Source organism: Cinclus cinclus, chromosome Z (genome assembly GCF_963662255.1).
Source record: "Cinclus cinclus chromosome Z, bCinCin1.1, whole genome shotgun sequence".
Lineage (NCBI taxonomy): Eukaryota > Metazoa > Chordata > Aves > Passeriformes > Cinclidae > Cinclus > Cinclus cinclus.
This window is the reverse complement of record NC_085084.1, coordinates 76,436,462-76,503,180: the sequence shown is the minus strand read 5'-3', so window position 1 is coordinate 76,503,180 and position 66,719 is coordinate 76,436,462. Positions and strand designations below refer to the sequence as shown.

General features: G+C 53.3%; 3 protein-coding genes across 3 annotated transcripts; 1 reads left to right on the top strand and 2 right to left on the bottom strand.

Moving 5' to 3' along the window:
- The first annotated feature begins 23,520 nt into the window (after positions 1-23,520).
- On the top strand, positions 23,521-30,770 carry IL11RA (interleukin 11 receptor subunit alpha). Its single transcript, XM_062513982.1, has 13 exons — positions 23,521-23,688; positions 26,118-26,217; positions 26,569-26,629; positions 26,738-26,904; positions 27,072-27,186; positions 28,009-28,041; positions 28,443-28,606; positions 28,741-28,904; positions 29,017-29,158; positions 29,583-29,678; positions 29,847-29,946; positions 30,560-30,639; positions 30,754-30,770. Exons 1-13 carry the CDS (start codon positions 23,521-23,523, stop codon positions 30,768-30,770), a joined length of 1,407 nt encoding a protein of 468 aa, XP_062369966.1.
- A 21,874-nt stretch (positions 30,771-52,644) lies between these two features.
- Positions 52,645-54,890, bottom strand: LOC134057012 (C-C motif chemokine 19-like). Its single transcript, XM_062513981.1, has 3 exons — positions 54,698-54,890; positions 53,506-53,629; positions 52,645-53,145 (listed from the first exon to the last, which is right to left on the bottom strand). The coding sequence occupies exons 1-3, from the start codon at positions 54,888-54,890 to the stop codon at positions 53,025-53,027; spliced, it is 438 nt and encodes a 145-aa protein (XP_062369965.1). The 3' UTR covers positions 52,645-53,024.
- A 7,815-nt stretch (positions 54,891-62,705) lies between these two features.
- Positions 62,706-63,694, bottom strand: LOC134056875 (C-C motif chemokine 21-like). Its single transcript, XM_062513808.1, has 3 exons — positions 63,625-63,694; positions 62,985-63,105; positions 62,706-62,874 (listed from the first exon to the last, which is right to left on the bottom strand). Exons 1-3 carry the CDS (start codon positions 63,692-63,694, stop codon positions 62,706-62,708), a joined length of 360 nt encoding a protein of 119 aa, XP_062369792.1.
- Between the last annotated feature and the right edge of the window lie 3,025 nt (positions 63,695-66,719).

Below are 66,719 nucleotides of genomic sequence, written 5' to 3'. Positions count from 1 at the left end.
CACTGGAGAGCCTTCTGTCATCCTGAGCATCCTCTCCTCCCTCCAGAGGGCTCTCAGGGGGCAATGGGTGGAGCAGATCCCCCCTCCCAGAACCCACAGGGTTTTTGCCAGCATGAAACTGGCAAAAACTACCAGTCCCTGTCACCAGTGTCATGCAGAGACATGTAAATTCTTGGTGCAAATTCTGAGCAATCAAGGTTCCCCATGCAGATTCCAAAAAGATTACTTTGTTTTCTCATCCCGTTTTCAACCTGATTTCCCGAGTGAGTGAGCAGGATTCACATAGCCTGAGGCAGATGATATACACCTGGAGCAATGCGCACCCATCCAGGATATTCACTGTATCTCATCCACCACGAAGGAAGGAGATAAAGTATTTCCTGAACCAGCAGCAGGAATTGCAGCAGCTCCACTCAGTCTGAGGAAGCCCTGACCTGCTAGGGGCAGAGAGCACAGGAGAAGGTCCTAGAGGACCTGCAGAGAATTGCTGGCAATCAGGTGTGCAGGCTGTGGTCTGCTGCTGCTGCCGCTGCCGCTGTTCACGTCCGCGTTCCTGTTCCTGCTCCTGTTCCTGCTCCTGTTCCTGCTCCTGTTCCTGCTCCTGTTCCCGCTGATGCTCCTGCTCTCGGCGGTCTGTGCTGCCCTCGCACGGCAGGAGCGGAGCCCTGTTGTGGGATCTCTGCAAGGCTCCTCCAAATTCCGCAAATGCACCCCCCAGACCCAGGCTGCGCTGAGGCTACTGCCGAGCCTGTAGGACACCCCGAACACACACGGATTTACTAACAATGCCACCCCGCTGTCAGCTGTCTGCAGGGAGCCCCGCCTTGGTGACACTCCCTGACAGCAGCTCACCCAGCCCCTCAGTGAGGGACAGACACATTGCCATAGGAGAGATGCTTCCCCCACTCCCACATCACTCTCTCATCCTGAATCCAAGAAAGAGGCCCAGACCAGCTTCCAGCAATGACCTATATTCTAGGGACTTACTTGAGACAATGGGTTTTGACATATCACATAAATCCCTCTTCTCTAGTCACTGACTTCTTCATCTGCCCTACTGCCCCCCTCGTCCCCATGTACAGCCCTGCCATGCTGCTCCTGCCACTGCAAGTGGAACCCTGTGCTCCACAGGTGTCATTTCTCATGGGGAGCAGGTATGAGCCCAGTGACACACAGGAGAACATCAGATTTTTCTGGTGTCTCACATGAATCTCCAGCCCACTGCATCTCCCCTGGTGCACAGGTGGCTGTTGCTCCCTTTCTTGTATGGGTGTTCTGTTCTCCATTTAGATCTGTCCTTGCTCAAGGGATGCTTGCTGTTAAATATTTAAGTCCTCTTTTTTCCTGGTGCCTCTAATCTCAAGGCCCTCATCTTCTCATGACCCTGTGCCACAGAGGCAGATTTATGGTGTTATCCTCAGCTCTTATGCTCCTTGTCTCCCAGGTGCCCTGGAGCCACATGGAGCAGCAACAGCAGCTCAAAACAAAATGATCAAACTGGATGCTTTTCCCTTTTTAAAGATTGGAAAACTGTTACCTTCAGGAACTTCTTGGAGGATATACCAGCAAACTTCAAAACCCTGGTGAAGTTTTAAATGAGGATGGGGTGTGGCTTGGCCCCACTCAGGAAATCTGACAGACATCCTCTGTGCTGCCTGCCTGTCCCTGAACCCCAGCATGTTTCTGTTCTGTCTGGGACAAGAATTACACCTGACACAGTCCACACAGCACTGTTGCCCTTTCCACCATAGTCTTCCTGATTTTTCACTTCCAAAATTTTGGCCTTTCAGAGAGGGTTTTTTTTTTTGGTTTTTTGCTCAGAATAAAAAACTCTTAACAGATGTCCCCAAAGCTCTGACTGTTTTATGGTTCCACTGCACCCCTGAGTCCTACTGGGCCCCTGAGCATCAGGGAACCAGGAGACCTGGAGCATGGAGGAGAGATGCACCTGTCACCCTCTGCAGAACAAGCCACTGTGACATTACTGCTTAAAGGCAGTTTGGCTTATAAAAAGAGGGAATTTTCACAAAGGTGGATAGTAATAGGGTAAGGGAGAATGATTTTAAATTTAAAGGGAGGTTTATATTAGATATTACAAAGAAATCTTTTTGCTCTGAGGGTGGTCAGGTACTTGCACAGGTTGCCCAGTGAAGTTGTGGATGTCCCGCCCCTGGAAGTGTTCAAGGCCAGGTTGAATGGGCTTTGATACCCTGGCCTAGTGACCTTGCCCAGGACAAGGGGGTGTTGCAATAAGGTCATCTTTAAAGTCCCTATCACCCCAAACCATTCTGTGGTTCTGTGAGATCCCTGATGTTAGGCATCCCAGCACTTTTTGTCATCAAGTGTAAGGAACAGCATTTGGCCATTTGAAGCCTGTTGCCCCTGCCGTGACTTTTTCAGCAGTTTACTGTGTGAAGTAGGGAAGCTCCAGTTTGACGGGTCGGAGTTGCTGCTGGGTACCAATGGTCCTGTGGAGCGGGTAAAGGGGACAGAGCCGCAGGTCCGCAGCTGTCCGGGAGCCCAGAGGAGGCGGATGCTGCCCGGGAAGTGAAGCTCAGCCCTGTTCGGCAGCCGGGAGAGGGCAGCCGCAGCCCGAGCAGCGCAGCCGGGAAGAATGCCCGCATCCCGGACCTCACCGGGGACTGCTCCCTCTTCCCCCCGCTGCCGCCCAGCCCTAGCTGAGCACGCCGTGGTCCAGCCCGGGTGAGGCTGATCCCGCCGGGATGTACACACACCAGCCCCATGCCTGTCCCCGAGATAAACCTCCTCCTTCGCCAAAACCACTACGTGATGGAGCCGGCGACCCAACAGGCCAGGGGTTTTTCCACCGGTCTCTCAGTCTCCCCATCCTATGCCTATTTCCACACTCTGTTCCATGCTACAGCATGCCCTACGTTCCAAAGGCATGGATATGGGCTTGTGGAGGGCAGGAGGAGTAGGACTTTTCATATAAAGACCTTTCTCACTCCATGTGAGCCACAAACCAGGAGCAGCCTCCAGGAGCAGGTGGTTAAGGAGAGACCCCCATCCTGCCCAGATCCACAGATGTCAGCAGATACCAGGAATGGCTGCATCAGCAGGATCAGCAACATCTCAGCTCTGCTGAGATTTGCTGGAGAGATGAAGAGTTTTTCTGCCATGAGACTGAAGAGTAGGAACGTGACTGGTATACCTCTGGGTCTGAGCAACCAAAAGACAGCCTGCATTCACTAATGGCTTTGGGAAGCAGGCAAGACTTGCCCATGGGCATGATCTCCATTCGTAGTGCCCAGGAGGTGGCTCCATGGGCAGCATTCAGATGCTAAGGCCTGGAAACAGGGAGATGATGCCCAAAGCCAGGAGAGAAATCCACCCTACAGAACACTCCCATTTTCCCTTTGCAAATAAATTCTCATGTTCGACATCTTCAGGTTGCTTTTGGCTGGTTAGTTGGTTTTTGCTTGCTATCTCATCCTGTAAGTTTAATGCCTTCAGAGAGCCATACTCAAATATTGCCATGGTCCTTCAGTGAATGTCTGCCTGGACTTTCTTTTGGTAAAAAACATAGAAATTTAAGATGCCTAAATATAATAAAACTAGTAACAAGTTTTTAAAATTCTTCTTAAAAGGCAGATATATCTCTCTCCTTCATAGATTTAACTCTTTGTGACTCAAAACACTGTGTCAATGATTTCAGACCAAGTGTTGAGTCTTCCTTCATAGGCTCCAGCACCCGGCTGTCTGTTCTGGGAGGAGGACTGCCAAGTTGTCCATGGTTTCAGGAGCTGGCTTGCTTTCCCCTGTTTATCAGCTCACTAGCACTTTCTCCCTTTAATAGCAATGGAATCCAGCAAGCCATGTGACCCTGTGGGGACCAGGAGCCCTCTGAGGGCTGGGAAGTTTTGTTTCATGTCCCCAAGTTGCTGGCTGGTGGTTTTGGACTGCACTCCCTAAATGCCAGCCCAGCCCTTGCTGCTGCCAGTCAGGTCCTGGCAGGAGAGCAGTCCCTATAAACAGCCACATGTGTAAGTCATCTCTCTCTGCTTTGCTCTTCAGCTGCGAGTTCACCCCTCTCTCTCAGCATGCAGGGTTTCACATGGTGCCTCCCAGCTGCTTGCAGTGCACAGTGGTGGGAGCAGATGGGATAGCTCAAATTCACACACAGGTGTCTGCCCCCAGCCCCACATGGAGGGATTCCCAGTCCTTAACGACCTCCAAACCTTAAACTCCACCCTTAAAACAACTACAGTCACCAAGATGCTGTCTTGTCTAGGGTGAGGACCTGCCAACGCAGCAGAAATTGAACTGGCTGTGTGAAGCTGATGGCCAAGGCAACAAAAAACTGGGGTCCAAAGAGTGAGCCCAGGCTCTGTACATTGCAGTGGCAGCTGAGCAGTGTTCCCCACACCTTCTTTTGGGGTGAGATGGATAAAAACCCCTGTAGCAGCAACAGTGCAGATCTAGGGCAATTCTCACTACTATTTTGCAGAGCAGAAGTGAAGAGCCACAGAAGATGTAACCAGACTGGGACATCCAGGTGTTAGAGCAGGTAATGACTGTGATGTGACATTGGTTTGGGCATCCATCAGCATTCCTCCTGGCACAGTGTGGCTGGACACATCTGGGAAAAGCCACCCTAGTCTCGGACAGGATGATCTTTGCACAGCACCAAGCATCCTGCCATCTTGCTCCAGGACAGGATCGCTCCCATCTCCAGGACAGCAGTGTGAATCAGAGCAGAGCAGGGCTGGCAGGGTAGGAACCATGCTGCAGCACTTGGGGTTTTTGCTACCTTCATTTCACAGTGTGGGCAGCCCAAGATGTGACCATAATAAATAAAGCGACAGCCAGGGAGCAGAGCTCTCTGGTTTCCTGTACACCTCAGGCTGGCCAGGGTAAACACACAACAAGCCTGCACTTCAGACGGGGCCATGCCCACAGCACGTCAGCCAGAGCCTGGACACATGCCAAGCCAGCCAGAGCAAAGCCGCTGAGCAGGAGGCTTCACAGGGTAAGTCCCACACAAAGCAAATAGGCTGGTGCTGAAGGGCACAGACCCATTTCCCCCAGGTGCCCTGCATCCAGCAGGCACCTGCACCTCTGAAATGATCACCTGTTTCTCTGGCATGTCGGGGACAGTCAGAGGGGCTGGCTTCCAAGGCATGAATGTGTCCCATCCTTGACCAGGCTGCAGGGTTGTAGAGCATCCTCCAACAGGCAGCTCTGAAATGGGCATGGAGAGAGGCTTCACATCATCAGCCAGGCCGGCTCATGAGGAGGCACACTCTGTGGCAGTCCCCTCTGCACAGAAACCATGAGAGGACACCACAAATTTCACATGAACTCACCTCCAGTCCCCACAGTCCTCTTCCATCCATCCATCTGCTCCCCCCCACATCATACAGGCAGAAATCCAGCAAGTGCTAGCTCAGCCAGCACAGCTGAGGACAAGCATTCCTGTCCCTCAGCTCATCATTGTGACAGGGCACCTGCACATCAGCCTGACACACCTCACTTCAAGTCTGGCCCAGCTCCAGGTCTCAAGCTTATGCTCTCAAACCTCTCAATCTCTTCACCTAGCCTAGCACATGGGAGTCCAGTTCATATATATGACTGCTTCTGTCTGGCAGAAGGTCTCAGGACATCTCTGAGCACATCACATAGCAACAGCAAGTCAGGCAATGCTGCAGACAGGGAGGGAGGGAAGCACACAGCTCTTATGGCCCAGTTTAGCTTGTCCTATGTGGGTTTGCAGTAGTGTAATTCAACCCCCAGACATCTGCTCACTTGTCCAAGCTTTGATCTGCCTGGACAAGAGTTGTCAGCTTCCTCTCTGCTCAAGAGGAAAGGAAAAGGGACCCTGTGGGCCCTAAATTCAGTCCTTTTGGGCTGCTGAGAGGGAGATCAGATGTTGGACAGGATGCTGCACACAGCCTGAACATGTCTTTTTGCCATAGCAGAAAGGAGGAGCTGGGAGGTATGTGGAGCTCATGATCCTCATCTGAGCCAGAGGATGGAGCAGAGGAAGGGCTGCAGTGTCAGAGCCACCCATGCTGGGGACATCACACCCCAAGGACCCCTAGAGGCATGTAGCACCATCAAATGCCCTGCTCATCCAGCAGACCCCACATCACTATCAAACCTCCTCCTTCTTCACTCAACACCACAGTTTTCTAGACTCTGCTCAGAGCTGGTGGCCCAACATTAATCCAGATCCTCACTACATCCCTCCTCCCAGCACACCACTGATAGTGCCAGCTCCAACCCTCTACAGAAACACCCCTCCAAATCAGGTTCTGCTCACAGATTCCCACCCCCAAGGAAGGCCCCAGCCCTGCAGAGCTGGGGGATTCCCCAGATCCTGGGCTCAGCTCAGCTCTCCAGCACCGCAGTGGCAGAGAAAGCAGAGCATGGCTCCCAGCCAGCCCTGGCGCCAAGCAGCCCAGCTCCTGGTGCACTACGAGCACCACGAGGCATTGAGGAAAGCTCAGGGTCTGCTCCCAGGGGAGCACCCAGGGCCAAATGCGTGCTGCAGCTCGTCCAACTCTGCTCCTTCCAGAGTAGCTCACTGATCCTGGAATCAGGATCCCTCGGCTCATGCAGGCTACAGAGAGCAGAGCAGCATCGGGAGGCAGGAAGGGAAAAGTTTGGAGCTGGATGGAGGAAACCTCTCTCTGTACAAGACCAGCCCCTCCTACATCCTACATCCCCAGGCTCACAAAATCCACATGAGCCACTAGCTGAGGGAAGATGTGAGCAAGCTGGTAGAACCAGACCCCTCCTGCAAAGGCCATGTGAGCTGACTCAAGCAGGGACATCCTCAGCCTTGGCACAACACCAGCTTTCGTAGTGCAGGTGGGATGGATCTGGCTACATGTGGCTGGTGAGGCAGCAGCCTCAGCCACAAGCAGATGTGCCACATTGGGCTATTCCTTGAGTAATGTGGGGCACCAAGCCTCAGCCATTGCTGAGCTCAACACTCACAGTGCAGCTAGAAGCCAGTACAGGAACTGCTCACCCCATACATGGACTCCACCTTTCCCAGAGTCTGATATAGTGGGGTTGCATGGGAGGGCTGGGATGAAGGAAAACACTAGTTTATTATCATATGGATACGCAGGAGGTGGGATAGCTCATGGGCATGTTTTTGTGGTGTTGAAGAGATAGGGTGGGACAACAGCAGGTAGTATTTTGTTGCTCTGAGTTTCGGGGTTGTGCCTGGATATAGCAAGGATCAGTTTGTCACTGTAGGGTTGCAGGAGTCTGTGACCCTGTTCACTCCTCTCAGCCTAGAGAGCCTTCTGTTTTAGCAGGGGAAGTGCTGTGTGGGTGCTGCACACACCTGGAAGATGTGGTCATTATCTCTGCACAGCAGCTTGCCTTGTGGGGAGGGAAACACTGGGTCCATCCCAGGGCTCCAGCAGTGCCAGCCTTGATGGCATCACATGGGGAAACCCCAAACCAGACCTGGCCACCTGAAAGTTCCCAGTGGGTCTTCACCAGTTGGCTTACTGTTGCACACTTCCAAACCATTTTCCTCTTGAGAATTTTCAACATGATAAAATGGCAAACCAAACTCATTTCCAAGGGAAAGCAGCTTGGGTGGTGGACGTGTCCTGCAAAAGTGGGATGCAAACACACATCACAAGCCGCGAGGAGGAATGAGCCTTTTCCTCAACTCAGGGACACAAACCCCGTGGCCAGATTTCACTCTGCACGTTCCCCATCAAATAAACGACCACAATAATAAACCCCCAAGAAATGTCCCGCCCAGGGGCAAAGAAAACTGAGTCACAGGAAGGACCTACCTGCCTCCACTCCTGCAGGACGCAAGGATGGGGGCAGGCACGGTTGGTGAATGCAGCAAGTGCTGACCCCCGAGAGCACCAGGGAGGGTTGTGCACTCTCGGGGGCTTCCTGAGCCTCGGGGAGACACCCGCGCTCCCGAGGGCACCGCACATCAGTGCATCCCGGTGGGATTCCCATCCCAGCGCTCCGGCCGGACTGGGACCGGGAAGGACCGCGAACCCCGGGCAAGCGGCGGGCACCGGGTTCGGATCCCTCCCGGTCCCGGGGGGCGGCTCACAGGCAGGAAGCGTCCCGGGGTGGTGGCGGCAGATTGGCAGAGCCCTGCTCCAATGGAGCGGCGGCGGCAGCCCCGGCGGCTTCGCACCGCCTGCGCTACCGGCCCCAGCCAGCCCGGTGCGGGCGCCCCGCTCCCGGCCCCGCTCCCGGCCCCGCTCCCGGCCCGGCTCCCGCTCCGCTAGCGCCATGGACACATAGCCGCGGCGCCACGCAGGAAGGTAGGGAACAGTCCCCCTGTCCTCATCCCGCGAGGGGAACGAGTCGCCGCCGCCCCGACTTCGCGGTGAGGGACGCGCGGCTGCGGTCAGGCAGCTCCCGGAGCTGTTTGCTGCCCGGGTGGAGAAAGTTGTGCGGGTGTGTGTGGAAGTCTGTGTGTCTGTGTCCCCTCGCAAAGCAGCTGCCAGAGTCCTGCCCTCCCGGTCCCTCCCGGCTGCTTGTGGGTTCCTAGTGCTGGTCCCCCTCCTCCGCGCCTCCGCATTGCCCGGAGATGCTCGGGGGATTGATGTTCCTGCGGTGGGATGTTTGAGCCCCTTCCCCAGCCTCCATAGACCACCCCCTACCATTCCCGATTTGGACACCCCTACTGTCTCTGAAGGGAGTTTTCTGGAGAAAGACTGGAATGCCAGGCAAAGCTCCCCCCCTGGCAAGGGCCCCTCTTCTCCTGGGGGGTCCAGGGAAAAGCTGCTCCCAATTAGGAGAGGCGCTGAGAGAGGCGCTTTCCCATGCGCGGGCGCTGGCAGGGCTCTGCCTGCCTTGTCCCTCCGTGCCCCGACATGCTGTCTCAGTCACAGCTTTCTGTCCTGTCCCAGCCTGGAAGAGTGGCCAGTCCTGGGCTGTGCCCACCGCCACCCTCACAATATGGCTGTGTTACCCACCAGGTCCCCTCCAAGCTCTGCCTCTGGGCTGCTGAAGGCTGTCAGAGGTGTCTGCAGGGCTGAGCTGGCTTGGACATCACTGTCAGCAACTGTGACCCCACTGTGATGGGACCTGAGGGTGCCTTGTGCCTGGAACCCATGGATGGGAGGAAACCCAACGCTACAGCAGCTCATTTGTGTGCCATGCACACAAAATGGTGTTGGACTGACTGGCATTGATGGCATAGCCAGAGCTGAGACTTCTGGGGCTGTCCAAGCTCCTTGTGAGCCAGGAGATGACTGCCCCATGTCTGGCTGTTGTGTTTGCAGGAGGAGGTGGTGTGTTTGCACTCTACCTGTCCACAGGAGGGCAGGTCACAGCGATGTTATGTGTGCCATGATGTGAGGCACCAGCATCCCAGCCTGGCACAGGGAGAGGAGCTTCACAGGGAGCTGGTGGAGGTTCTCCTGTGGTAGGGACAAGGATGAGATATGGCTACAATGCCCCCCTATCACCCATACACCCTCTGCCGCACCAAGCTGACACTTTTTGCGCAGAAACAAAAGGGGCAATATGTGCTAGCCAGAGAGCTGCAAACCAACCTTGGCAGCCAAAGTGGGACTGGAGGTGGGGGATAAGTCTAGCTGGTGACAGCAGGGTTGTGCTCAGGGCTGGATATCACCAGCAGCGGGTGAACAGGGCTTGTGGGGTTCAGTGAGGTGGTGAGGAGTGCTCCTTGGAGGGTGCAGCTAATGGCAGAGCCTGCAGGAAGGTGGAAGAAAAGCAGCTCTGGTCTTGTGCTTCCTATTCCAGGAAGAGGAACCTCACAGGGAGGGGAAAACTTGACTTGATTATATCTAATAAGCCACTTTTTCCCTGTCCCAGCAAGCTGTCCCAGTGGTGGGGGGAGGAGGATGCTTGGCCGAGTGCAGGCCCTGTTTGTGAAGGATGAATGAATGACTCACAGTGCAGCGAGTCTCCCCGCCGTTTTCATCGTGGCAGCGGCAGCAGTGGCAGCAGCGGCAGCAGCAGCAACAGCAGCAGTTCCCCTTTGCAGCTGCTGGGTTTATCAGAAGTAGTCATGTTGGGTGGGCACCCAGGTGGCCCACACCTGCAGCCCACACATGAAGGTGTCCTGCCTCCCCAGCTCTTCTCTCACAGCTCACCTGGATTATTCTGAGTGGGGAAACCCTCATGGATGGCAACAGTGCACGGCATCCTCACCTGCCATGAACTCAGCTGAGCTGAGCACTCAGTTCAAACCCTTTTCTTTCCACTCTGCTCTTGTTCAAAGGCAACTCCAGGTTCTTCCTGCTCATACAGGCCTCAACCTCCCTCCGGTTTCCTGCCGAATGTGTTCCTGGAGAGCTTATTCCCCTGTGGGTTTGTGCCAACATTGTGCTTTTAGTTCAAGACCTCTTCTCCCTCTCCAGTGTTTACCCTGCTATATTTATAGCTTCCTCGTTAGGTTAAGCAAGCCAAAGGATTTTTGCCTCCTCTTCTCCCACAGGTTTGGCTCTGGAGGAAAACCCCTTGCAAGATGCTTCCCGTGGGAGGGGGCAGGTGCTGGCTTGTGTCTCTGCTTTTCTCCCTTTGGAAATTTTTGGCATCTCTCACAGCTTGTTTCCCCTCCTCTTGTTTAGGTATGAAAGAGAGTGGCTCTGCCCCTGCCCAAGATACGGCCAAGGGCAGAGTTTGGGTGGTATGGGAGTTCTTCCCTATAGGCAAGACACTGGGGCTTCAGCAGCATTTCAGATGCTGATACAATGCCAGCATAAGGGATTAGCCCTGGGATGTCTGAATTGGCTTAGCTGGGATGTTTAGAGAGTTTTTGGTTTTTCTAAGTTTCCTGTGGTTACAACAGCATCGCTTGTGTGAAAATCACCAAATCTCCCTGGCCGGGAATGACATGACCTTATGACCTGAGTTTCTACCAGCAAATCTCTCTGCACCTCCCAGTGATGGTTTTCTTCTCCCATCTAGGTTATGAAGGTGGGGAAGGACACAGATGCCTTGCAGTTGTGGTTGAGTCTTCTCCAACAGCCAGATTCCCATGGACCATTTCCATGGAAAAAGGACAATCCGGACAATCCCTCTGGAGATTAGTAGCAGCTTTGCAGTGTCAGGGATTAGTGTATAAATAGGTATTATCTCTTAAATTTGGCTGCTTCCCAGGTCTCTGAGTCACCCTGGCATGGCAGTGGGATGGGGTGATCTTTGGGCTCTTTTGAAAGGTCACAGTACATGCAGCCCCTGGAGCATCTGCCAAGATCACCAGTACAGGTGGATGGCTGGGCTGGAAGGTGCAATTTCTTCTTTCTAGGTGGCACAAGTCTGGGATATGGCAAAAAAAAAATGCTCTTCCTCTTCTGGAGTTTGAGTTGGGGGCATCTAGGAAAAGAGGGACAAGAAATCTGTCAAAACCTGATTTGCCTCCTTCTCACCAGGACCACTCACTGTGGTCACATTTGTCACAACTGATCAGCACATCTTGGGCTTGCTGCAGTGGGCGTTGGTCATTGCTGAAAAGGTTTTTGAGGAATTTTGGAAGAGTTTGAGCAGGGGAAGATCATATCCACCTGCTCAGACATGTTTCCTATAGATGCTTTTGGAGAGGACGAGGAGGCTGGAGGGACCTCAGAAGATCTCACGTGATCATACATGGGGCTGTCCCATGCAGGTGGTGATGGCCTGTGTCCAGGCAAGACTGCATTGACCAGGAAAAGGGAGGATGCTGAAAGCTCTTTGGAAATCATCCTGGGGGTCCCTAGGGGCTACTCAGCTCTGGTCCATTCCTCTCAGTATGAAGACAGCTAAAATAGAAACTGCCTAATGAAAATTGTTGTGGACCCACAAAGATTGTCATATAGGAAGAGGTGGAAAAGTTCAGGGCTCCATCATCTAATGAAATCCTTATGGTGGAAAGAAAATCAGTGGGGCATCTTCTGGTTTATTTCACATCCCAAAGTGAAAACAAGGCATGCTGACCCTTGTTTAGAAGCCAGTGTAGATGACACACTGAGGGGAAGAAGGGAAGGAAGAAGCTTCCAGCTTTGGTGGGCCATCATCTCTGTGGCTGTTTGGGGAGGTTATTCTCACCCACTGACTTTGAGAAGTGTTGTGCTTAGCTGCAGCTAAGTGTCATCCCACCTTGGGGAGCTCCAGAAAGGGCTTGGGGCTGCTGCCTGCCATCCTACTGTCAGCCTAAGGGGTGTTGTATGACCTCACAGAAGAGCGCATGGGAGGCAGTAGGGCTGGCACAGATCCCTAGAGCCCCCGAGCTGGCATGGCTCTGCCTGTCCAGCTGTTTCTTTTGCCTTCCTTTGCTTTCACCATTCCCTTCCTTTGGGACAGAAGGCTTTCATCGTGGCCCAACCAACAGTCCCATAGGCATATCACCAGCCCATGTTTGATGAAGATTGGCATAGGCATCAGTGCCTTTAGAATTCAGTCACATCATGAAAGGCACGTTTCAGCCCTTACCTTCCTGCAGAAGCAGGTAGGGAAAACCAAAAGGAGCTGTCGTGAAGGAAATAGATAGGGAAAACCAGAAGGAGCTGTCGTGAAGGGTCTTCACTGTGGGCCAGCCCAGTGCTGTGCCAGTGTTGCGACAGAGCTCACAACAGCTGTGCTGCAACAGCCCTGCAAAGGTCTCCAGGGATGGCCCAGCCACAGTGGCCCGGCTTAGTTTTGCAAAAGCTGCTGTCACGCAGGGTGCCCAAGCCAGCTGGCACCTCCCCAGACTTCCTTACAGCGCCAGGGCCAGCCCCCAGCTGCTGGGGAGGTCTGCAGGAGTCTTTGCTTTCCATGAGTTTTGCCTGAGGCCTCAAGGCTTAGGAGGAGCTGGTGGACCCAACCAGCTATTGCTCCATCCTTGTCTTGCAAGGGCCAACACGCAACCCTGGGGGGTTCCTCGGTGCTTTGGCTGCTTTTGATTTTTTTTGCCCCTGCAAGGCTCCCGCTGGGCCATTTCATGGCTCCCTTGAGGCTGCTCCACCCCATCCTGGCTTTTAGTTATGCAGCTTCATGGCTGGAGCATGGCTGTGCCAGGGGAGGCATCCGTTTTCTCTGACCTCCTTGATCCTGTGCCTTGCTCCATTTCCCCTCTCCAGCTGGGACTGTGCCCACAGTCCTTGCATCCCAGCATCCAAAAAACAGTGTACATAGCAAGGAAGATGAGTACCTCCATTTCCTGTGCTGGCACAGGGAGCAGTTACTGTGAGGGACTGTCTCTCAGAGTATCTTGTTGACACAGCTCTTGATTTGCTGCACATCCACATTCCTCCTTCCCCACTGGAGTTTGCAGATATGCACTGAGTTCTCTGGCAGCTCCTCAAGCTGGATGGTTTGCCCTGGAGGTGCCTTGGAGAGCTCTGCTCAGCAAGGCACTGAGGCTGGGGCTCGGAGTTGTCCAGGAGGATGGTGAGATGCCCAATCTCAGATGGAGCAGCAGTGGTGCTTATACTGTGCCTGGGGTGGATGGGTGGATAGATGAAGGACTTGAGCAAGGCAGGGTGTGTGGGGAAGTGCCCCTGGGGTACTGCTGTAAGAATGGGATGGTACTGGGGCAGCATGTCCTGCCCAAACTATGTCCTCATGAGACATGTCCCCAGCAGGGTGCTTGACGGTGATCCGTGCATGGAGAGCTTTCTTCCTCCAGTACCTGGAAAGGTCTCTGAGAGCTTTTTTCACCTATTTTCCCCACCTATCAAGAGCAGAGGGACTGTGCAGCAGCAATTAACCCTCCTAGAATATGTGGAAGGACCTCACATTGCTGCTGGCAACATGACTGCTGCATCTCCATCAGCAGCAGCATTTCAGGGATGGCAGCAAATACCTCCCTACCATCCCTCACCACAACCAGAGGAGGGTGGAGCAGAGCCAGAGGCAGCATTTGCAGCCAGGTCTATGAATTTCCAATTACCAGCTCACCGTGCCACTGTGTGAGGGGTTCCTGTACCTAATTTTTGGTGAAACGATCCATTTTTCTCAGTAATTTAATAGCGTGGGCAGGCTGCTTGCTGTCGGAGAGCCAGCAGCAAGCACCGAGGAGCCTGTGTGCCGGGCTGCCGGCCGTAACCACCTTCCCTGGGCGACGCAGGAATGCTGACCTAATAGAAAAGACATTTAAAGAGGAGTTTTGGAGAGCAGCTCAGCTCAGATCCAGCTCATGCGCATGGCTGCTGATTGTAACAGGACCTCTCCATGCTCCAGCAGGTCCTGGGGACCGGCATGGGCTGTGGGGACATCCCTGATGGGAGCCAGGCACCAGGGCGCAAGCCATGCTAGCCATCAGTTGGCACAGTAGTTGCTTTATTTTCTGGGAAAAAAAAGTTGCCTCGGAGGGGGGGAGCTGTCGCAAGTTGCGAACCAAGGCTGGGTTCAGCGCCCGGCTGCGGTTCTCCCAGGCTGGAAAAGCCGTGGTGTTTTGCTCTTGACATTTTCCAAATGAGATGTTTTGATTTATTCTTCTTTTTTTTTTTCCAATTTATTTTATTCCCTGCCCCAAGGTAATGTTTGGAAGACAAATTTAGCTCGATTTAACTTAAACCTTTTTTAAAAAGTAAAACCACTGAAAACTAAACAAGGCCTATCATTTAGAACAAAATGTTTTGGTTTTCATTTTCCTTTTGGCATGAAAAACACAAACTTCTTTTTTGTTCATTTTCCTCTTGACCTACAAACATTTTTGCTATTTTCTTTTCTCCTCCTTGTTCATTCTCAAGACCACATTGTGCATTGTGGCCAGGGAACCAGCAAGCCCTGGTGCTGTTCCCAGTGGGATGGGGGTCCCAGGGTGGATGCTTTCCTGTGGAGACCGGAGGAATCTTGCAAAATCAAGCAGGAGCTACTCTCCCTGCTGCCAGCACTGACTCAGCTGGGAGCTCCTTGTGGAAAAGGGAGGCCCCCGGTCATGGGTCTGTCCCAGCTCTCTTAGGGGGATGTGAACCCCTGGGCAGGGCAGAGCTGTGCTGCGGGTGCTGTGCTCTGCTGCTGGGCATCCCTACTGAGAAGAGCGAGCTCTGGCATTGCCTTCTCTCCTTGTTTATTCAGGTTTAAAATTAATCTGACCTTCACCTGCTCAGATTTGTGCAAACACGGCACGTCCACGAGCAAGGAGCTCCTGCCGGCCCGAGGGGAGACCTCTCTGTGCCCAGCTCGCCACGTTACTGTTCCCTCTGGATGAGGTCCCCACAAGGATCCGGGGGCTGGGGGATGGTGGGGTTTCCTCCTGGCAAAGGCAGCTCTGGCCGTCAATCAGCACGCGGTTAATCCTCTGGTACAGGCTGCCAGAAGACTGAGCGCCCAGATCTGGCGTCTCTGAGCTGGGCAAGGGGTGGCTGCAATGCTTCCATCCCAGGCAAGAGCCCATGTACCTCAGCCAGTGATTGTTTCCCCAGCCTTGACCCCCTCCACTCTCCACCAACACAACCCTGCGTCTTCCACCTTTTGCCAAATCCCAGCTCTCCGCCCTGCCCCAGCCTCACTGGGCTGTCAGCCGGGCAGGGAGCAGGGAAGGGGTGATGGGATGCAGCACCATTGCCAGACCTGCTGCAGAAGCAAGAACCCGACTCATCCACCACCTGATTTTATTTTATTCCCCTCTCAGTGCCTCTCTGCATACCACAGCCGTGCTTTTTATAGCCCCCAGCTGCAGCCTCGGCGTGCTCCCAGCCAGATCCCCGCCGCAGCCCTGCTCGCTCCATGCCAGCAGCCCTGGCTGGGGGGGAAGGACGACATTCCCGGGGTCCCTGTGGCGGTTCAGGGAGCGGAGAGCATGGGCTGTGGAGGAAGGCAGATAATTAAACCCTAACCCAGAGCCACGCTCCCGTGCCGACGGAGGCCTTGAAAGAGCCACATTAGTCACCCGGCCATAGCCAGCACGTGCCATGTGCCAGGTCGCGAGGCCAGTGCTGGTGGCCCGTCCCTCACTGTCCCCTCTGGTGCTGCCCAGGCAGCTTGAGCCACCAGCTCCTTCCATGAGCCATCTTTCTTTCCCGTGGAGGGGGTTGTGTGTCAGTGAGAGGGGTACCCCCTCCAACCCCTCCACCCCCGATTTCCCCCCTGAGCCTCTGGCAGGTTTACAGAAGTCAGAGGGAGATTAGAGGTTCCTGCCCACTCCCCGGGAGCACTTTTATGAGCATCTGGGGCTCGCTGCTGCGTTTCCACATCTCACAGCCACTTCCCCAGCTGGGATGCTGCTATGGGATCCGGAGCGAGGAGGAGGAGGAGGAGATGAGGTATGAGGCTCTGCTGCATGCCTGGAGCACCCCTTTGCTGGGATGCGGGGTTTGCAGAGCCAGCCAGCAGGCAGGGAGCGAGTATCCTCGCTGGGAAACAGCGGGGGGGGGCCCGGCGCCTCGCTCCCCGGGCTTTCTCCAGACGTGATTTCACCACTGCGGGGAGGGAGCGCGGCCAAGGGACAGGCCCTGCTCGCCCCGACGGCACCCGGTTCGCTTGCCGGGCGTTAGTCATTTGGGCCTTGGCTGGTGGTGGGATGTACCTCGGTCCCCGTGGGGCAGGGGGACAGGGGCTTGGAGAGCCTGTGCAGGGCAGAGAGAGAGGGATGGGGGTGGGGATGGATGGGGGGCAGGTTCCAGGCTGACAGCCCAAAGTCCCCTCCTTGCTGAGCTGGGAAGGGGGACGGAAGGCAGTGGTGAAGCCAGATGTGAGCTGGGCATCTCCAGCTGAGCAGGTGGGCTAGGTTGGAGCCACCCTTGCTGAGCTGATGCCTGTAACTGCTCCCAACCTCCTGATGTGACTTTTCAGAGCTGGACATGGCAGCTTGGAGGTGGAGGCGATGCTGTGGAGAGGCAGTATCCTGCTTCAGGGATGGATTTGGGGAGATACCCCAAGGAGAGGGCTTCTCCATAGGTTTGTGGGGTCCCTGGGAATGGGAGGAGTCCCATGGGACCCTGCCATGTCCCCATTATTTTGCGTGGGCACAGGGTGTTGGGTGCCTGTATTAAGCCTTGACCAAAGGACCATCCTGCTTATCTTACTTCCAGCAGGGAGGCAGGGAGAGGCCAACCAGTGGAGTACCAGTGGTCTTGCCATGTGGCTGCTGCCAAGCAGCTGGGGCCAGGCAGCCTTGGCTCCAAGCAGGCAGGGCAGTGGACCAGGGAAAGCAGAGAGCTGAGGAGGTGACAACAAAGGGATGTACTGGGATGGGTTTTACAGAGGCACAGCTGTAATGTTCACCCAATATGGGTAGCTGTAGAGAGTGACCTTCCCAAATCTGCTCCCTCCTGGAGACGATGAGGTTCAGTCCACGAGGAATGGGGTCGTGCTGACAGCACGTCAGCCCTTGGGCAAGCTGGAGGTGGCTGGGAGGGTTGTGGGAAGGGGGAGCTGCTCGTGCTGCCGGCCAGGTGCCGAGCATGACGGGAGAGGGGAAAGCCTCGGAGACTCATTCTGAAACAAGGCTGCCCTTTTCTTCTACTTTACGACTGCATTTTAATATCCACAAACTTCCCGCCCTCCCCAGGCTGCTGCCAGCAGAGCCTGCATTGCCTGTGCTTGGCCTGCCGAGAAACCCTGGCCAAACCCTGGGCCCCAGTGCAGGGGAGAGGATTATTTTTCCCCCCCTCTTTTTTTGTAAGATATGTTTTCTATAGCTCTAATTGGACGGGCTTGAGCCCCAGCCAAGGCAAACACACCTGGGGGAGCCTCACTTTACAGACCCCATCTGCTCCCCACACAGCCACGTCCTGGCCCCTTTATAGGGGAGGGGGCTGCTGGGGTTGGGGGGGGTAGGACCGCTCCCACGCCAAACCACTGAGCAACCTCCGTGGAGGAGGAGAACCCAGCGAGGCGGCGCAGGGAGATGGTGCAGAGGCAGCAGGGGCACCCAGCAGAGCCCCGTCCCACAGCAAGATTCCAGCCCGGCGTGGAGCTGAGGTATCCCTCCCCGCCAGTGTTGCTGTGGTGGCACAGGGCTCTGCGCCCACCGGGGTGGGATGCTGTGGGTGGGAGATGCAGCAGACACCAGCAGTGTTTTGCCTTCCTGGGGTGACAGCATGTTCGTCAAGGGGTTGCAGTCCCCAAAATCTGCGGGTGCCTGTGGAGGGAGGATGTGGGGATTCCACAGCATGTCAGGGTGCTTTGGGCTACAGGACCACCTACATGGTGAAACCCATTCAGGGGCTGTTCTGGACAGCAGACAAGGGACATCAGCATGCCAGGCCACTCCAATGGCTTGCATTGACATCCAAATCCATGCTGGACTAAGCTTTAGGTACTTCTTCCTTCAACTGTTGGCTTTTTGTGGGGTTTTTTAGCTGGACTCTTCCCCTTCCAGTTGTTTCAGGATCTGCCTCCATTACCAGCAGGGAGAGCAGTGCTGACATCCTTATGCCAGGGTCTCGTGGGTTTCACCTCATATCTGTACTTAGACAAAGCCAAGAGAGCTGTTGAGGGTCTCTGCTTCACATTGCTGGGGTCCCACCTCCTCTGGGACCAGGGTGCATACCCTGACAGTACAATGTGCACCAAGGAGCAGCAGCACACTTCGGTGGCACCCACCACTTGGCTCATCCTGGAGTAAATTTTGTCCTCACTTCCACACAGCTTCTTCCAGGGCTGTGCAGGGCACAGTGCTGCCACTCCATTCTCAGGGGTGTATGCAGCACACCATCCCTCCCTTGTCCCTGCCTACACAGTGACCCAGCAGCACCACAGAGGCATCACCACTGCAAAAAGAGCTCCTGGTACTCAAGGTGCCACTGACTGCTCCCAGGAGGACCTCTGGCACCTGCTGCACCCTCTCCCCTCTGCCTGGTGCTAGGGAGATGCTGCCTGCAAAGGAAAATACTGTGTTTTATTGGGTTGCATTGCCAGCCAGTGCATCCAAGTACTTTGCACCAGCACCGCTGACTTGGAGCAATAAGAACTAAAGTGGCAGCTTAAAATAGAAAGGTAGGATCCAGCCTCACCAAGGCCTGCTGTCTCACTTCAGGTGAGTGGATGAGCTGGATTACAGAGGCTGGAATGTGCCTCTCTTCTACTCTGGCCAGGCCAGAGGATCTCCATGTGCATGGGGGAAGTATTGGGGCACAGCCGGAGCTGTGGCAGTGCACAGGGCAGCTCAGGCATTTCGTGAAAAATTTTGGAGCTGTCTTGGCCTCCAGTCAGAGCAGGCTGCAACGGGAACATTTCGAAATTCTTTTGGATGAGGAAAATTCCACGGGCAGCCCCCCCTCCAGAGAAAGTTTGGGATGGCTGAAATGTTTGGAGTGAGAGGCTGCTTGCTTTTGTTTACTCTGAAGTATGACATTGGAAAGGGGGGGGGGGAATCTAAATGAAAAAAAGAGAGACAATAGGAGCCTGTAAACAGAGCTGGCCCCAAGTGGGGCTGGGGCTTCTCTCCAGCTTGGGGAAGGAGATGTGTCAGCACACTCACTGCATGGCCCTGCTTTCCCCCTCTTGGATACAGTCACACTTAATCTTTCAGAACTTGGCTGGGTTTTTTTTCCCCTAGCAAAAAAAAATGAGCTGAATGGTGTTTTTCCAACCTTCTCAACTTAGGCAGGGCTCAGCCCCCATCCCTTGGCCCTGTACTACAGCCCCCATGTTTTCCCCTTCTTTCCACTTTTTGCCACGTTTCCATCTCCTTTTGGCTTGGGAACTCCATCTGATTGGCTTGGCTACAAGTGAGGTGTGGGGGCATGGATGCTGCCCCCAGTGAGGTGTTTTCCCAGCCTCTGTTCCTGCCATGTGCCTGGCAACCAGCTGCCTCCCCTGAGCCGCCTCCATGTAGAAAATCTGATGATCTTGGAGGTCCGTTCCAACCTTAATTTTTCAATCATTCTATGAAACCAGGAAGGGTTGAGCTTGGAGAAGACAGGTCATGGTTGGTTATCCCACCAGGAGAAGGAGACTGGCACAGTTATCCCCACATCACACATTACTGGGAGTCTGCAATTTTCATCTCCCTGCCCCTCTCCCACAGGAACACTGCTGGTGGGGTACAAAAGGTTAATGGGACACCCTTTGCTCGGTGGCTTTATTTGGGCCCCCCTTGGTGATGGCTTTATTTGTCTGTCCAGGTGGTCCTTAATGACTTTTTAAATCCCTCTCTTGCCCAGAAGGGATTTTGTTTTGCAAAAGGAGTGACAGCAAATTGCTAGCTGGGGGAGCATTTGTGTAAGGTGAGCTGTTTATTTTGGCCCTGCTGTGTTTTGGCTGACCCATGCGCCTTCATGCCTCAGGGATGGAGCTGAGCCTGATGGCTCTTGGGCTCTGGCCAGCTTTGGAGCAGGGGGAGGGAAGGGGGATCATCGTGTATGGGGGATGCTGTGGGGCTCTGCTCCTGATCAGAGTTCCCAGCTTTAGGCTGGGAGTGCATCAGGAGCATCAGAGGCAGCTGGGTGTGCCTGGGGCGTTCACAGGTATGTGCATATATGTCTGTCCCCTGCATTTATGGATGCATGCCATGGACGCAGCTCCAGGGCCAGCTTATGGGGGAGCTTTGTTCTGGGAGATGCAGATGGTCCTGGGAGGACAGGCTGCAGGATGGCACCCGACTGCTCCACCATACTGGGAGCTGCGTGCTCAATTCTCTGCCGGCCTGGGCTGAGCCTAGGAGCAGAAAAATGTCCCAAATCCCAAAATGTTCCTGGGACAGGAAAAGCCTTTCCCACCCTGCTGTAATCACAGGGTGGCCCAGCTCTCTGCTGGCAGGTCCCACCCGTGTCCCCAGATCCAGCACTGTGCCCATCCCTGTCCTGTAACCATGTGCCAAGGACAGTGGGGATGCAGCACCTCCTCCCACCAACTTCCATGCCTCCACCCTAAAAATAATCTCCAAGCTGTAAAGAAACCTACCAGCGCTACAGCGCTGGTTCTTTACAGCCAGGAGATTATTTTTAGGAATGTCTTTGGCACGTGGCATCGGAGAGAGGAGTGTGGGGATGGGGATGGAGGGGGGGGGGGGGGGGGCCCTTCTCTCCCCCCTTGGAATTCAAGGGCTGCCAGCTGGCACAGTGTCAGGGCTGCTGGCTGCTAACAGAGCCCTCGCTGTTTTGGCCCTTGCCGATGCCTCCAGTTACAACCAGGAGCCAGAGACTTCTTCCCGCAGGATGGAGCAGGGGTGAGCGGAAATCAGGGCGTTGGGGTGAGAGTTTCCCGGCTGGGGAAAGAGCAGAGCCTGACCTCCACCATGCTGCTGGCATGCTGAGGTGTGTAGGGGCCCCCCAAGCCAAGCACCAGGAACTGCTGGCAGCTGCTGGCTCCACAAAGGAGAGTGGTGACCCTTGGGTTATGGAGGGGTTTGGGCTTGGCTTTGGACCAGCGGAGCTGTGGTCAGCTGGCTATCACCAGTGGATGTTGGAGGGGGTTGGTATAGTTTGGATGGAGAATGCTGTGGAGATAACTGGTTCCCTGGAGGACGCTGGGGTTATCCCTGTGTTTGGGCTGAGCTAGGGTTAATCCCATTCCAGGGCTGCATTTGGTTTAGCCCCACATTTGAACTGTGTAACTCCATGACTAGGCTGTGCTGAGGTTAACCCTGTGTTTGAACTGAGCTGTGGTTTAACCCCACTCCTGAGCTGTGCTGAGTTTAACCCCACATTAGCATGGCATAACCACATGTTTGACCTGTGCTAGGTCCAGCCTCACATTTTGGCTGAGCTGGGTTTAGCCCCACTCCTGGGTTGGGCTGAGTTTAACCACACATTTAGACTGCACTGGATTTAATTCTCCTCCTGGGCTGGGTCGAATTTAATTCTTCTTCTGGGCTTCTCCCAGTATTTGGGTTGCCCTGAGTTAATCCCCACATCAGGACTGTACTGGGCTTAGTCCTGTGTTCAGACTGTGCACTGATCTTATTGGACTGCACTAGCCTCACAGGGGAAGACTCCAACTGGTTTTACGGGTTTAACTGGGGTAATTCCAGTGTGCTGGGATTGCACTGGCTGCAGCTATGCAGGTGAGTGTTCTGGCACAGCCCAGCAAGGCATGGTAGCCCCCCACACAAGGCATGGGGGGCCTCATACACCCCAACAAAGTGGTACAGAGGAAAACAGCCTTTTTTGAGGTCCCCAAGGCACAGGGAGTGTGTGTGGTGGGGTGGGGGGAGGGAGGGGGGGAGGATGACTGGGGACAGTGCTTAGAGGATCACTTCTGGAGTGCCCAAGGTGGGCAAGGTATTGCCTCAGGTGCTGTTTGGAGATTGTGCATGGCCCTGGTGGCCCTGGTGGTGGTGGGGGACATGCTTCTCTCCAGCACCCACTGCTGGGCTTTTTCTGTGCACACAGGGAGGGTGCCAGCAGCATTTAGGGGACAGGGGTGTCTGTTGCAGGGGACCATCCAGCAGTGGAGTTGATGCTCCCTTCACAGGTGCACACACATTCATGCAGTGATGATGAGAGTCAACATTGCTGCAGGGATGGGGTAATTCCAGGGCCCCAGGCACATCAGAAGCCTCAGGGATGCACTCAGACCATGCCATGGCTCCTTGGAGCGAGGCATGGTGCTTCTGCAGGCCTGTCAGGTGTAGAGGGATTAGCAAGGCACTGTTCCCAGGGCACATTTCCCCACAGGGAAACAAGGAGAGGAGAATTCTGTGGCATTCCCATTTCAGCACAGGGCATTTTTCCTGCAGCAGTCACTGGCAGAGAGGAGGGTTTTTAGCACAGGTCCAGGGATGCTCCCACAGCTCAGGGGATGCTCAGCATGGTGTCATCTCTTGGGCGTTAGAGCCGACTTTGCCCATTGCTTTTTGCAGGTGGGTGACTCCATCAGGGTAGCAGGCACAAAGTAGGCAGAGCTGCCAAGTGCTCTTGGGTTATTTACCATATCTCTGTTGCAGCAATGCCACCCCAACCACCCTAGTAAGAGGTTAAGAGGCATTCCAGCTTTCTGTGCTCGGTGGGGGGAATCCCACATCTCCACGCTGCCATCTGCAGCCTTGAGGCACAGTGTCATTTGCTCCTGTCCCTGTCCCCACCACCCCAGCTCTGTGTGCAGCCCATTTGCTTTGAAGAGCAACTTCAAATGAAGCAAAACAAAAAAAACAAAAAAAAAAAAAAAACCACTAAGAAAACAAAACCCAATGTCTTTCAAAGCACCAAGTGCAATGGAAAGTTAGCTTCTCCCAGGAATCTGTGCTGGGCTTTGCCAGGCCATGGCAGGGTATGGCACAGAGCAGCTGTGCCAAGGGAAATGTCACACCCAATGTGGACACTGGTGCTGGTGCACATGGCCATGATTTTGAGGGAAGTTTTGGCTTACAGGACTTCAGTTTGCATGCAAAAAGGAGCATGTGTTTCAGAAAGGAGCAGGATTTCTCCCCACCACTGCCCAAAAACTCTTGCATGAGCTCAAATGGAGCCAAGCAGAGCAACAGGATCAGGGAGGGATGGAGAGTGACACCTTGTATCTCTGGATCACATATACAGGTGCCAGAGGCTGCCTGGTCACCCTGGCCATGCCAGTGACAAGAGCATCCCATGCTGAGGGAGCAGGATCCATCACTGATGCCCTTCCTACAGGGACCAAACCACACCCCTAGGCTGAGCTGGGTCCCTCTACCCTGGCTGTGACAGTGGGATGTCACCCAGCCCCAGGCTGGCGGCAGGCGTCTCTCTGGCCAGGATTAGCATGAAGGGAGGAAGAAAAGCTCTGATTGTTCCCTCTGTCCCGGCTCAGCTCGAGGACCACTGTGCTGGGACTTTGTGTCCCCAGAATGTGTCACTGCTGGTGCAAGCATCAAGGGATGTTTTCTCTGCCTGTGTGCCCATCTGTGGGGTTGTGGGGCCACCAAGGAAGGTAGGTCTGGCCACTCACATGCTTGTGTTCATTTGCACGCCTGTTTTTCCCTTGGCCAAGGAGTTTGGTGGCAGAAAATAAGGGGATCCTTTTGGGCAGGCTGTCTTATAGCACCTGGCCCCCTGCCCTGCTTCTGCACCTGGGGCAGATGAGGGCTCTGGGTCTGCTCTGGCTCTGTGGCTCTTTCCCAGTTTGTTTGTGGTCTTTGGGCAGGCAAGGAAGGGCTTGCCCTGCTGCTTCTCTCTGCAGTGATGCTCCATCCCCAGGGATAGTTTTTGGCAGTGCTCATATGGGTCATTTACTGAGTCAGTGTGTGTCTGAAGGGGTTCAGTGCTGCCTTCTCACACTGTGCTGGCAGGGGTGCTCCTCTGGGGCAGGGGAGCTCATGGGGTTTGGGGTGAGGATGGGGAGCTCTGGGAGGACCCTGGGATAAAAGGTGATGAAGTTGGAAGATGTGGATTGGCCGTCAGGATGAGCAGTGTTAGGGTTATATTTAGGGTTAGAGATCACTAGGGTTAGGGTCTACGTTAGTGGTTCCTAACTAGACTTAACCACTTGGGTCATTATGGAAATGGGCTGGATACCCTCTGCAGTGTTTGAATGAAAAAACAGGGTGGTCAGAATAAGAAATTCTTTTATTTTAAAGCTGTTTTTCTCTCTGTATATTAACACACTCTCTCTTCTTCCTGACACAGACACATACACCCACCCCCCCTTCCTCCTCCCCCCAGAACTATTCCTTCACTCTAGCCCACGTGGTTTTTGGAGTTATTTTGGTTACTGCTTCTAAGAGAAAATGCACTCATTTTTGTCTTCTTTATTTTTTTTTTTATATTCCATCACCAAAATATTTTACTTTCAGGCCAAATGTTCCCAGTTACTTACCAGCATAGTTTTGGCAGAGACTTTTTGACTGCTATTTCTTGGGAATGTTTCTAGGGTGGTTTGGTAGGAAAAGCTTATGACAGTCTCATTAAATTATTTACATTTGGGGCTTGTGTTTGAGGCTGCCTGGCGTGCTCAGGACAGGGTTGATGTGGGGTGCCGCAAGCCTTCCCCCCTGCAGCAGATTGCCTTGTAGCTCTTGTTTCTTTTGCCAGGCGGTTTGGTCTGTAGCCATGGGCACTCAGCCACAGGAGGGGAACTGGCTGTTGCTCTGGGGTGCCTTTGCTGGGCTAGAGCATCCCTCCCTCCAGTCTCTCAGCTGTTGAACCTAGGGGGACACAGATTTATGCCTACAGATTTATGCCTGCTCTTAGGGCTGGCAGGGAGCTCACTGCCTTATGTGCCCTCAGCCTCTGCCTGTAGTTGGGAGCAAAGCCCAGCAGTATGCATGTAAATAAAGAGGCCTGTCCAGTTGTGAGGGTGGGCAGGGGGTCTTCTAGGGAGAAATTACTCATTTCTGACCGACAAAGACCATGTGGCACTCCTGGTAGGGATAGTGTGATCCTGGCCAGATGGATGTCCTGGGGTGATGCTTGCTGGCACAGACAAGGTGATGGGGCTGGGATGGACAGGGTGACACTGGCTGATATGTCCTACTGATACAGGACTCTGCAGGTGGGTCCAGATGCTTTAAGATCATGCTGGCTGGCTCAGAAAGGGTGCTGACGGGGTTGGATATCATAGAGCACTGCTGGCTGTGGTGGACAGGGTAACGCTGGCTGTGTTGGTCAGCGTGATGTGTGGTGTGCCCACAGTGGTGTAAGTTGGCATGGACTGGTGCTGGCAGAGAGGCTTCAGTCTGTGGCAGGGGTTGACCCATGAAGAGCTGTGTGCACATCCCTGACTCTGCATCCCCTGCCCTTCTCACTGGTGATCACTGAGTGGGAGGAAGGGATTTCAGCACCATTCTCCCACAACTGGAGACTTACCTGGACCAGCCTCACAGCAGGTGCAGGCATGGACAGTGATGTGAGACTTGGTACAACCTGATCTATCACAGCCCTGCTCTCCCTGGCTGTGTGATCCTGTTTAGATATGATTGCTGTCACCTGCCATGTAAATACAGGCCAGAATTTCTCCTCAGTCCCTTCTTACCCCAGCTGCACATGCACAGGTCTCTGGACCACCCTGGGACTGGGAACCAGCCAAGGCTCCCAGCACAGGATTGTAGTGGCAAAGAACCCTTAATCCTGCCAACCCACACAGCCCCAAGCTCCTGGTTGGTGTTTGCACCCTACATCCCTACTCCAGTCATGGGGACTGCTCAGCAGTCAGGAACCAGCTGTGACTCTGGCACAGACACTGTCAGATGTGGCAGCTGGGCTTCTGGGATTCACTCCCCCTTCTGTCCCCAGCAGGATGGGATGAGATGAGAGGGAGATGCAGGATCCATGGCCCTGCAGGAATGCTGTGGGCTGTGGACTGTATCAGCTGCCCCACTGCAGGGAATAACACTCTCTCCTGCCCTTCTCTGTCTCCTCCAGATGCACAGTTCCATCCCAGGCCTGGGCAGGGTGATGGTGTTCCTCACAGCAGCCCTAGCATCAGCCTCCTTTGCTATCCGTGAAGACTGGGGAGAGGAAGGTGAGTCCCCCACCAAGCTCTCCGGTACAGCACCTCACCCCCATGTCCCAGGCATGAGCACCCTGAGGACACCCCATTTCCCCCAGACAGGAACAGACCTACCAAGGCTGCATGAAACGCAGCCCTACATCCTACAGCGATGGCCAACCTGTGTTTCTGCTCATTGCCCAGCCCTAACTGGGACGAGTTCTTACTAGCCCCCTCTGTGGTACCTGCATGAAGCAAGACCCCATAGTTAGTGCCCACCCACTGTGGGGTACAGCCCCAGGGACTCCCTACACCTGCACCCCTAGCCCTGGCGTGGGGTGGCATGGAGTGCTAACACCCATCTGGGGATGTGTGTCCCTCCAGGTGTGCAGTATGGACAGCTGGAGACAGACGTGACCCTATCATGCCCTGGTGTCCATGCCAGGTAAGTCTTTTCCGTGCACATCAAGGGATCTATCCAATGGGATGGTTTACAGGGTGGGCTTGGGCATCCCTGTCCTCTAACGCAGCCTGCTTGGTCTCTCCTCCTCAGCTCACCAGTGCAGTGGAGACGAGCAGGTGCCACGGCACTGCCAGAGGGCTCAGCCATCCAGCAGGGATCCTTGGTGCTGCCAAGGGCCAGCCTGACCTTCATGGGAACATACAGCTGCCATGGCGAGGACGGTGGCCTCCTGCACACTGTGTCCCTGCGTCTGGGACGTGAGTAGCATGTCTGTGAGCTGGGCTGTTCTAGGGGGAGTGTGGTTGCTGACCCCTGCCAGGGGCTTGCCAAAATGGGGCTTGGGGTTGGCACAGGCATCCCTGTGTGCTGGATGGGCTTCACAATGGGGGACTTGTAGCTGACTGCTGTTTCCCCTGGACCCCAGACCTGCCTGGAGTTCCCTTTGTGTCCTGCAGAGCATCTGACTATGAGAATTTCTCTTGCTCCTGGACCTCCAGCGTGGAGACCTTCCTCCCCACCAGATACATCACCACATACAGGTGAAGTATACCCACAGGGTATGGATTTGGTTTATTATGGGTCACAGCCAAATCCATCTGGCCATCCCACACGTGCCCTAGGTTCACCTCCTTCCCCAAGGAGCATGCTGCACCCCAGAGCAGGTCCTGTTTTGGGGTGAGCTGAGCACCAAGCATTTGCTTACTTTCAGTGGGGGTTTCAGCAGCTCTGGGGGCTCGCACAAGCAGGCTCCCTCCCTGCTGACAGCTCTGCCAACACCAGAGGGGCAATAAAAGAGAAGCAGGTCATCTGCAAGCCTCCACGCTCTGGCATGCTTTGGGATGAAAGGAGCCCTGACAGCATTGCTGCTTCTAATTATCCCTGCAAGCCAAATTAGCGGGCGGCTTTGAAGTCCAATGGAGCTCATAAAGCACAGCCCTGCTGAAAGCTGCAGGAGCTGGGGGCTTGTTGGGGGAGTGGAGCATCCCTGAGTGGAGCATCAGGGCCTCTACAGGGAGGGGCAGTGGAAGCATGGGTTTTGAGGGGCTTTAGTGGGAGGGTGAAGCCAGGGTCTGGAGAACTGCTTTTATCAGTATTTCTGTGTCTTTGCTGTTGTGTGATGAAATTCCAGGCAGGGAAGGCTGTCCCATTTCTTCTTCCTGGGATCCCAAACTGCCAGGCTGCTCACTAGAAGAGTTGAACATGGTTTTAGCTCTGTCCCCCATAGTGTCATGTGTTTCAGCATGGGAGTGTGGGGCTGCTTTGCAGTGTGGACTACTGTCCCTCCTCCGGGTCAAGTTGGGGTTCACTTTGTGCTGCCCCCTCATCCTAATCATCTGCTTTTCCATCTGTCTCCATGGCAGGAAGAAATCCCTGACAGGTGAAGAAAAGCGGAGGTAGGACTGACTCCCACCCTGCTCCTGTTCCCTAAACACTGGCCCCCATCCCAAAGACTCTGCTGCTGTCTTCAAAAGGGACCCCAAAGCAAGAGCTCCATCAGGGAGCCAGCTACTTCCCAGCTACCCTGGGAGTCTGGGAGAAGGGTTTGCTTCAGGGAGAATGGTTTGCCTCAGGAAGAGACCTTCCCAGGCACAGTGTGGAGCTGGGTGAGGGTCCCTTCTGTCCTGTTCAAAGGGATATGCCAGATTCTCGAACGGTGAGCGCAGATGAGCCAGAGGGGCTGCCTCCTCCACCAGGGTCTCAGCATGGGGGTCTCCCATGGCACCTCCTTGGCAGCATTTGGAAACTGTCTGGTGGGCGGGTAGGACATGTCCCCACCCTGCCTCTCTGTCTGCAGGAACAAGAACGGGCACATGGGGCTGTGCCTGCAGGATCCGTCCCGCCCCGGCACCTGCACTGTCCACAGGTCAGAGTTCTGGAGCTCCTACCGCCTGAACATCACCGAGGTGAACCCCCTGGGCTTCAGCTACCGCCTTCTTGATGTCACTATGCAGGCCATCAGTGAGTCCCCATCCATCTGTCTGTCCCACTGTTTGTCCGTCCCTGGGCAGTTGCCTGGGGGTGGCAGGGGGATGCCTACACTCCTGTGCACGGCAGTGCGGGGTGACAAGGGCTTCCTGTCTTTTCCCATACAGTTAAGCCAGACCCTCCAGAGGGCTTGGTGGTGGAACCCATCCCCTTGGCCCCACGGCGACTCCATGTGAGCTGGAAGTACCCTTCCTCCTGGCCAAAGGAACCCCACTTCCAGCTGAGGTTTCGGCTCCAGTACCGACCCGTCATCCACCGTTCCTGGTCCGTGGTAAGTGTGCAAGGAAAGGCAGGGTCAGCACAGGAGCAGGGTGTGCATGGGGCCAGGGAGGGTAGTGAGGGATGCCCCTGCCTGCCCCACAGCTCCTCTCTGCCTGGCACAGGTAGAGACGGTAAATCTGTCTGAGGTTATCACGGATGCCTTCGCCGGGCTGGAGCACGTGGTCCAAGTCAGTGCCAAGGATTTCCTGGATGCGGGGAATTGGAGCGAGTGGAGTGCTGAGGCCCGAGCAACACCAGTCAGAGGTGAGAGGGGGATGTAGCCTGCAGCAGCCTACCACTTTATACCATCCCTCCCCAAAGTTGCCCTGAAGTTGAACCAAAGTTCTTGGTTCCACTTCAACCCCTTCCCCATGGCACTCATTCATCCAAATATCAACCAGAGTAAGTCTCAACTCCGGGGCCACTTAAAGCTGGGAGGCAGAGCTGCAGGAGGACAAAACATCTCCCAGCCCATGTCAGTCAGCAGCTGTGCTGATGCCTTTTGGGGATTGCACCCCACAGGCTTGGGACAGAGCAGGGCTTCCAAAGCACCATTAGCACCTCAGTGGCACCCTTGGGCTCATGGGACCTCTGGGGCACAAAGATGCTCTTCCACACTCCTCTCTCTGGGTCCCTGAGATGCTGCATATGTTTTTGGTGAATGTTCCCATCCTTTCTGTCCTTCCAGACTTGGCCTCCACAGCAAGTGAAGAAACCACTACAGATGCCAGACTGGAGAGCCTGGCTGAGGAGCCCTCCCAGGCTCCCAACCCTGAGCCCATCAGTAAGTAGAGCTGGGGGTGGGCACGAGTGCTGTGTGTATGGCTGAGAGCTATGGGAAGAGTCTCTTGCCCTAGGCCTGTGTGTGGCTGGGCTGCTGGAGTGTCCAGGATCTTGCCAGAGGGTCCTCAGGTGCTGGCATCCCTCAGCTGTGACAGTCTCTCTGTCCCAGATCGCAGTGACCCCTTGGAGAAGATGGCTGTCCTGGTGTCCCTTGGGATCTTTGCCTTCTTCATCCTGGCTGCTGTTCTTGTCATCAGCATCCTCATCTGGTAGGCTGGGTTTTGAGAAGGAGGGGCTGTATGATTGCTGTCTCCATCCCATTCTGCCTCCTCAGCATGGAGTGCTGTGGTCCCATCCCTGTGATCCCCCAGCCCTGCTCTGGGGTCCCTGCCAAAATACACTTGATGCCCTGTAGGGTGGTTTATGCTTCCACTGTTTTTGTGCCACACCAGTGCCTCTTCCCAGCACTGCCTTGGCTCTTTCTAATGACCCCAGATCCAAGGGACCTTTGTCTGAATCCCCTTCTAATATCTTCCCAAAGGCTCCTGCTGGAGAGTCTTATGCTCCAGAGTCAGCACAGACATCCCTCCATGTGTCTTTTCTTCCTGGGAATCCTGTCCCTGGGGCCCCTCTCTCATCCTGCCACCATGGGATCTCCCTGCCATGCTCTAGCTCTGCTGTCAGTCCCTGTTCCCATCCCAGTCCTGTTGGTGACCAGTTCCTGCTGCAGCCCTGGAGCTGACTGACTGGAGAGGTCAAGCTGAGCTGGGCACAGCTGGGCACAGCTGGATGGAAACACAGCAGGATCACTGGGAACATGGGCAATCCTGATGCTCAAGGAGGCTGCTTGGGGTCTTCACTCACCACTGCTCTCATCCCCAGGCTCCGGGTGAGGAAACATGGCAAGGACAAGACCAAACCCAACTTTCTGGTTGCTGCCACCCACTTGAAGGCACTACCAAGTGAGTCAGGGTGCAGGGTGGGGAATGGGGGGAATGTGGGGCAGGGAATATGGAGCATGGGGCAGGTCAGTGTCTCCAGTGTCCCCCTTGACCCCCTGTCCTCTCTCTCGGCAGAAGCTCAGATCCTGTAGTGAGCCCTGGCCGATCCCTGCTCCCTGCACCCGCTTGCCCACACGTGGGACTTGATGCCACTGCTGGCCCCCAAGGACCCCACGCCTCCTGGGTCACCCCACAGCTGTGGACATTGACGGAGCCCCCAACACCCTGGGGTTGCAGGATGGATCCTAAGGAGAGAGGCTCTGCTCTCAGGAGCTTGGACTGCCTGAGCCCACCAGGAGCCAGCTGGAGTCACTTCAGGCTTAGGGTGACAGGCCAGCTCAGCCTCCGAGCGCTGCTAAACAAATGGGGATAAGACACTGAGCCAGCCCCACTTCACTGCCTAGTGTTGAGGGGGACCATGGGTGTAGGCTCCCGGGGGTGCTGGGCATCAGTGCCAGACCAAGGGGTGCTGACCCCTGCCTGTCACCCCCCACCTGCCAGCAGGCAGAAGAGAACACCCCCTTCCCCTTCCCTCTGCCCCAATCCCCCTTGCTATGGCTGGACGGAGTAGCAATGCCAATAAAGGGGATATGCCAATGCTATCATTGGCACTGTCCAGGCAAAACCCCTGTGCAGGTGATGCTGGGCCAAGGGAAGGATGAGTGCAAGTTTGGGAACGGTCCTTGCAGGAGGTGCTCAGGCAGCAGGGTTGCCTCCCAAACTGTTCAGCCTTCTCCCCAGGTGCCTGGAGGGGCTGAGGGAGTGTGACAGCTGAGACAGGACCCTCTGCACAGCCCCCCTTGCTCTGCATATGGCCTCCTTGCCTCACCTCGACCCAGCCCCTCTAATGGCTTCCATGTGTTGGCACCTCCAGACCCCAGTGCTCAGTGCCAGCAGCCCAATGAGATGCAGATGGAGCTGGATGGAAATTCAGACAGCTACAACGCGTGGAGCATGGGGAGCAGAGCCAGTGCAGGGTGGGGACCCACCTGGGTCCTGGGGCTGCCTGTGAATCCATGATGCAGAGGAAGCCTGGACTGGGGCACCCACAAAGGGTCCTTCTATGGACTGGGATGGAGGGAACTCGGGCAGGCTGTGCCTTTTCCAATGTGTTGTGTGCCCACAGGCTCCCTGCTGCTCTCACTGGATGCCCTAGTTGTGGGGTCATGAGGGCTCTCCATGCTTGGCTTTGTGGGGTTGCAGCCTCTCACTGTCCCTCATGAGCACATGAGAGAGAGGGGGCTCAGCTCTCTGTCTGCAGTGTGCTACTGGCATGGCACTATCCCTGGACCAGAGCAGAGCTCTCCACAGGGCAGGTAAGGCAGGTCACCAACCTGGGGAGGTGTAAGGAGACAGATCTTGCCTGGACTTCCAGGCTCAGCAGCCACATCACTTCTTCCAGGTGTATCCCTGGGAGCTCCAGCTGTATCACACTGCCATCACCTGCTGGACTCTGGTCCCCAGCATCCAACCCAACAAACATGTCACAGTCACTCTTGCCTTGTCATGGTCACCTTGTCTCTTCTCAGTCCCCAGCATGGCATGGGCAGCCTTTACCATTGGAAACTTCTTATCACCACCAGATCCCACTTCTCTGCCACAACAGAAGGGATCAGGGCAGTGGTTGTCCAGTGGTGCTGTGGAACACAGGTGATGCACATCCCATAGCTGTGGCTCTGGTGTTTGCAAACAACTCAGTAATTCCCCAGCATCTGGTGCTGGTTTAGATCCTGCTTGAGATGTAGCAGCACAGCCGACAGAAAACAGAAGACAGCAGCACTGGCACCTCTGTTTTGCCTGCTTTTAAACTCCAGGAAGTCCAGGCATGGTCCAAATAGAAGTTTGTTGCTGCAGGCTGGAGAACCCAGAGATCTGTTGTCCCCATCTGCCAAGCCCAGTGTCCCCTTCCTTAGCTGGGGCTTGCCTAGCCAGGCAGTAAAGATACCCAGTTCTGGTGACCAGGGCAGCTTGAGGGCAGGAGAGGCACATCTGGTCCTCATCGCTGCATTCTGCTGCCCATGGCCCTGGAGGCTGACCCCCTTCCTCTCCAATGTAAGGAGTCATGACCTGCCATCCATTTGACAGCTGGAGATACCAAGAACAGGCAGGGGGTCTGCATGCCACCGCAAAATCCTGCCTGCCTGCACTGTGGCTTCCTGCTGGGATGTCCCATGGCTCAGCTCCCTTCCCCAGCAGACTGTAAATGTGACACACAGGCCTTGGAGACCCAAAGGATACAGCAAACTCTGTGCTTTGGGGAATAAAGATGCCTGATGCTGGGTACTGCTCTCCCTGTTGCCAAAGGGGAAGATGCATTGGTCTGGACATGGGCAAACGGCTTTCCAGTAGACTGAGAAGATGCAAGGGGTGGGCTGGGGCAAACAGCAATCTGGAATAAAGGAGAGGGATCCAGATGCCAAAATCAACTTTGTCTTCAAGCTGTGGAGAAGAAAAACAGGAAGAGACCATGAGACCAGTGCCAGTGCCGGCACCTCCCTGTCCCACTGTGGGGCCAGGGCACTTCCTCCAGGCTTGGGCTCTCTGGTGGCTTGCACAGCTGCTGAGTGAGCAGGAGGCTTCCTGCTGCAGGCTGGAGCCCTGCCTGGACTCACCAAGTAGGGAGAGGCGCATCCAAACTTGCCTTTGCTGCCATATCCCACCCTCCCCAGGGTGGAAGCTGTGCCAAGATTGCCAGGGGAGCTATTACAAGCCAGGCTTGGAGATGATGAGAATGTGCCAGGCCAAAGCAGCCCATGGTCCGGGATGAGGCAGGGATGGGTCCAGCTTCCTGGCATGGAACAGGGACCAGCCCAAGCCCAGCAGGAAAAAAGTGCAGGAGAACATGGCCTGGGATATACTTGGTTGAAAAAAAATTCCCATCAGCCAATGCTACACACCAGGGCAGGTCCTCAGCACTGAGACACAGAGATGTCCATATCCATTGTCTCCATCCAGTACAGGGTGACCAGATTGTGTCTCAGGCAGGGGCTTGTTTGGGAAATCTATAGCTTTGGCAAAAGCCTTTGAAGCAGGGCACTGGTTGTGGGTGGTTGTGCAGCACTGCCTGGGCTGTTTGACTGCCACCAACCCTGCCAAATTTCTGAGCTAGCCCTCAGGACTAGCCTCCTCCTCTCCCTGCCTTGCTGCCAGGATCAGCCTGCATTTTGCAGGGGAAGAGGCGAGTTGCACAGGACTGTGAAGCAAAACAGTCTCAACTTACCTTTTATGGCTGCTTCTGCTTCCTTCTGTGCCAAATCCTAAGCTAAAGAAAGACATAAAAGCAGCTTCAGCAGAATGGCCATGAAGCATACATCTATAAGTGTTATGAGATGATGTAGAGAGCAAAGGGTACTTACACAGTGGTTCAGGAGTGAGGGAAGGATGCATGGATTGAGGGAAGGAGACCTGCAGATGTATATGTGAATGTGTGGATCAGCTGTCAGAGGGAGGAATGTATAGATGAATTTATAGATTAATGTATGGATAGGTAGTTTGGACACTGAGTTACTGTCCTAAGCATCAAAGAAGCTCACTCTGCAGGGGCTGACTTGTGAAGAAGGATGAGAGGCCCATGGGCAGAGAGCAAAGATTGTGTTTGGGAATAAGTCTTGGGTGTGACCTGTGCACCCAGTCCTCATGTGGCATCACAGCTGAAATGAGGAGACAGAGCCTGAGCTGTCATCAGTGCAGGTCCTGAGAGTACTGAGGAGAATGTGGTCCATCTCCAGTGGGATTGCATCCCCCTAAGAAGCCACTTCCATCTCACACTGCCCAGACACTGACAGAGTAGGAACAGCAGGGACTATGCCCAGAGACACGGTGCATCCAAACATGAATGCTTTAAAAATGTAGTGCTAAGCATTCACCCTGATCATGGCTTTCATCTCACCTGCATGTGGATATCTCAGCCTGGGAACTCTTATCTAGAGATCCAAGTACTCAGCCCATTAGAGACCCCTGTGATCCCCCATACTCCCTCTTCTTCATCTGCCTCCCTTTCTAGCTGTCACAGGCCTGAAAAATTCCTTGCTCTTCTTTCCTGAAACAGAGGAGGACACATCACCCGTGAGACCAAATGTGGAGAAAGAAGAGACCTGAGACACCTCTAGCTGCTGCATTGTCAGCTTCTCCCTCCAAAAATGGGTTTTTTTCTTTGCTTGCTGGGGCTGGCCCCTTCCCTCTCTCTTAGATGCTTTTGGTCTTTCACAGATGGGAAATGCCAAGCACCTGGCCACAGAGATGCTGGGAGGCAATAGCCAGCAGCACAGCTCTGCCCAAGCACTGCTGCTCATGATGCTGTTGGGAAATGGCTACACCCTGCTCCAAGCAGCAGCAGCCCACAATTTTCCTGCTAGCTTTTTCCTTTTTCTATTTTTGGTTGTTTTTTTTTTTTTTCAGCACTGGAAACAGTCCTTTTGTCCAAGCAAGAATTCCCAGTGTTTCGTGTTCCTGCCCTGGAACGTGGTGGCACTAGGGGACACATGCTGTGTGTTCCCCATGCACACATTTCTGCTGTGCAACATGAGGACTACACCTTCTCAGTACTGCAATATAACTTGCTCAGAGGAGATGATTCCCTTCCCCACGGCAGGAACTCCATCTTCTCCTCCAGCTGCAGGCACTAAAACAGAGCAGGACTTGCTTTGGGAGCTTCCCTGGCCAGCCTTTCTACCTGGTCTCCTCTCACTAGCTGCACTTTTTCCTCCCCTACATTCACTGGCACATCAGCTGCTTTGTCAACATGGGCAGATTAAACAAGTAGAGGTTATGGACAGTGTGGCCTAGCCCTATGCAGGAAGTTCTGAACCAGCTGGGGCACTCCAGTGCTCCCCAGCTTTTCACAATTCCATGGAGCAGGCAGACAGAGTTCGGTACAGCTGTGCCTTTGTCCGCATCCTGAATGTGATGGACCCAAGTTAAATGTGTCTCTGGGAGTCTTGTGTGCTCTTTGCACAGTCACATCACACTCAAGCAAATCCCAGCCTTTGTTCTCCACTGGGAGATCCACCAGGTGTGGGTGCAGTTGAACTCCACATGAATTCTAGGCACTGGCACCAGCATAGTCACCTCTGTGCTGATGGATCTGGAGGTCATAAGGTGGCCAAAGTGGCAGATCTGTCTGTGATCCCCTCCTCAGATGATGGCTGATCCCCAGCATGATCTGCTGGTCTTACAGGCACTGATTCCCAGGCAGAAGCTAACCTGAAAGTATTGATCACTAGAAATATGCTGACCTGGAAGGCACTGATGCCAGAGAGGATGCTGACTTGGAAGGTGCTGATGCCAGTGGAGTGCTGGAGATGCCAGCCTGGAGGGCACTGATTCCCGGGAGGATACTAACATGGAAGAGAGATGCCTGGAATATGCCAGTCTGGAAGGCACCAATCCCCAGGGGTTTGCTGACCTGAAAGGCACCACTTGTCCAGAACATGGTGCTTTTCCCCTGTACTACAGAGAACTTCTTTCAGCTCCCCACTTAACACTGGGTAGCAGCTTGGCCAGGGTCCTCTCCAAGGGCTGGGGGCTAGGGATCCACACTCAGGCAGACACCTATGGCTGGAGGCAAAGAGCTTGGCCAGCTGCCTGAAGGAAGCTGAATGGGCACCACCTGGAAATTCCAATTTCCCTCCTCCCCGGAACTCCCAGCTTTGGGCAAGGGGGCGTGTGGCTCCCAGCTACTGCCAAGATAGCTGCAAGCCGAATCGTTCTGCCGGTGAGAGACAAAGACTCTGTTTTTCCACTAGATGGCAAACATTGCCTTCAAAAACAGCCTCGGAGAAATTGTGCCCATCCCTGTAAGGAGGCTGAGAAAAGGCTCAGAGAAAAGCCCTGGGGGTGATGGGCCTGAGCCTTCTTCAGGGTAGGGTTGGGGGTAGCAGGGACCCCGACATGGTCCTCATCTTGCTCCTTCTGCCATTTCTGAAATGGTTTCCCTTTCCCACCTGCCTGGTTTCTCCCTGGTCCTGGAAGACTCATCCCTTGCCCTTTGCTGGTGGACCTGAGCACCCTGGGTGTGCAGGAGAAGCATCTGGTTAACCCAAGGGTAGCACCTTGAACTTCCACAGCCACAGAGTGAAGGCCAGAAGCTTTTCTGGGAATTAATTACACTGTGGTTTGTGAGCCAAATGAGTATTCATTCCTCTCTGTAAGTGTCCAGGTCCACAGGCAAGCCATTATGCTGTGTGGAAATAAAGGAGGTGGGGTGAAGGCTGGGCATGGGAATGTGCACACTTGCCTAAGGTCTTCTGCTAGCTGAGAAGTATTTCGAGGCTTGTTTAAATTCAGACACAGATTTTTTAATGGTCTCTGTATTATCCTTGTCCAGAAGTTTCCTGAGTGTTTGCTGCTGGCCCTGGCATTGATGCAATATTGCTGTGTGGTTAAACATGATGTGTCATAGCTAATGAAGGAGCTAACTGTGGATGGTAAATGTTTAATATGGACAAATCAAGCCAATTAGGGAATGTCAAGAGAAAAGTGTGTCATCTCAGCTGTGTCTGTCCTCTGTGGAGGAGAGGTCCTGTGGAAGAGTAAAACCCTTGCCACTGCAGGATCAGCAGCTCTAACACCAGCCAAGGGTAAAGATGCTGGATGCAGATCTTCCTGCAGACCTCCAGTCCACCCTGTGGGTACCTTCACCTGGGGACAAGAACATTTTTTTGCAGAACAATAATTTGTTGCTGCAATGCAGACCTCTGGGTGGCTGGAGGGGGTGGCAGTCATCTCCAGTGCTGAGCTGGTAAATGAGAAGTAGTAAATCATCTCACTTAAAACACTCCTTGTAGAACCCCAACAGGACTCTTGACCATTCACAGCATGCTGCCTGGTTTTGTGGCAAGCCTGTGGCTCAGCAGTGCTCAGACAGGAGCTCCATGGATCCCCAACAATGGCAGCCCCTCACCAAGCATTAATTAACTAATGGCAGCAGTTATATTCCCTCCAGAAAGCACTCTGGAGCACTGCTCCTCACAGCTTCCTCTGCCCTCACCACCTCAGTTTCCTCCTGGGTACATTGTTTGGTATCATTTACACTTGGGTTAGAAGGATCCTTCAGGTCTCCTGGCCACTTCCTTCAGGAAGAGATTATTGCCTCTTGTTCCACGAGGGCTGGCAAATCCTTCACCAGACTATTTACAGTCACAGACAAAACTTTGGAAAATAAAAGGAGGAATGTGACTGGGGAATAGAAACTGAGGGAGCTGTTGGGAGCCAGCATGCAGCCTGTAGGTCAGGGCAGCAACCCAGTGATGGATCGTGATGAGCCAAGCAGGTAGAAAGCCCTTCTGGCCCTTTCCAGCTGGGCTGCCTGCCAACCCTTGTGTTGGTGTGTGCTGATTACTGGGGACAACAGGGACAGCAGTGACAACATGGATGGTATGGGCTCAGGTGCAGCACCCCTGTGGCTTGAGGCATCCCCATCCTTTGGTGAAACTCACAGCCTCTGCAGGCAGCAGAGCACAAGTTAAGCTCAGATGTGACTGCCTCACTCCTGAAATTGAGATTTACCAGTCCAGGAGGGTTTGACCTCTTAACCTGAGGGCACAAAGGAATGGGCAAGTCCCTGTGTTTGGGGCTTTCGTATCTTGGCCTTGATGTGTGCCTGATTCCAGATTTACAGTCCAGGTCCTGGGAGCAGTTTTGTCCCTTCCCTGTAGGTTCAGGGTTCTGGGGGTGGTTTCCACCAAACAAACGCTTCCTGCCTCTGCACAGCATCTCTAATTGGTGACAGGCCGCCATGGGCAGCAGCCACCCTCCCACCCCCCAGTCTTACTTTAGGCCCCATCTCAGATCCCTGGAGGCTGGACCCTGTCAGGAGTGGTCTCAACCAGCAAAGTGGGAGCCACATTATCCCATCTGCAGCAGCGTGACACCATCCACATCCCTCAGCTCATGCTGCGTGGTGAGAAAATCCTCTAAGCATGAAGCTGGCAATGCTTCAGAAATTCTAGTAGGGCTGCACCGAACTACTTTAGGTAAGGACCTGCATCTCTCTCCTAGTGGCCTTGCCCCAGGTTTTGGCATGGTATGAGGCACTGGTGGCAGACTCAGAGAGGCTTCAGGGGTCTGTAAGGCTGGGCATCCCCTTCATGCTTGTTGAGATGCCCCAGCAGGTGATGGATGAGAGGCATGAGCAGGCAAGGTAGCTGAAGGAGCTGGAGAAATGCTTTGGCTGTGTGCAGAGCTGAGGAATGACCCTCCCCAGACCCATGTGGCAGGATAAGGGGAATAACCCACCATGGCACTCCAGCAGAAGCATCATGCAGAAGCCAGCACCCAGGACTGCACAGAGAAGAGCAAGGATGCTCCAGCTACATTTGCGCTAAGAAATCAGCACTGCCAAGGACTTCTTTCTAGTGGGAATGTTGATTGGCTTTGGGGTCAGGCTTGCTGACCTGCACCAAAACCTGCTGGAAATGATGCTCAGGGTGCTCCAGAACAAGGGGACATTTGCTTCAGTTTCTGTCACCTGTGCAGCCCTGATGGCCTGCAGTGGCCACCCCTCTGTCTTCAGGGGCACTGGGACAGTCAGGAAGCTCAGACTCCTGCCTGTAGCCTGGCTAAAGAGATCTGCAGAGTCAGGGGCCTACCGGAAGGGAGGATGGAAGAACAATTTGTGTGCCACCATTGCTGGGAGGGCAGCAGCAGGGGTACCCAGCAGAAACCACAGCCTCAGTTGGCAGAAAGAGGAAGAAGTCAGCGCTGTTGGCGGCTCAGATCCCGCAGCGGGTTAGTGGCCTCCCTTCCTGAGGGATTTTTGCTGTTTGCTTATTCTTATTACATAGAATAATAGGAGCTCGGCTCTGCTCCAGGGCCCACTTGTGCAGAAAATAACCTCTTTCTCTTCCTTTTTGGATTACAGTCCATTAAAAGCAGCAGTTCCTAAGCTGTGCCCTGAGGATCCCTGGTGGAGGCCTGACAGGTTATCCTACAGACCTGCTTCTTCACCTCTACAGTGCTTCTTGCTCTGCAGGGCTGGAAACCTATAAAAGTGTTAGAACTGGGATCTGGAGCCAGGAATCAGGTCATGCTTTCATTTCTTCAGGAAGGCAGTCACTTCAAAGATAAAAATACAAAAGGATCTGCCACATTTGCTGGAACATCAGCTGCAAAGGGAAGTGCAGGTTCCCTTTGCACAGCTCTAGCACAGCCCATGGTGACTGGTACTGTGATTCCCTTGGCATAATAATTCTGATACCATTCCTCAAAGCACAGCTTGGATCCAGAATGTAAGAAAAGCCCAAAAAGGACAAGGACACTGGTTGTCAGAATGATGGGCAGCAGCTGAAACCTCACAAGGTGTGAGAATGGGGTGCTGCCCAGCCAGCTGTGGGGTCTTGCTCTTGTCACATCAGGGGAAACCCACCCTCTTGATATCTCTGGGATCTGAGCTGTTGACCCATCCTGTGATCCTCATCTTTGCGAAGTTCAGCAAGGAGACAACACAACTCCCCATTGCTCCTCGTGGCTCAGGCCAGGAGTGACAAAGTACCTCTGCAAGCCACACAATCCATCAGCAGCAAAGGAAAAATTGCCACTGTCAGCTCAGAAAGAGAGAGGATAAGACCAATGTGTGGACCTTGCAAATGTCTCTGCAAGAAAATGAACCTTCATTGTAACACTGTGAGTGTTTACTGAAATGTATCTAGGGCTGTGTAATCTGCAAACCTGAGAAGACTGTAAAAAGGGGAATAAGGTGCCAAGCCCTCCCTTTATCATTTAGATTTACCTTCACTTCTTTTTTATTTGAAGACAGTTACCAGGCTAAGTTTTTGTATCTTGTACCCAATAAAGATACTGAAAGCCCTTTAATGTACTGCTGGGTAATCAGCACCTTATTTCACTGCAGAGGTAAATGACACTGGTGTAGACAATAGCTGTGCATGGCTCGTAGCTCTCTAGAAAACATCCTTGATTAACTGGGAAGTATTCAGTGGCATGCACCTGGGGCAGGCTAAGCAGGCTAGCCTTTCCTCTTCCCTGGCTGCAAACCAGGTGGCTTTCAGTGTCCTCACACAGGTACAGGGGGCCATGCACAGCTTTTTACATTATCTGAGTACAGCAGAAGGGTGCCAGGAGGGATGAACACAGTGAATGGTGCCATGGAACGTGTCTAGGGCTCTGATGTGATGTCAGCTCTGAACTGACGCTAGCTTACGTGTACCAGCATGGGAACTTTGAAAAAGAGTTGAAAAGACCCACCAGGGTGGAGAGTTTAGCTTCCCCCCATGCTCACTGTGTCTTGTGCAAACTCTTTCACCATAAGCCATGGCATATGTGGCTGTCACCTGTGCCCAGCTCCCACTGCCTTCCTGCAGCCACTGCTGGTGCTGGTGGGAGTTTGGCAGACATGTTCTTGCTCTCTGTTGGTGTGAGAAGGGAGCTATGGGGGCAAGGCTTGTGGACCCATCCCAGCACATCACAGACTCTTTGAGATGGTGTCTCCAGCAAAGACAAGCATTACATGACCAAAGCAGGACTCCAGGTGCATGGCCTAGAGGACTGTAACAGTGTTTTCCTATTATGTTAGGACAGTAGTAGTAAAGAGAATGCTGAAGCATTTCCCATGGCCCATGCCAGCTCTCCACACTGTCGCTTCAGTTCCTGCACACCAAAAGGAGCTTCAGCTCTGAAGTGCAGGATGTGCCAGCCATGTGTGTCTCTATCAAGGAGCTATTACTCTTACAGGTGCTTTCCAGAGACTCAGACCTGCACTAGACCCTAAAGCCCTCATAGTCTGGTCTAAACAGACCAGGCATACAATGAATGGAAGAGTTGTCTGCCACTCCTGTACACATGTACGCTCTTGTGCAGGGAAGGAGGAGGACCGCGAGTGACACAGAGACCTTGGCAGGGCTACAGTTAAAGGATAAGCCTATTGTCACTGTGGGGCAGAGCTCAGCAGTGTCATTCTCCCACAATCCAGGTGCCCCCAGGCTCAGAGCTGCAGCTACATCTGTCTGATAAGCTCTCTGACATAGGCAGGGAGCAATCTCTTCTGCTGGGGCTGCTCCTCCACCTTGGGGCATACTGGTGACAAGGGGCATCTTCTCACAGCAAGACCAGGAACCCTCTTATCCCTTCAGAAATGGTGTTTGGGATGCAGCACCAGCAGCTGCAAGAAATTTAGAGGAAGGGTAGGCATCTGTCAGAGCAGCCTCTTACTTTGTGCCTATCTCTGAGTCCTGTCATGTTCACCCCAAGCACCCCTGTCCACAGAAACCACTCTCTTTTTAAATAAAAGAAACCAACCAATGAACAAACAAACTAAATGAAACCCACAGAGACCAAGCCACAAGATACTTGAAATGTGTTGGAGTGACCCAAATGCTGACCCAGAAGTCAACAGTCAGCACAGATGTGATCCAGGGTGCTGTTTCTCTACTGCAAGGAACTGGAAGTACCCATCAGCACCATTTGTGAGTTCACATAAAACCAGCCCAACATCGTGCATCATATCCTCAGCCCTGCACCACCCCTGGATGCCCTCAGGCAAAGTTCTCTCCTGCTTTTTTATCTCTGCTGCCAGTTTCTGTGGGTCTCCAGGATGTGATGCCACACCCCCACAGTCTGGAATGGCTCCGTGTGACAGCTAGCCTTGGACTTCGCCTGCCTGAACAAAGACCCACTGGTGCCTTCCTTCTTCCCAGTGGGTGGCTGCCTTTTTCTGCTGTCCAGGATTTTTCAGGGAGTCAGGGACATTGGATTAAGCATTGCTAGAACAGGGCAGAGAGCCAGGAGTGCTCTTGTTCCTGTAGCACAGGAGGTCAAAGGACCAACATGCTCCATCCCAGACAGAACTCACAGCTCCTCTGCCTGCAGCCGCTTCCTCAGGATATGAGAAATGCTGGGTAGATAAAGATCTCTTGGAGATGAAGGACAGGGAAGAACACCTGCTGGTAACCCTCATCCCAGCCCCCTATAGGGTGAGGGGTGCCTCAGCAAGCAGGATGCTTGGAAAGATCCTCTCCCCAGTACCTTGTGGGGCTTGTTGGAAGACACCAACAAGGAAGATGAGAACAGGTTAACAAGCCTCTGATGATTCAGAAGAATGGCAGTATGTAATTCTTATAAGAACATAATTATGTGAAAGGTATCAGGTGAAATTTCACAATGCAATGGGTGAAGGGAGCAGCCCAGAGCAGTAGTGCTGGGTCAAGACAGAGGCTCTCTCACTCTGTCTCTCTCTTCAGCTGAGACCTCTACTAGGTACACCAGAGAACTCCTCTGGAGAGGAATCCAGAGTCATCCTTCCCTGCCAGCACCCAGGAGTCACCAGTGCAGGAGCTTCCCCAGGTGGAGCTTGTGTGGGAACCACATGCACCTACCTGTAGTGGGTTTGTCCAGCCCCTGGCTGTCACCAGCACCCTGTGCTGAGAGTTCAATGGATTATCAATAGAGAGTGTGAAAAGAGCACTGCTGTTGTTTTGAAACTTTGATGTGAGCATTTCAGGGATGCACATGGAACAGGAGCCTTTGGGTTGACCCTGGCAATACTGCAGTGGGCTGTGTGGAGGACATTTCTAACCAAATTTGACTGGGGGTCCTGGGTCAGCCTCCCTGAAGAAGGAGGCTTTAAAAGACTTTTAAGGATTCCAGAGGATCAGTGCACTTCTAATGCTGCAGGGGTCATTTTATGAGAACTGAGAGGACCTCAGGGGTTCAGTAGCTTTCAATGCTGCCCAGTTTCTGATAATTCATTTCCAACAGTTCAGGACTCTGGCTAACACAATGTCTGTGCTTGGAGTGGGATACGTTTTCTTTTCCCATCCTTCTGACTGTTATCTTAATGACTCTCCCCTCTGTTTCCAGTAAGAAAGGATGTACAAGCAAGTCCTTCCTTAGCAGGGCATGGAGCCAGTCTGTCTTATCAGGCACAGAAGAGCCAGCCAGGGACTTCCCATTCCTTGCTTCTGTGTCCCTTTAGGAATACCAGCCTAGTACATCTTACATGCTTCAGAGACTTTCCTAGCTCCCCCTGTGCACTCTCCGCAGTTCTGTCCCAGAAGACTTTAGCTTGACTTTCTTTGATGGCTTTTTCCTGTTCCTGATAAACCTCTGCCTGGAAATCCTTGGACAGGGGTATCCCACAGGAAAACTGGGAAGGGTGATGCTATTCTGGAGCAGTACAGCCTCTTTGCTCCACAGGGAAGCCCTCAAATTCCCAGCCACTGTGGCCTTCTCCAGTTCCCTTTGCAAGCAGCTGATAAAAAGTCTCACTTTGGAATTTTGATGTTCAGCTCTTTGCCTGTGCTGCCCCTGATGGCCCATGCAAGCATAGCGTGGAGCTGCAGACACTCTTCACAATAGAGCTGTGCCAAGACTCAGTCTCCTGGCTGTCAAAGAAATCCCATTGTAGCAGCTCTGTATCAAATCCCTACAGAACTACCTGCCCTCCACATTCACACACGCTGTCCAGAACAGGAGAGCAGAAAGAGAAGGAGGAATGCTGAGAAGACTGAGGCTGTTCAGACTGGAAAGTACTGACCCAGAAAGCTTTTGTGTAAGTACAACCAGACACAGTCAGTGAGGGGCAAGATCTGGACCAGAGTACACTGAAGGGATTCTGGAAACAGAGAGAACAATAACCCTCCTGAAGACCAGCCAGATTCCTTGTGAAAAAGCACCTCAGGGTCACATTCACAGGGGTGAATGTCCTGTTAAAAGAAATTGCTCTCTCCCTACCTTTGCCTGCATGCAGCGCAAGACTGTAGCCTCAAAACTAGTGGTGTAAGGGAGGCAGAGCTCTCTGGAAAGCTGGAAGGTTCTGCTCATCATGGACTTGTCCCAGCTGCCAGCACAGCCCATGATGAATAGCCCCAGCATGTTCCAGCACACCACAGCCCCCCAGCATTTATTTTAGACAGCTGCAGCACAAGGAAGACAAATGAGATCCAGAGAAACCCAACCTTATGTTGGCCCCCTCCGTCTCTATTTACATGTCTGTTTTCTCCTCCAAGGCCATGCATCTCCTTTGTTTAGGAGAGTGTCTGGCTTCTGATCTTGTTCCAGAAGTTTTTTTTTTTGTTTGAATCCTTCCTTATTCTGCTAGACCACTCAGCACAGACACTTGAGGGCCTGCTTTGATTAGAACTCCCTTGACTTCAATGCTTCAGACCTTGCACCAACCCAAAACCATGGCCTCTGCCTGGCAGCGCCCTGAGGGCCAGGCAGTGCACATCTCCTGCCAGCCAAACTCTCATCGCTGCCTCCCACTCCAAATCCTGGAAACATGACAAGGGTGAGGATACCATGGAATGGTCTCCATCTCTCTGAGTTCTGCAGAGAGATAAAGGACCCAGCAAGGGCTTCCCCCTCAAGAAGAGGCTAAGCAGTGCCCTTGCTCCAAGATGAGCATCAGGATGCTGGCGATACACCCACCCACCCCACCAGAGCATGCAGCAGCATGAGAGCTCTGCGAGGAACCCAGCCCTGCAAGGACAGGTGGTCTGGGAAGTGTTTGGCAAGATGGAATAGTATGTTCTGCCAGCTAGCTCTCCAGCTTCAAACCAGCCTTTATTTATCCCTGAGCAAGGCTGCACAGCTGCTTTCAAAGGGTGTTTGATGCTAAACTCCTTGGCTTCATGTTCACCCTGAAGAGCTCTTTTCTGTTATCTCTTTGGGTTGCTTTCTTTTTTTCCTCAAGCCCAAACTCAAATTATGCTGGTGAAACAGAGCCAAGCCTACCAAGGCCCTCATCAGGAGCACCCTAATATGTGGCCCAGATGGTGACGAGAATGCTGGTTTTCACTGCTGATGGTTCTCACTCTACTATTAGCACTGCACAGCCTGCTCCACTTCAAAGGTACTTCTAATGGAAGAAACACAAGATCTGTTTCTTTCAGTCTGGTGTGCCAAGTTCTCCCCATGCTCCCAAGGCACTTTCATCATTTGGGCACTAGTTCAGATCCTGGATTTGCATCCAGGAGCAAGGGTTTCTTGTGACCACAGGCAGCCTCACACCAAGCACCCAACAAGTAAATGGGGGCTTCAGAGTGTAATTCCATCCTCCCTTCTCCACCTTTTAGAGAGATTCCCAAGATCATGGGAAGTGAAGGAATTAATGTAGCACTCAGAAGTATAGCATAAGGCAGGCAAAGTCCACCTCACCCACTAGGAACCTGGTAGGACAGTAAAACAGGGGGGGAAAGGATTAGGGTGGACTGCCTAAGGTCATCTAAACTCTCCTGTGGTGAGCCAGAGCCAGCACTACTTCCAGCTTTCTGATGAGCACTGGTCTCACAGTAAAAGTTTCCAGCAGTGGACATACAGCATTTCTTCATCTACATCTTCCTGCTAAATGGAATTTCCCCTGAAGTCTGACCCCTGTCGTTTCTTGACTTATCAGAATTAAGGTCAGCACTTCTTTTCACTTTCTCTTTACTATATCCCTCTGTGCACTTGGAGACCATGTCATCCATTCCTGGAAGCTAGAATAAATCAAGTTCCTTCAGCCTGTTGTTTGAGGCCACATCATCCATACCTCTGATCAAACTCACCACTGTCCTCTACAATCCTCCCACATGGGTGCACACCTTTCCAGAGTCCAGCTGTCCCATCTGGGACCACGTCTCCCAGTAAGACTGATTTTTAGAATTCATGCACTACAGGACCTCTCATACATGATGTCCAAAATCCTCACTGAAGAAATCTCAGAAATAAATCAAGCAGCCACCCATGCTGAAAGGGAAGGGGACAGCACCTGGATGCAATGACAGCAAGCCGCAGGACACATACCCCTTTTTCCTTATCCAAACACAACCCCCACTTCTCCTATTAGCACTGCACCAGCTGCCAAGTTGGGCTGGAGTTCTGAGCACCTCTTGGGTGAGGCTGACTCACAAATGGCTCTTTGTGGTGATTTTTTGCTTCAGTCTGCATTAACTCGGTTTTAAACACCAGCTTACAGCACACAGACCTGCCAGGAGATGCTATTTTTTGCAACAAACCACCTGTGTTGGATTTGCTGGCAGCAGGGCTAGTGAGTAGTTAAGCTGGAAACCAGATTAAGGTAGAGAGAACATCCTCCTACCATCTTCTGTCAAGCTGCAAAGTATCTGCTGCTCTAAGTGTCTGTACTGCGATGGGGGGCAAAGCAGTGCCAACAGGACAGAGCCTGCCTACCCAAAGTGAGAAGTGCTGAGCTGAGTGACAGAATTTCCAGGACCTGCTGCCCTCCTGAAGCCATCTGAATCCCACAGGCTCAGCAAAGAGCCATTGCACAGGGCAGACACAGCCTTCAGGAACAGCCAGGTTCCACACAGCAGATATCTGCCCTACTTTCACCCCAGGCAGGCAGTGAAACCCACAGCCCTGCTGGCTCTGACACTGGGAATTCCCTGGGGTAGCTGTCCTTGGCGGGGTCAGAGGACAATGCAGTGGCTGGGAAATGAAACCAAGCCCTGTGAGAAGAGGCTGAATCTGTAGCTGTAGCATATCCGGGACACTTCTGCTTTTGTGCTTTGCAGTACAGTGGCTGTCATCCATCATCCTAAACGTTCACTGGTGCCTTTCCAAAAGCTGTGTCAGCTAAATAAAAAGGTGGGAAACTATACAATGCAGGTACTTTCAAGGAGAGCACTTGATTTATTCACCAAAGACCACCTCAGCAGCTCACATTTCTGGAGCATCGTCCCTCCCACAAAGAGCAGAAAGTCACAGCTTGATAATTTAAACAGGATTAAGGAACATCCATGTAAACAGAGTTGTGGGTTTGCAGTGTGGGGACAGTCCATGCACATCTCAGCAGAGAAGGGGCTTTCCCAGCCATGACATTTGCAAGAAAGAAATGTTGCTTTCTGTGGGAAAGTGGGGAAGAATAAGATGTGTTTGGAGCAAAGAATGACTAAAGGCTGCAGCAGGTGAACCTCCCAAGCCAGGAAACTTGTGAAACACCACACCTTGCAAATCGGCATTGACACAGCACAGCTGCCAATTCCTCTGGACAGACACAGAATAGTCACCGTGCCAGTAAAATATATCTAGGGCAGAAGGATCCCAGGAAACTGGGCAGAAACTGGGCAGCACTGGGCCAAGCAGACAGAGTCAGACACCAGGACTGGAGGTTTGTGCTTGTTATGTCTAAAGAAAGATTGCAGGAAGAGCCCCTGGGTGTGTTGTAGTATCAGCAATCTTCTGGCTTTCCTTTTTCACCATGGACAAGGAAACATCTCTCATGCTTATGGGTATAATGCATCCCAGCCAGCCTCAGCCTGCACACCAATTTCATAATCCCACGAGAATGTCCAAAATCTCATCTTCACTAGCCCCATGGCTGTCCCTCTCATCCCAAACAGAGCTAACCAGATCTTTTCTAGCCCCCTCCAAGCCCCATCCCTGCAGTCTGAGCTGGTGGTGACCCCTCACCTCAGTTTCTGACAGGAACTGTTCTGTTTTGCCCTCTATCCAGGCCATTTTGCTGCAGTTGAAGAGCAATTGACAATAGAAGGGAGGATAGGTTTCCTCCAGCTTTCTGTGGCTGGGCACACAATGTGGAGAGCAGAAAAAAGCCTTACCTAGAGGCACAGCTAAGCTGGGGAACAGGAGGGAGAGGTGGGGAGGGCCACAGCAATGGCACTAAGCCTCTTGTCACTGCCTACTGCTTGTTCAGGAGGGATGGTTAACAGGTACTTTCCAGAGCGTTCTCTCAGCGGGTTAAAGTCTTCTCCTTGCTTGCTCTCCTGGCTTTGTCTTTATCTCCAGTTTTTAGTGCTTCTGTGCACAGAGAGAAGATAGGTGCATCTGAGGGCAGAGAGGATGGGTCCCCCCTGCCTTTCCAAAGGGAGCCCAGGGACCTGGGCAGAGCTGTGCCTGGCTTGTGGCTCAGCCCCCATTGCAATAGACTGAGTTCCTGCTACTTCTAGAAATACAAAGCTAAGTCAAGTCCTGTCTAGGCACAAGGGTCTCCATATCAGGCAGCTTCTGGGCTCAGTTTGACTCCAGGAGCTCAGGGAAGGAAAAACACCCTGGTCCCATGCTCCAGGCCTTGGAATCAGACCATGGAGGTGCAGGCTGAGGAGAGTTCAGCAGCAGGAGGAGCATGGCAGAAATGGCACAAGCTCCTTCTTGGAACCACACAGCCTGGCTAAGAGTGATGGCATCTTCCCACAGGACAAATCTAGGCAGAAAGTGTCCAGACAAGCAGTGGTGGTGATGATATGCTGGAAATGAGGGGGGAGCTCCAGTCACATCAGGAGCAGAATGTGCAACACATGGGGGATGCTGGTGACAGAAAAAGCCCCTGTACACCATCTCATTGGAGGCAAGGGACAAAACCAGTTCCAGTTAGTGCCTTCCATGGAAAGGGTATTATGGCACAAAGACCAACATAACATTTCCCTGGGTGCCTTGCTTGCAGAGAAGCAGATGGGTGTTTTTGCCATGGAACCTTCAATCCTACCTTCCAGCTGGGTATGTCTGTGTTAGGTCAGACCTCGAGTCTGCAGCAGATTGTGCCTGCTGTGTCTGGTGCCCCTTGAACTCAGCCTGGGAAGCATCCAAGTCTGCTCTCACCATGCCAGGCAGACACACGAGTGCTCTCATGATCCCAGCTGTGAGTGCTGGCAGCCAGGGAGTGACCTGATGCCTGCTCAGTTTGCTTGCATAGATGCAGCCTTGTACTCTCTCTCCTGTACTCTCTCTCCTGCTTTGTGCACAGTCACCAAGAGAGTGGCTGTTTTGTCAGATCGTTGTGAAAAGCTTTGCAGTTATCTTGTTGCTCCACAACATGTGAAATACAGGTCCCCAGGTTTGAATGAAGAGCTACAGGTGATTCAGCCAATGCTCCAGAGCCAAAGTGATCCCTGTACATAACTCCCGAATTACTGAGGGTATGTCTGCACCTTACTGCAGTGGATTCTGGTTCTGCACCACCCACCCTTGAGGATACAGTGAGGGTAGGAAAGAGCAAGAAAAACATGTCTGGGGAGAGAAAAGCAGGAGGACTTTTTTATTAAAACTAGCTTTGAACTGGAAATCGAGGTTTTTGACATGGCAGTGACTAGCTGCTTTCCCTAAGGAAAGTGGTTTCTTTCTAGAGATCATTGACATTTTGACTCAGAGAAACTCACTCCCTAGTTTACTAAGTACTGAACCAGTCTGGTTTTTGACAGATTTCCAAGAAGAATTGGGCTCTGGAGTGAGGGCAGAGGCTGCAGCAGGGCTGAAGGAGGGACAGGAGCCAGGACCATGTACCTGGTCGAGAACAGTATCTCTTCTTGTCCTCCCCTGGGCAGGTAAGAGCAGCCTACTGCCAGAGCTGGGATCTGGATCACCATCCACCTGAGAACCATGGAAGGCAAGGACCTAGCAGGGATCTGTGATGTGCAGCTGCATTGCTCTGAGAATACATTTATTGCTCTCAGGAGAGATGGGAACCCTGGACTAAGACGTCCCTGAAACTTAAGTAAATGGATTAACCTGCTTCCAACATCCAAGCAAGTGCAAGCCCCTTCTCCCTCATTTTCCCTGGTCCAGGACACTGTTCTCCTTGTCATGGTAGCCCGCAGCCAAGGATAAATCTGATCCACCCCAGGCTAAGCCCCTCGGGCAGTCCCTGCCCTTCACAGGGACCTTCTCCAGCTGCAGCAGCTCAGTCTCAGAGCAGATCCTTGCCAAGCATCCTCCCCCTCCCCAGCCATGGCCCCCTCACAGGTCACTGAGCGAGCAGCAGGATGGCTTCTGTCCAAGCCAGCACCAGTTATCCTCATTTCCCACTCACACTGTTTGTCTTGGCCCCTCTTCCCATACCAGCCTTCCTTCTATTCCTTCTTCTCCCCAGGATTGAATTGCTGGGGCTGTCACTATAGTTAATGATCTGGGACAGAGCTGGTGCTCTGTGAGAGTCACACTCAGAGACATCTGAGCCTGAGGCATTGCTTGTGCAGACACCAGGCAGGAGGACCCCAGAGAGGAGAACACCTGAAAGAGAAACAAGCCACCAGCTAAGTGAGCCAGGCGACCAGGGGAGAAGATGGGATAGAATTAAGCTTGCATTCAAGAGGTGTCAGCAAAAAGCCATCAGGTACCTGGGCACTCCCTGGCTTGAACAGCCCAGCCACTGCACCACTGTGGATGCCATCCCCTGAGGGCTGGTGGCCATGTTCCCCTTGCCTTCAGGAATAGTCCTGGGCCATTTCACTCTCAGCCTGTGCCCAGGCATGCTGACTAGCACCAAACCTGACTAATTTGATTATGTAGACAGTCACACAGCAGTGCTTGGGAGGAAAGGATGGTGCCTGCCTGTTGGACACTCAAAGGCTTCAGCTGGACAGAACAGCTTTATTCAAACATCATAGGGCCTGGACAAAAGGGGACTAAAGGACACTTTGAGACAGCATGACCTTACCCAGAGTGCACAGCAGACCTGAGGCTCAGGAGGAAAATGGCCACAGACTCCCAGGTTACTGCTGATGAGTGGCAGGAACTGGGGGGCTACCATCTCTGTGCCTTATCCATGGATGTGCCCAGGAGTAGGTGTCTTCTGCAGCCTCCATTGCCCCAAAAGCTTGTCCTTCTACTCACTTGCACCCCAGCTGCCAGCAAGTACTGACTTGCTGCCAAAGTAATCAACTGCACTGTGCCTCAGTTTCCCCTACTGCAAGGACTAACCTCCCTCTCCTACAGCACTTCTTCCATGTCCCCTGCTCCTTTGGAAGCTGAGAGCTGGGGAGATTCAACCCAGCATCTGCACTGGCAGGACTGAAGCATTTGGGGCTGGATGGTGCAATACTGGCATGCTCCCTCCTACCCCATCCCTGAACACCTTCCCACAGGGAACGTGCTGTAGACTGGATGAGCAGTGCAGAGCAAGGCTCCCATTTTGCCACGGTACTGAGAGACACCCAGGAGAGACCTGCAGCCCAGCTGCTGTGTCCTTCATCCCTATGAACCCTCCTTCCTTCTCCCCACAGCCCAGCACAGCCCCCTTGCCACTGCAGAACAGTACACAGTGCTGTTTGTTCACCACACTCCACGCTGGCTCTCAGACTCAGACATGAGGCATGACAGCTACCTGGTGGCTTCTCTTTTTATTTAACAAAATCACAGCACATTAAAAAAAAAAAAAAAAAGAAAAAGAGGGTAAAGAAGAGACATATACATAGAATTGTTGCAATGAACAGATCTAGCAGCAAATAACCTGAGAGCAGCTCAGACTTCCAGACATGGGCATGGGGAAGGGCTGGACAGTGGTGTCAGGCTAGGGGGACTGAGAAAGGATGCAATGTCCCAGAGGAGAGCAGGGGCTAAGAGCCACATCTCTGTCTGCTCCGCATTAAGGCTCTATTTTTACCCTTGCAAGGAAGGGCAGGAGGTAAACAGTGCAGGGACTTCAGGGGTGAGAGAGGAACCATATCAGCCACACATTTTCTGATGGCATCTGGGTGGTGCTTGTCAAGGATGAGCACAATATATGGTCACTGTGGAACACCTCCATGACTCCCCTCCATCCCCTCACTGTTCTTTGATGATAGCCCTTCCCAGGGACACAGAAGAACTCTAGGTTGGGACTGACAATGGAAACCAAAGGGATCAGGCTATAGCTGGAGGTCACAGCTGCTGTGCTGATGGGAAGTCTGAGACTCCCCAGGTCACCTTGCAGATCAGTCCATCAAACGGCTTCCAGGCTACAAAGGTGATGCAGTCCAGCAGCCCCCAGCTCAGCGTGACACAGGCTGCTGGGTCACGTTGAAGGCAGAGGGAAAAAGACAGAGTAGACAGGGCTCTGGCCAGCCCCACACTCTGGTATGAGTCTCAAGGAAGGTCATCCCTGAGGCTGGAGGTGGAAGCAGGTTGACTCCATTAGCATCAGATTCACAGCTGGGAGGTGGTCCTCTCCAGCTGTTGGGACCAGCCATGGCTTCTTCAGAACCTACTTGTCCTGGGGTTTCCTCTGGGGAAGTGAAAAACCCAACTGGTATTAGTGTGCTCCTTGGAGTATGAGCTTCCCCAAGGTCCCTTCCTGTGCTGGACAAGCCATGGTAGTGATGGACCTGTCAGGGTTTGTAAAGCACCCATCAAACTCATCACAAGCCCTCTCCATGGAGATGCACAAGCAGCAGACTCCAAGTTTGTAGGGCAGAAGTGGTGAGGGATTTTGCTCCCAGTGCCATTTGCTGTGGCACACACCAAGCTCAGACAAGAGTGACACTGGGTAGACAAAAGTCCCCAGGCTGCATTTATTTGAAGTGGAAAAAGACTACCAAGGAGGTCCCAGGTGGAGGCAGGAAGGATGGACACCAAGACAAATTATCCATGTCTTGGTAGAGCATGCCCCTGCTCTTCCCAGCATCCCAATATAATGGGAAAAGCCTGTCTGGGAGTGGATAAACCCACCCCCTGGGCTGATCTCACACCTGGCTGGGAACAGGGGTGGTTCTTACCCTCCTGGCATCCAGCCTCTCTTGGAGACGAATCACCCACGGGGAATGGAGGGGTGCACAGAGGCTCTTGCCCTTCATGGTGATGAATCTGCCAGGCCCATGAGGGAAAAAAAAAAAAAAAAAAGTTGTAGTGAGCAGACACCACATGGATGTTCAAGAACAGCTCGAGATCTCACCTGCTTCCTACCTTACTGCCCTCCCATTTCTCCTTGTAGATGGCTTTCTTCCCTGGCTTTTGTCCCATGTTCTCCTCTCTCAGCTGCTACCCCTCTCACTGAACCTCTGGATCTCCAGGATGGCTTCTGCACCTTTCCCTATTTCTTGGCCCTAAAATTCAGCTCAACATCCCTCCACCATCCTGCTCTGCCTTCAACTCTGCCTCCATAGGAGGTCCATCCCCAGCCATCACAAGGCCTTGTCCCTGAGCCATCACCCCCTGGGCTCTTACACAGCAGCAGGGATGTTGCAGCCATCCTGCACCAGCTGGAGCCAGTAATCCTGCACGATCCTTGGTGGGATGGGCGTCTCTCTTGTCCGCAGGCAGCAGTCGAGGACGTTGTTCCCACTGTGCACTGGAGGAGGAACACACCATGCAGGCTGAGGCCAGCTGCACCTCTCCCAGCTTCCCTGGAGGGTGAAGGGGCTGCAGCAGGATGGTGCCTGCAGGAATGCAGTCACACACTCTTGTGGCTGGGCACACAGGCACAAGCTTTATTGAAGTCACACCCCAGTGCTGTGAGCCTTTTGACTCCTTCTGACAGAAAGCAAAGGAGATGGGGAAGAGTAAACAGGCAGAAGGCAACCCTTCTGCATGACTGTGTCCCTCCTGCACCCCAGCTAGCAAGGCAGGACACAGGGGTTTTTATTTACCCTGCTTCAGGATGCTGCAATACAGACACACATTTCTGAGGGGCTGGGGGTGACTCCAACTTTATTTACTGAAGCAATCACAGGTTTGGCAGCTACCCCACCACCAGCCCACTCCACACACATCATTCCTGTGACAGCTGAAGGACACAGCTGTCTGTGCTTCTCTGCAGGGAAGGAGATCCAGAGTCACCCTCCCAGCAGATGCTGTGTTCACTGCTAAGGCCTGAAAAGGCTGGCAGCACCCATGGACATCTGTGCCCTCAGCAGCAAGGTGTGGTGCAATGCCACAAGGTGTCTAGACCCCCCAGCTCCCCACCACAGGTAGAGGTTCTGATGTCACCCACACAGACAGCTGTGACCTGTGCAAACCCCATGTCCAACACCAACAGCCCCTCAAACATCAGCCCTGCCACTTGCCTCCAGGCTGCCCTCCATCACAGGGTGACAGGAATGTTCCCTCAGTGTACTGGGAAAAATGGGACCAAGACAATCCCAGCCCAGAGTGCGTAAGCTGGGCTAGGGCACTGGGAGGCAGGATTGCTCCATGGCCTTTCCCAAACACACCCTCCCAGCCCCAGAGCCCTGCAGGCTCCTGTCTGGACTTTAGGCAGGACAAAGTCCCCGTAGAACATGTTGCAAGAGGATGCAGAAGGGCTGTGATGGAGCGGCAGCTACATGTCCCTCTAAAAGTCTGCTGGAAATGCAGAAGAGAGAAGAAATTCAATCCTCTCACTTCGGCAGGAAAGGCAGCCTGAGAGGTCCCCTCTTACCGTCCAGGATACGTCCCAGCAACAGCAGACTGAGACAGAGAAGATGCAGCCGCTGCATTTTGCTGCTGAGTCTGGCAGAGGATGGGCTGAAGGCAATGGAGCTCCAGGCAGGAGAGGTGAGCTCTGCACAGCTTCCCTGTGCCCTCCTGCTGCTGCTGCTGCTCCCCACTGCATATATATCCTTCCAGCCCATGGCTTTCACTTTCTTTTGGATGCTGGGAAGTTGTAATGAGTCTTACAACAGGCTGGATTTTAATCTTTGAGTATTCCCGAACATCCCAGCAACTGCTTTCCCTGCAGCCAGCTGTTCTGTTATCTCATAGCCAAACACTCTCTTGCCCTCTCTGCCAGCACTCAGACCATAGGTGTTGCTGGTCAGGATCAGGCAGCTCCAGGGTCCCTTTACCTTGTGTAAGCAACCCAGGACCCTGGCGTGGCACTTGGGGGGCTCTCACCCCACACATTTCCCAGTCTCTTCTCTGAGACATCTCTGGGACATTCACATTAAATATTGCAATCGTTTTGACCCTCTGATCTATGGGGGTAGAACTTGTGTCAATCCCATTTTTGGGGTGTAGGTTGGTACCGGGGTGATGTCTGTCTCCACCCCAGAGTCCCCCTGGCTGTTGTTGAAGCCTGGCTTTCTCCCCCTGCCCTGCCCAGTGTCTGCGTAGGGGCACATCCAAAGCCGACAGAGAGAGGAGAGCCCACTCAGCACACTCCACTCCAGGGCCGAGATTTCACAGGCCAAAAGACAACCTGATTTCCAGATGTCCCAGAAAATAGGTTTTTGGCCAAAGGCAGTTATGCAGCTTCCTGTAAATAGGTTTTCTCCGTGCAAGAGCAGAAATCCCCCACGGAGGCTGTGTGCACAACGCAGGGTGCCAGCAGCTCACCCGCTGTGTGGGCACTGCCGAGAGTGAGGACCAACGCTCCTGCTTTGAATCTTCACAGGAGCACAGGGATGGGGGCTGCTTCTCCTTGGTATGGTGACTCACCACCATGCCAATGCCAGTGCCACCTGCAGTGATGTCCCTTAAACCAGGCTGCTTCAGCCCCTTGTGGGAAGAAGAGAGTGCTGGGGTTGTGCAGCCCAGGGGAAGAGTGATGGAAGGCTCACTGCTGCCAGAAGTTGCCCTGTAGGGAGTTGGTGATGCCAGAGTCAGGGTCTTCTTTGAGGGGCCCAGGGGCAGGACAAACATAAAGGCATCAGATGCACTCAGATAAATTCCCACTAGAGAATTTAAATAAATAGAAAAGATGCTTTGCAACAGGTGCAGACAAACCCTTTCTCTATGCCTGCACCTTTTCCTTTGCTCAGGCTCTGGATTGTCCTTGCACCTCAGTAGAGAGCAAGGGATATTTGTCCCGTCCACATGGACAAATATCTACCTGGGCACAAGGCACACAGCTGGGACCCAGGGACCTCAGTGAGGACCTCTGCTCCTCTCAACAGCAGGAGAGATTCTGTCCCTTCCCTCCTCCATGGTAAGAAGCAAGAGACTCCAGCCATGTCACCAGCCATGGTGCTGCATCCCTGTACTGGCACTGGCACCAGTCTCATGTGTGGGGTGATTTCCTCCATCACGAAAGCATTGCCTCTGGCTGTTCCTGTGCCCTGACAAGCCAGTGCTCTGGAGAAGGAATTGGGCAGGGGCTGTTGGGCAGGAGGAATAGCACAAACAGGATGTGCCAGCTTAACTTCAGTCAGCACCTGCTGACACTCACAAGACAGCAGAAGGCAAGTTTAGGTGGTGGAGGATTAGTGTCCGTCATCAGCCCTGGGCTTCCTGCAGGCTTGGAGATGGAGGCTGGTTCTGCAACCTGGTCTGTACTTAATCTCCTCAGGATACTGCCAAAGAGATGTCACAGCAGGGAGGATGACAGCTCCTGGTTGCTGGTGGCCAGAACTGCTCCTAACCCAGAGCCAGCTCCTCACTGGTGGTTGGTCTGACAGTGTGGAACCATCTGCAAAAGAGTGGGTCCAAAAAGCAGAGCCCTGACTCACTGGCACAGGGTGCTGGGAGGGCTGCCCAGCAGCAAACCCTCACCTCCTTGCTTGTTCAGTGTGTTTGATAGATCTTGGAGCATAAGCTAGGGCTGGCAAGGGGTGCTAGGAGTCCTGTGCTGTGGGTCTACCCTCCAGGGACTGCTGGGTCCTGCACCCCATCACAAGCAAGGGTGTCCCCAGCCACCAATTCCCTGAGACAAGGTTCTCCTGCCTTCTGCTTCCAGTCTTCCAACTGGCTCTACACCAAAAGGAGCATGCTATATTGGGAATATATCCATGTGGGACTAAACCTCTTATCCATCTCTTGCTGCAGGGGACCCTGCACCCCTTAAGCTGCCCACTAACAAAGGCAGGAAAGTGAGATTGTCCTTCCTCATGACAGTTGTCAGGGAGCCAAGTGGGTCAAAGAACAGCAGCTTCACACGCCTCTGCTCCCCAGAGTGAGGAAAGGGGCTTTCCACTTGCATTGTGAAAGGGGAATGTGGTGGGTTTCCACCCCCTACTCGGGTCAGTAAGATTTCTAAGAAAAGGGTGGTCATCTCTGAAGTGCATCCCTGTAGCATTCAAGAATGCCATCCCCCTCACAGGACTGAGTCTCAGGGACCAGAAGAGGTGCAGATGGGAAAGACAGGAATACTTCAGGGTCCAGAGACAGAAAAAGGCAAGGAATTTGGTGGGGATGAGGGAAGTGCATTGTCTGCACTGACTCAGCCTCTTCCTGAGCAATTAGGGAGCACTTGAGGACACCACAGGATACAGCGTAAAGCATCCACGAGCACTCACTCCTGCAGAAACCTCGATAATGCAGTTGTTAATTAAAGCAGAATTCAGAAGGACCTAATGATCCCTGTGGGAAATCCAACCCATTGAAATGTAAACGGACCATGTGGGTATCACTTTCACCCCTGGGTTCTGCTCAGGGAGCACAGACCATGCTGCTGCCTTCCTGGAGACCTGACAGCCACAGCTGCTCCCCAAGCTGTCTCGTGGTGGTCTGCCTTCCACCTCTGAGCTATAGAGCTGGAAAGGGCAAAGGGGGAATTTCAGCAAATTCCAGCTACAGCCAGTCCCTGGGGTGGGATCTGGCCTGGCTGCATTAATTTCATTGGGAAATACTGGGAAAGCACTGCAGCTGTTTCAATTCCCCTTGCAACACCCAGCTCGTGGCAGCCACACACAGCTCTCATCACATTCTCAGTCCTGGTGTAGCACAGGGACTGAGGCCACAGCAGCCTATGGGGCTCAAGGCCCCACTGGATCTCCTCTGGCTGAGTGAGCAAAGTCAATCTGATTTAAATGGATTAAGGCGGGGAAACAAGTCAAAGCAAGCTTGCCCAGAAGTAGCAATGAGGAACCTGAGGATCTGGTTCAGAAGGATTCAAAAGGTTGCAATTCCTGCTCTGTCTCTAATATTCACTGGCTTCAGTGTTGCTGATGTTGAGGTCACCATGAGTGATGAGCCGCAAAATTCATCTGTGTCTTGCTCTACACCCCAGACAAGCAACCACCTCCCAGGATGCCTGCAACACACCTGTCCCTCAGCATCATCTTTGGGCTGCAGTTTCCCAGCCAGATGCTTCCTGCAAATAGCACCAAGATGGCAGTGGCCAGGTGGGATGCTCCCAGCCCGGACTCCCTGCCATCATTCTGCTTGTCCTCTCTGCAACTCCTCCAGGGATTTCAGAGGGGATGGCTGGGGACAACTCAAAGACCTGTACAAAAGGCAGCCAATCAGCAATTTCCTTGACATGCCCTGCATGGTTTGGCATGAGAAAGATGCCTGGTGAAGCTGAACACTTAGTTCACCTGTGGACAAATCTACAAGCATATGGGACAAAACAAACCCTTGGGGGCTGCTCTCTGCTCTGTTGGCTCTTTGGCAATGGGTAGGGGAGACTGAAGTTCTTGGTTTGTTTCAGCTCTGGGACGGGCTCACTTTGGCCCCAACACAAGAGGACACTTGGGAGTAGGCAACAAAAAGGTAGAGAGGAAGCTCTGGACTGTGCCCTCTAGGGCAGAATGAATGCCAGGGGATAGCCAGCACTGGGAAATATCTTGGGGCAGGAAGGGTGAGAGCTCCTGTTGACCACCATCCACTTTCCCACATCCTCTCTGCTCTCAAGACAACAGCAGACCTCAGGAGAGCAGTGTTGTTGGAGAGAACACCAAAAAACACCTTGAAGCTTTGCTTGGAACCCAAAGCCCCTCTAACATCCATGCAGACCCAAAAGCAGCCATTGGCCCCCATGAGTGCAGCACAGCCCTGTCCTGCTGCTGGGCAAGGACCTGGATGGAAGGACAGAGCTGGTGTCCAGGTGAGCTTTGCTGGAGCTCCACCTGGCATCACAGCCCAGAGCACTCTGCTGCTAGCACAGCCCTGGAGCATCGTCTGCACCAGCTAATGACTTGAGCTAATCATTTGGCCTGGGCTCAAGACTTTCTTGGCTGCACTCCCTTTTCTGTCTCACCCGGCTGCTCTCTGCTGTCACTGAAGCCTTTCTGCTCCAGGGTGGCTGAGCTTTCCTAATTCTTTGCTCAGCTTGACATTGTTGCAACTTTCCTTCCTTCCCTGCAGACCGATTAGATTGCTAGGTGGGCTTTTATACAGCCATTACCCACCTAGTGCCCCAGCACATACTTCATCAACACTGCCTTATCTTTGCACAGAGCATAAGGTTTGCCCTGCCCAGGGATACAGCTGTGTGACTTCCTTTCTGCTGCTTCACTGCTGCACCACCTTAGACCTTCTTCACATCTCTTGTCCCAACTGGGGTCCATGGATTCAGCTCCTTTGAGAAGAAGCAGTTTTGGCTCCCACTGAGTGCTGCAGGTCACAGCTCATCACCTCTCACAGGGCATCTCCTCGGAGGTGTTTCCCTGGTGCCATCAGCACTGTGACCACCTGTTTCACACCTGCCTCGAGAGGCTCCCAGTAACCTGCCACCTTGTTTTCCTGGAAAGCAGCATTCAGCTATAAATCTGGAAGGGGAGTGCAAACACCTGTGTGTGTGTTGGCACAGGCACACATGGGGTTGCATTTGTGCATCTGTGCCCATGCTCACATGTGCCTCCCTGAGCAGGGGACAAACTCCAGTGTGCTTCCAGACCCTGTTTTTGTGGGTAAATTTTAGGGCAAATTAGAACACTGCCACTGGCATGTCCTTTTAACCTGTTTGAGCCTAATGTTCTCCTCCCATTTAAAGGGAAAAAGCCCTCCTGTGTGGTGTTTTCTTCCACAGCCACAGAGACACCAGGGCACATTTCACATTCTGGCTCACTCCTGCCATCTTCTCATGCTTAGCTGTTTGTGGCTGCAGGTGTATTCGATTGGACCTCATTTCTAGGGAATTTTTGCAACCACTCCACAATCCCCTGTCACCACAACCAGCACAAGGAGCTCATCAGAGGCCACTAGATGCAGTGTGTCCTCATCAAACACAGGGCTTCCTCCAGCCCTCCCACAGCACCCCCAACCTGACCCCTTGTATGCAACTGTCAGTCCCCAGGCTCCCAGCAAAGCCCAGTCCAGAGCACAGCCTCATTAACAACCTGTTTTATTGCTTTTATCCCAAAGCAGCAAGGAGCACAGAGCCCCTGCTTTGAACAAGCAGTGCACATCCAGGATGGGTCGGAGTTAGAGGGACAGGCTCAGTCGTGAGAAAAGATGCTGGGTCCAAACCAGTGTTGTGCCCATGTTTGCTGGCACCTGAGAACCCCTCACTGGGGACAGATGAGCAACTAGGGTGTCTCCACCTTGATGGGCAACGCAGCTACAGGAGAGGGAACTTGCATTGCTCCCCTGTCCCAGCAGCTCCCAGCCCAAGCACCCCAGGGATGCATCACACGAGAGCACTGTAAGAGCTAGAACCCAGGGATGATGGTGAGTGGGGCAGGAGAGCACCTCACCATGCAGCCCTTCCCACCCCACCAAAACCCATCACAACTGCCAGAACACGTGAGTTTGGTTATGAAGAATACACTTTATTTCCACACATCCTGTCCAAAAGCCGGTCTGGCAGACAGCAGCCTGGTCAATGTGGAGGAGGCAGCAGCAAGGAGACAGATCAGCGCCTGTCCCACGCTCAGGGCCGGTATCTTGGACTTCACAGTTACTTTACACAGTCTTAAAACTATAGACCTAAATGCCCTCTTAATAAAGCAGTCAAATCAGATAGGTACTTGGTAGAAACACTCAGCTACAAGCTTTACTCTAACAAACACACAGCCTTTGCTGATACTGTTAAGCTCTGCAAATCCTATTATTGCATTTATATGACTTAATAGACCTTTACTGACCAAAGTCCACGTTCAAAATCTCTGCAAGCAGATAGCAGTGTAGCTCTAGTACAGCCGTTTAATTTGCTCCTTCTCAGCGTGCCAGGGAGAGCGGGTTGCAAGCACAGGGAGGTACCACTTTCTCTCAGCCCTGTCCCAGGAGTCTGTCCCACCTCCCCTTGCAGTTTTACCTAAAGGTGCCCTCTACTTAGTGACAGCTCTCACTAAAGCTTTGGGATAGAACTGCTCTCAAATGGCTGCGGGACGTCTACAATTAATTTTACAAAATCTTCTATTCACTCACCTTCACAGCCCCTCACGTGTTTTTCACCATGTGGGCTTTTCAGATTTTGTAAATAAGTGTAAGAGAATTGCTGATGGCTTTTTTTCAGCAGGAAATCGAGCATTTGTCTTAATAGTGTCTGAATCCCTGACACAAGCAAAGCCAGGGAAAGAAAAGGGTAAAATTCCACTAAACTGAACAATTTGTTCTGATTTCATTGCAATTTTGTAGCCAGGGGAGCTAAAAGGGTGTAATTCCACTAAATTGAACAATTAGTTCTGATTTCAGGGAAATGTTGTACCTAAAAAAGAAAATTGAAAAAACAAAGGGACAAATTGTGACTATCTTTATCCAAACTACAATGCAACAGTGTACCATAAAATCTGAAAGATTGGAACAGTCCAGACACAGAGCCACACTATTAGCATTGTTACCCCAAAACTCTCCGCCTCAGCTGCTATTAATTACTCTGCAAAGAAGCACCCAGCAAGCAGCTCAAGTAGGACCACAGGATTTGGGACCTGCCTAGCTCCCAACAGCTTTGCAAGGCAAGAAGGAGCAAAGAGATGAGAGGGAAATAAAATGCAGCCATGGTTTATTTGGTAGAAAAAATAAGAGAAATCTTCCAGAAAATCTAGCCTGCAGCATAAAGGCTACTTTGTGAAGCGCAAGGAGACAGAAGTAAAGACTTTCAGGAAGGCTGAATGAAAGCACAGTTTTCAAATATAAATACAAATGTATCCCCCCCAAAAAAGTCATAGGAAAAGCATCCATCCTGCTAGGCTAAATAATTCCCCTTCAGTGGGAAGCCTGTCCACTTCCCTCTAGAGGCCATGGCTCAGCTCCCACACCCAGGTCCCCACTTATTTGGCCATGGGACAAGTGAGGACCTGGATGCCTGCTTTGCTGAGAGCACCCAGGCACTGCAGGTGCATGGGGGATCTCTGTGTCAGGCATAGCAGCAACAAAGAGGTTGTGGGGCAGAGGGAATCCTCCTCAGCCTGCCCCATCCCCGCCCTGGGGCTGGCGGGTGGGTGGGTGTGTGGTTTGTGTATGTCCATTGTCATTGCCAGGCCGTGGGTCAGTCACCAGTGGGAAGGCATCCGTCCTAACAAAGGCAAGGAGGAGGGGGTGAGATGCAGAGAGTCTCAATGAGATCATCCACCCCAACCAGAGGGCATTCCCTAGTGTGACCTGCCTTGTGCATCCCCAAGCACTGCCTTATCCCAGCAGCTCCAGAAACAAAATTAATTTCAAGGCTACTACAGACCAGGAGAGAGTTGTTCCCTAAGTGCCTCTATGCTCCAGCCGTGGCTCTGACAGCTCTCCCAGGCTTTGCACCAGGAGCTGAATGCCCACGCTTCCACACAGAAGGATCTAGAGTGGAGTGCAGCACCCTCCCTATACTGACCCTCTTCACCTACCTCTTCAGGCCTGACTTAGACCCGCTGCCGCCTCTGCTTTTTGGGTTTGACCCTGGGACGCAGAGTCTGCCCCCTCTTCTTGATCTTGTCACTCTTGGCCTTCTTGTCCAGGTGCTGCATCAACTTCTGGACAGCGTTGTCAGTGGGAGAGGCACAGATTTTCCTGTTCCGCTTGGTGGTGAACCTGGGGGAGCAGCAGAAACATTTTCTGGGGCGGGAGCAGTGGGAGGACAGGGAAGGGTTTGTCTGAAGCCAAACTGTTCTGAGTGGTCCTGGCTGCCACAGGGTACTCACACAACAGCAGAAAGCAAACATCCCGACTCGGGTCCCTGGAGGCGGTAGGATGTCACCACACCACTAGGGATGGCTTTCTGGCTGTGCTTCAGGCAGCAGTCCGAGGCTGAGCTTCCAATGCCTGTGAGCAAGGGGGGGATGTGGGATTTGGGATCATCAGTGAGTCAGGACTGATGACCTTCAGCACAGAATGCCAGCTGAGAGCACAGGGCTTGCTTGGTGTCAAGGGTTAGGGTGATCCTGGGCAGCACGTGGGGTTGGAGGCTCTCAACCCCAGTGCCCAGCTACAGGTCAGACCTGCACCAGGAATACAAGACACCATATTCGAGTGTGTTGGAGGGGAAACTGAGGCAGAGATAAATTCCTTGAAAAGGGACTAAACCTCATTATCCTCCTGTTCTTTCAATCTTGGGGTGCTGCTGCCCCACCAGCCACATGCACACAGACACACTCCCAAGCCAGGCAAGCACCACAAGCCACAGCCACAGGCTCACACACAGAGCCCCACACACACCTCCAAACCCCACACACTAATGCACCACAAGCACCACCCTCACCACCCGGCACCTGTGCAGACCCCACCGACCCCACACACCCTGCCCCATCCCAGCAGGAGCAGGCAGGAGCTCCTTACCCTCACCTTGAGCCTGGGTGATGAAGAGGGTGGTAGCCAGCAGCAGCAGCAGCAGCAGGAAGGGCCGGAGAGCCATGGTGCTGCCACAGGCACTGAGCAGAACAAGGCTTGGGAGCAGGACAAGACTTGAGAGCAGAACACGCACTGCTGCCTCGTGCTGAGGCTGCTCCTATTTATCTCTGGACTCCTTGCTTTCATTTTCGGACAGCCTGGCAGGCAGCCCACCAGCCGGCCAAGGGCTGGGCAATACAGAAGTAGAGGGTGGGGGATTCCTGTAAGCTGCAAGCCCCCCTTTACAGACACGTCCTGTCTCGTTCCCAGCTGCCCATCACGGCATGGGGTGCCAGGTGAGGGACGTGCTGGAGATACAGCTCCCATCACAGCTAGATGAGTTTGTAGGCTCTAGTTTCCTACACAGCCTCACAACCTGCCAGTACCTGCTCTCAGAGGGTCGCGTGTTTATTCCCATGAAAGGGATCCTGGAAGGTGGCCAAGCCTTCAAAGAAACCAAGGAGTCAACCTGTTCTGCTCCCCCACTTTGTAATTTGCTTTCAAGCCAAACCACCAACACAACTAATAGGTGAGAAGTGGCTCCGGGGGGGCCTCTTCCCCCTGAGCCCCCATCCATGGCTGGCTGCCTTGGGGATGACCCCAACTGAACAGAGCTGAATATAGCTGTAGGGCTGGGACGTGTGAGGGCTAGACTGCAATGGGGCTGGGGAAAACAGCACAGCCCATTATGTTTTGGTGCTGATATCAAATTGTGGGGAGCTGAGGGCGAGTGAGGACCTTGACTAGCTGAAAGAATGTGCTGACAAGGATGTGACAGCCCACAGCAGCATGACATGACCTTGTGCAGCTGGACATAGCTGGACAGATGGGGACGATGTAGAAGTGAACCCAGACAGCTGAACAGGACCCCACAGGAAATTCCTGTGGTGACAAAAGCCATCCAAAGAGATGGCCTTTATTACCGAACCAAGCCATGAGCAACTATTGTAACACCCGTCCTGCTGTGGGGAGAGAATGGTCAGACATTTTTCCGGCAATCACCAGAGCATGGACTGGAAGAGACCAATGATGGTGGTTTCACAACTGCTTTGGGCAACCTGTTGCAGTGCTTGATACATCCCCAAATTGAAAACATTTCCCCCACAGTTTAATTGGAATTTCCTGTGATGTGTCTAGTGTGGCTCCTCTCACCCTGCTCCAGAGCCCCTCCGAGAAGAGATGATGTACCAGCATCAGTCCAGCCTCCCTGAACAACCCCCATCAGCAAGAAGTTCCCCTTGTCATCTTTCACCACCCACTGCTAACAGCTCCTCTTCACCCACTCTGGCCTCCAGCTCCTTGGATAGCTCTGGTTCCAATGCTCAAGCCAGCTGTGTCCTGGGAGCCCCAGTGGAATGAACAGCCCTCATGGGGTCTAACCAATGACAGTGAGGTTCAAACTCCTTCGAGGGCACTGCTGCCTGAGAGCTGGCTTGTAACACCAGGACTTTCCATCAGTTCCTGATAATGACCCTGATAAATACTCATCAAGGACAATGAGTAACCATGGGGAAGAACAAAGTCCCAGCTGCTGCAGAAAGCAGAGATGTGTAAGGTGCCCACACTCTTGTTCCCCTCAACAGGGGGAAAGCAATGCTGGAGTCATGGATCACCAACAACAGCCAGCAGCCCTCTCTTGGGCCAGGAGACCAGCATTCCTCTGGGACTGCCTGGGGTAGTGTGCCAGGGCTGCACTCCTGGGGCTTCCTCCATCACTCATGCACAGAGATCCCGTTCAGAGGGGTACCCACATGTTCAGCACACAGACAGGGGGAGACAGCTCCCCATACACTCGTGCAACACAGAGGCTGCTGTGAAGTCAGGCAGCAGAGCCTGGGGCAAGCAGCAGGCACGGGACACAGGCAGTTGCAGGTTGTCTGCAGGTGCATGTCCCCGGGGTATTTGGCAGCATGGGGAATGAGTCCCTGGAGGCATCCTGTGTGCTGTCACTCATCCCACTAATCCCAAAGCATTGGTGGCATCAGGACGGGGCAGAAAAAGGAGAGCCATGCTGGTACTTGGTGCCTTTACACCCTTACCTCCCCCGACAGCAGTGCCTGTGCTCACAGAGGAGCCCAGGAGAGCTCTGTAGTTCCAGCACAGAGCCAGGTTCCTTCCTTGCCCAGTCTATGTCCCACTATGGCAACAAGTTCATGGGAAGTCCCTGGCTCTCTGAGTGTTTTGAAGACACTGCAGCAGCAACCTTTGGCCAGAGGCCAGCCCCAAACACAGTCTGAGCTGCTGAGCAGGGGTAGGGCACGTGTTTCCCTTCCCAAAGGCATCAGTCTTTGGTAATTCCCTGTTGTTGTGACTTGCACCTTTAACAAAGCATCCGGATGAGCAGACTTTCATTCTTTCCAGGGAAGGTGGTTGGAGAGGTCCCAAGAGGGAAAGGGGTACTTGGCAACTGCAGATGCATCTGCATGCTTGAGCAGCAGGCCCCCTTGGAAATCAGGCTGGGGATCCATGCCCTGCCTCCCCTTCTGCCTCCCTTCCTTCAGAGCATCCCCCTTCACTCCTTCCTCTTGATGTGCCTTACTCTGTCACCTGTTCCCCCAGCCCAAGGAGAAAGAAGGGAGCTTCTGACAGTGAGAGATGAGTGAGCATCCCTGTTTGCAGGGATGACTGAACTTTTGGGATACAGAGGAACTGACAGGAGGGGAGAGAGGATGAAGACAAGGCTTTCTAGGAGTCTCACAGACCAGCAGCATCTAGCAGCTGGCCAGGCACAATTTCTTGCACATAACCCATTCCTCATTCACCTGGGCTCCTGCAGTCACCACCTTTTTACATAGTTCATAGGTACAGGATGGATGCAGACACAGGGAAGGATACAGAGACAGGCAGGATGCCCTCTGAGGTGTCTCCACTGTGGAGAATCCCTCTCTGAACACAGGGTCTGTGTCTGACACTGTACAGAGACATTGCAACAAGGCTTTGCACGATGATGCCTCTAGCTATTCCCATGCTCAGGCAGCTCAGCTCCAGCCTTTTGTATCCCTGTGCTGGAGGAACCTCTACAGTGGCAGAGGGGAGAGGGGAGGGTGTCC

Bases quoted from the DNA above. Each gene is read 5' to 3' on its own strand.
- LOC134056875 (XM_062513808.1), bottom strand. From the start codon at position 63,694: ATGGCTCTCCGGCCCTTCCTGCTGCTGCTGCTGCTGCTGGCTACCACC. The intron at 63,106-63,624 runs GTGAGGGTAAGG...CCTTGCTCACAG, and splicing joins CTTCATCACCCAGGCTCAAG to GCATTGGAAGCTCAGCCTCG. The intron at 62,875-62,984 runs GTGAGTACCCTG...CTGCTCCCCCAG, and splicing joins TGTTTGCTTTCTGCTGTTGT to GTTCACCACCAAGCGGAACA.
- LOC134057012 (XM_062513981.1), bottom strand. From the start codon at position 54,890: ATGGGCTGGAAGGATATATATGCAGTGGGGAGCAGCAGCAGCAGCAGG. The intron at 53,630-54,697 runs GTAAGAGGGGAC...TTCCTCCTCCAG, and splicing joins GCTGGGACGTATCCTGGACG to TGCACAGTGGGAACAACGTC. The intron at 53,146-53,505 runs GTAAGAGCCCAG...TGGGCCTGGCAG, and splicing joins TGCAACATCCCTGCTGCTGT to ATTCATCACCATGAAGGGCA.
- IL11RA (XM_062513982.1), top strand. From the start codon at position 23,521: ATGAAGGGAGGAAGAAAAGCTCTGATTGTTCCCTCTGTCCCGGCTCAG. The intron at 26,218-26,568 runs GTGAGTCCCCCA...GTGTCCCTCCAG, and splicing joins TGAAGACTGGGGAGAGGAAG to GTGTGCAGTATGGACAGCTG. The intron at 28,042-28,442 runs GTAGGACTGACT...CTCTGTCTGCAG, and splicing joins ACAGGTGAAGAAAAGCGGAG to GAACAAGAACGGGCACATGG.